Genomic DNA, 72089 nt, shown 5'->3' with positions numbered 1-72089 from the left:
CAATAAAGACGTTTATATGTTACCGCTTGTCCGCTTCCTCCTTGCTCACAAGCAGCGCGCGTAACGCCGCGCTTTAACATTCTTGTTTATGAACAATCAATCGTTCTGAAGATGCCTGCTGCAGTCTGCCCCTTCCCGAGCTGTGTCTACGTTACTGACAGCACCGACAATATGCCGTTGCTGCTATCCAGCTCTCCATCCACGCCATGACTCACACGTCCATTGCACCAGCCAAACCGGACAAAGTCAGCCGTCCTTGTATCCAAACCGGCGGTACCAGCGAAGAGTGGCAATATTTCACCAGAAGATGGGATGGTTACAAGGCAGCGACCCAGATAATCGGCAATGATGTTCGCGTTCAACTCCTTGAATGTTGTGATGCTAACCTACGGCGTGACCTCCACCGCAGCAACCCAAGCATTGAAATCAAGGACGAGGCAGCTATACTACAATCCATTCGGTCCCTTGCTGTCCGAGAGGAGAATACTATGGTGTCCCGTGTCCACCTCCACAACATGCGACAGGACCGAGAAGTACCAATTCGTACCTACGCAGCCCGTCTGGCTGGTCAAGCTGAGATCTGCAAGTTTTCTGTTGTATGCTCATGCAATCCCCCTACTGATGTCGACTACACCAAGGACATGGTTCGTGTAAAGTATCTCGACAAACTACGATCAATTGTCGTACGCGTTTATTCACTCTGCCGATCAAGGCCCGATTCACAGCAGCGCCATCCGAGGTCTGGCGTAGGGATACAACCCGGTCCCGGTGTAGGGATACAACGGTGAATATTTGCACTGCATACATGACAGTTCGCGATGTCCTATGTCGGGGACTCGCCGATCAAGATATACAACAGGACATTCTCGGCGATCAAAATCAGAACATGAGCTTGGAGGAAGTTCTCATTTTCGTCGAGGCCAAGGAAGCAGGGAAACGTTCCCAGAATGCCTTGCTCGATAGTGAAGGCGCTCATGGCGCAAGCCAATACAAAAACTGGAACAACAAAAGAGCCCTGATCACTACCGACAAGCAGGCGGCCATTTGTAGTTATTGCGGCAAAACTGGTCATGGCAAACAGCCGAACATCGACCAAAGGCGTCAATTCTGCAATGCCTATGGGAAAACATGCAGTAAATCGCCACTCGCGGCCATTTTGCACATGTCTGCCGGGGAGGCACGAAAAAGGCGGACAACAAACCTACGGACAAATCAATCGATGCTCATGATGTGGAAGAAAGCAGCCAGGTCCACGATCTCCTCTGCTCTGTCACGGAACGAGAAACGGCCATTTGGAAGCCGCAAATTAAAAGGGCCATGGCCACCTTGTCAACTCCACTACACCTCGACCACCATATATTTGACCACCTCTCTGGCTGGACCAAGAAGAAGTCTCAACCACAGCCGTACATAAAACTCATAGCACGGATCGATAAGGAAGCTTATGACCATTTCGGCCAGCCACTGTCATCCCGACCAAAATCGGCCAGGCTCCAGGCCATGGCCGACACTGGCTGTCAAAGCTGCCTCACAGGACTTAATATTTTCCACAAACTCGGGCTGCGTAATGAAGACCTGTTACCTGTCAACCTGAAGATGAATGCTGTTAACAGTGGAAGGGTCCGGATTATCGGCGCCATGCTCCTACACCTGTCTGGTGGCGACATTAGTCTGGTGGCACAGCCAATGGCGACATTATTGAAATCCGACAAATCTGCTACATCTCACCTGACACACGGAACATGTATCTCAGTCGTGAAGCATGCGTCGATCTAGGCCTCGTGTCTAGTAGCTTCCCAACCATTGGCGAATCCAACACAGTTGGTGCCGCAGTGGCAGCAATTTATCGATGCAAATTGTAACTGCCCGGAAAGATCGCTTCCCCCTACACTGCCTACATCTATCCCATTTCCGGCCACTGACGAGACCGAGAGAGGCTGGAGAAATGGCTACTGGAGTACTACAAAAGCAGCACATTCAATGTCTGCGAACACCAGCCACTACCCCACATGGAAGGTCCGCCTCTCACACTGATGGTTGACACCGAGGCAACACCAAAAGCGGTGCACACCCCAGTGCCTGTCCCCTTACACTGGCAGGCAGAAGTCAAGGCTGGTATCGATCGCGACATCAGGTTAGGGGTTCTGGAACCGGTGCCAATTGGTGAACCATTGACATGGTGCAGCAGAATGGTCATCTGTCCAAAGAAGGATGGGACCCCACGTAGGACAGTTGATCTGCAACCACTGAATGCGCACTGCACACGTGAGACCCACCACACCCAGTCACCCTTCCATCAAGCAATGGCGGTGCCACATAACACCAAAAAGACGGTGACAGACGCCTGGAATGGCTATCACAGCGTTCCAATCAGAGAATGTGACCGCCATCTGACAACTTTCATCACACCATGGGGCCGATACCGTTACTGCACCACTCCCCAAGGTTACATCGCTTCAGGTGATGGATACTCCAGACGATTTGACGAAATTGTATCGGACTTCAAAAACAAGTCCAAATGTATTGATGATACCATCATGTGGAGCGACACATTGGAAGAGAGCTTTTTTCAGACATGCAACTGGCTCGACCTGTGCGGCCGTAATGGGATTACGCAAAATCCGACGAAATTCCATTTTGGTCAGGACACGGTCGAATTCGCTGGATTCGACATCACCATGGACAGTGTACGACCATGCCAAAGGTATCTCCAAGCGATACAGGACTTCCCCACACCAAAAACAATTACTGACATTCGCTCCTGGTTTGGGCTAGTCAATCAGGTAACATACTGCTTCAGCATGACCGAGAGGATGCGACCTTTTCGGGACCTCCTAAAACCATCCACCCCCTTCTACTGGGATGCAACACTACAATCCCTATTCGAAGAATCAAAACGACTCATCATATCTGAAGTCGCAAATGGGGTCCGGATCTTTGACAAGGAACGGACAACATGTCTCGCAACTGATTGGTCGAAGGATGGGATTGGCTTCTGGCTCCTCCAAAAACACTGCAGATGCCCTGGTGAAACCCCACAGTGCTGCCCCGATGGCTGGAAAATCACCCTTGCTGGAGGCCGCTTCACCCATGCAGCGGAGTCGCGCTATGCTCCGATAGAGGGTGAAGCTCTCGCAGTGGCGGACAGCCTGGAAAAAGTAAAGTATTTTGTGTTGGGATGCAAGAACCTGATTATTGCCGTCGATCACAAGCCCTTAATCAAGCTTCTTGGCGACAGACGATTAGAGGACATCCATAACACGCGGCTTGCCAACTTGAAAGAAAGGACTCTAGCATATCGTTTCCAAATGATCCACATCCCGGGAAAATGACACTGCGTACCAGATGCGATTTCACGACATCCGTCGGGTGCCAGACCATCGGAACGACTGCCACTGGTGGATGACATTTCCTCCATTATGGATGTGGCCACATCGACTACACTAAGACAGCACACCTTGACTGGGCTGTGGACCACAGATGACGACACTGGCATGAAAATGGCTATTTCTATGGCAGCCATCAAGACGCTCGATTCTGTGCGGTCCGTCACTTGGGACGATGTTCGGGACGAAACAGCAAGTGACACTCAGATGCTGCAGTTACTCAATTCTATTGAGCAGGGTCTACCTGCCAGTCGGGACGATTTCCCTGTGTCCATTTTGGAATACTTTCCCTTCCGTGAACACCTCTACACTATTGATGGCATAGTCGTCTACAAGGGGAGGATTATCATCCCACCGAAGCTACGGAAGCTTGTCCTTGAGAATCTTCATGCTGCTCACCAAGGAGTCACGGCTATGACCACCCGGGCCAGCAGCTCGATCTTTTGGCCTGGAATCACTCCCCAGATTCATGAGATGCGCAATCGCTGCTCACACTGCAATCGGATGGCCCCATCGCAACCAAGCGCTCCACCTACAGCCTCGGCTGAACCTGCCTACCCTTTCCAGTACGTTTGTTCAGATTACTTTCATCACAAGGGTCGGAGTTATTTGGTCACTGTTGATCGTTACTCTAAGGGTCAGAACTGTCGTGCCGAGATCGCAGTCAAAACATCGAAAAGAATGATCACCGATAACACTGGTTCCAATGGTGAACTAGACACTGATCGGTTCCAACGTGCAATACTCCAGTACCGGAATGCACCGGATCAGGACACTAGGTTGTCTCCAGCCATGATCATCTTCAAGAGGCCAGTCAAGGACTTCATAGCCATCATCCCAGGCAGATACTTGCCATCGGACACCTGGCGGGAAACACGCAACAATCGTGAGGAAGCTTTGCGCATTCGGCATGCCAGGGAGATCGAAAGACTCTCTGAACACACGACAAAACTACCTCCACTGGCCGTCGGGGACCATGTCCGGATCCAGAACCAGACCGGCCTGGAACCACGAAAATGGGACCGGACCGGAACCGTGATTGAGGTAAAACAATTCGATCAATACGTTGTCAAGGTGGATGGCTCCGGAAGAATCACTCTCCGGAATCGTAAGTTCCTGCGACGTTTTACGCCTTTCAGCATGACAACTCCCACTACGACTGGCAAAAGTGGCATGCTGCCAAGCGTTATGCCAAGTGTTATGCCAATCGTACCGAAATACTTAATGTCTGGTACCCAACCCATCGCCGCTCCAAGGCTCTGTCTCAATCCTGTTACCACTCCCCAGAAGGGTGAACCCCAACATGTCATTGCGCCGGGCTTACCATCACAGACACTCTGCTCCAACACCGCGATGACACCACCCGCGAGAGTCGCTAACCAACCACATGTGCAGACCACCGCCACACCTCCACAGTCACTGCCTATTTCTGCCCCCTTGACGGTTCGGGTGATGATGGACCAGCTGGAGGGGACTCCGGCGTCGGACAGGGCGATAGTGAACCACCCACCGAAGACTCCCACAATGGACCAGGAAATTACGAACTGCCCTCAGAGGACTCCGACGATTGATCGGGTGGTGACGGGCCGCCCGAAGCGAATTATCAAACCACCAGCCCGATTCAATTCAGAAGAATATCAATTATAAACTCATGTGATCCTTTTTCTCGGTCTCCAGTTTTCGTTCTATTCTGTGTCACAATTGAACGTTTTTGGGAAAGGGAGATAGACAACTCTTGTATGGTGCTGTTCTCTATTGCGTTCTCATCTTGTGTAATACTGCGCATTGTTATTTGCATATTCTGTATCTATTATCTTATTCTAATATCTACCATCGCTTTCTTTGTCTTGCAGATTGATTGTTCATCGTTGTTGCTAATAAACCTGCGTTCAATTGATGCATTCTTGTTTAATAATGATATTCTGAAAAAGGCGCCGTCTGTCTCCCTCACGGAGCGGGACATTTATAACCTTCCTCCTCCTCAGATTTCTTATTTTCCTTCTCTTAATTTTCTCCATGCTGTATTATCCCATTCGCCATACTAACCCTGACGACCCCACGGTGGACTTCACGAACAGGGGTGTGTTGCGTTCGCAAGCGGCTTGTTTGATTCAAAGCGCTCAAGCAAGAAGTCCAACGGAACGGAGCGCTTGGCACCGCTTAACAACATGGCGGTCTCCATGAAACAGTGCGATCTGGCCCATCGCACTGAAGAAAATGTTGTCTGGCCCATCGTTTTCAGTTTTACTCGATCGTGTTGTGTTACCTTCCCCAAACGAATTTATTATGTTCGCAGCGCCTACATAATATGATGAAGAGGGACGGTAAGATACATAAATGGGTAATCAGGAGGAGCCCCCAACCAAGCTTATTTATACACCTTCCACTGTACATTGAAGGGTCGGGGTTGCATGTTTGTAGATCTCGGAGAGTTAGGATGAAGAGTCGAAGAAATAATAAAAGTATAAAATGAAATTTTAAATAATATTATGAGTATCCACAACAGGGTTATTCCTCTGAACATTTCATTGGTTGGAATATCGTTTTGAATCCAACTACGGCGGCCATTTTCCTCACGTGACGAACACCGCTGATTCATCATTTGCTCCGTTTGCTGAGCCGCTTGTAAAGCCGTTGATACGGAACGACGGGCTTGGAGTGATAGTAAGTATTAGAAAGCCGCTTGCTAACGGAACACAGCTCTGTCCTGGTTTTCGAGTAGATTCGTCATTTTGAAGCAGCGAACCGAGCGGCGATTTTCTCTATACACCATCTCAATTCTTCCATCTTTCAACACAATTAAATATTTGTAAACCAACGACGGATAATTGTGTAACGGTCATTTCCAGCTGTCACAACAGGTAAACAACATTGCATTGGCGCTGACATGTTGGATCCGCAGGCGAGAGAACAGTCTCGACCGACTTGATCAACGTTCCTGATTGGCTGTTCGTCGCTTCCTCACTCGTGACGCAGTTTGGGGGAATACCGTAACGTGGTGCAGTAATTTAAATTATTTTGGAGTTTTTATTCTCCAACTCCAACTACTGTGCAAAGTCAGACGCGGAAACATTGGCCATATGTAATAACGATATCATCATGTACAGTATGGAGTTTATATCGAGATGCCAACAAAACGTTTTCATCGGAATGTCGACACAACTGCAGATGTTGGTGCACGGCCTCCTGTAAGCAATGTTCATGGGACATAAAACAATAAAACTTTTTACAGTTTGGGTTTTTAGATAGAAAACAAAATAATATCAACATTTCGTTTAAATCTGAAACGATGTTTGTGTGAAAATAATCATTTACTTTGTGCAATGTTCAACTGAAGCACAGACTCATAAAAAACTTCAACTTTTACAATTTTAATAAATAATACCCCAATAATTAATCTTCCTCCTGTTTTTGTTACTTTTGTAACCAATGCAGTTGGGAAACCCAAGGTGTTTAATAAATAAATAAGAGATAACTCTGTCGCGGTTGGCGTCACATGACGTCACATCTGTTCGGCATGACACGACCGGTCTCCCGGGACAACGAATATTGTTTCAAACAAACCGTTATTAGTAACGAGCGACGTCCTGTTCAGTGCAGGCATGTTGTTTCTCGCTATTTTAGTGTTTGTTATCTCGAAATTGGGAAAGAGAAACAAAATTCTCCAGGAATGGAGCAGAAACATCTCTTTTCTGATGAAGGAGTTACGTCCAGGTGACTCCTCGTTGAAACCACCTCACCAGGTAAGAGAGAAGTGCATTGAAACACAGGGAGGCGATCTAAAAATTGATTTATTTTCATTTCCGAAAATGTTTGGATCATTTTCGAGCGGAGTCGAAACGCGTTACGAGGAATTACCGAGCGATACCGACCGGGAGGGAAATGCCAGGAGATGGCGGGAGATCAGTTAATAACTTTGTCAAAGACTCGCATTTTCGACACAAAAGTAACCAATAAAACAAGCAGCGATCACGTGTCGCATGTGACACACATCCGAACATTGTCACGTGTCGCACACATACTAACATTGTCACTTGTCGCACACATCCTAACATTGCCACGTGTCGCCCACATACTAACATCGTCACGTGTCGCACACATACTAACATTGTCACTTGTCGCACACATCCTAACATTGCCACGTGTCGCCCACATACTAACATCGTCACGTGTCGCAACTCGCATGTCACACACATCCTAACATCGTCACGTGTCGCAGACATCCTAACATTGTCACGTGTCACACACATCCAAACATTGTCACGTGTCGCAACTCGCATGTCACACACATCCTAACATTGTCACGTGTCACACACATCCTAACATTTTCACGTGTCACACACATCCTAACATTGTCACGTGTCACACACATCCTAACATTGTCACTTGTCGCACACAAACTAATAAACTGTTTCTTTTTCTTCATCCATGTTGAGGGTTGGAGGTCATAAAAGAAGCCCCTGACCGCTGTTTTGAGGTCTTCAACTGTCGTTAGGCAGAGATGAGAAATTTCCTCTTTCCGAATGCCCCAAAGCGAGTTGTCACATGTTGTTAAGTCCGGACTTTGAGACGCCACACTATCTCAGATCCACGTCCAATCCATCGTCCACTGAATTTGTTGTCGAGATATTCTCTAACTGCGAGGGCAGAATGTGCTGGTGCACCATCTTGTTGCAGGATAGCTGTTGCCTCGAGATCTCTCTCGCGCATTTGTGCAACAAACCACAACTGAAGCATGTTTAAATAAGCAGTGTGGTTGGCACTTGTATCGAAAATATCGAAATTTCATTTATATCATATCATATTATGATCGGATCAGATCGAAAAAATATGACCCAATCAAGTGATCTTCTGAAATTGCTGCCCACATCATGACATGGGGAGGAAATGCTTTTCAACTTCCTCATAAAAACGAGGATTTTCTTTACACCAAAAATAAACATTCCTGGATCGATTGCTTCGGTAAATAGCGCACTCATCTGAAAAAAAAACACGCTTCGTCTTCATTTAATGGTGGGAAATCGCTGCAGAAGAGCCTTGCTCTCAATCACGTCAAATCAAGAACACTCCCTGTTGAAAAAGCCTTCTCCTCCCATGCCCGCATCATGGAGCTGGCTTATCGAAACTCTGCGAAAATCTTGTCCTTCCGTCTTCAAAACTTGCTCATTCTCGCGCGCGGTCATGAACCCAAACACAAGCAATCAGTGTCTCTTCCGTCGTGCACGATCACGATTGGGAGATCGGGCCAAAACCGACACATATCAGGATATCTCATATCAGGACGAAACCTGGTGGAGAGGTTGTGTGTGGGACAAGAACGAATCGATTCGATTTTGGTTCAGGTCCGAATCCAGATCCGGCCTATCAGCAAAACAAACGGTTCAGCCTGACGGAGGTGTGCACTCTCTACCGAGTGCCGCTCTGGTTTCAGAAAGGTTTATTAAAGTCCCCGAACACAGGTTTAAAATATAAAATCCACGTCATCACCATCTTGTGATCGACCCGTTTCATTTGAGCATTTGCTTGAAATTTATTGAACATCCTCCTTGACTATATTGTCATCCCACTAATCTATCTTGTAATATTCCTTACAAACTTCATCGTAACACCTACAAACTGATTTCATCATTTTTATATGAATGAAACGTTGCTCCATCTGATTGAAATTAAACATGTACATGTATGTGCTGCCCATGTGCGTCCATGTTTCTGCAGGTTTCCTACAAAAACCAGACGAATGACGTTAAAGCGCCAAACCCACTGGGAGGGTATATTGGATTGACTGTTTTTGGTATTTTGATGCTCATTGTTCTCACACTTGTGCTGCTCAAACTGCGTGCTCGATTCTCAAAGAAGAAGAAGAAGAAGAAGGCGAGGCAGAAGAAACACCATCATAAAAGGTAAATAACATATCCTGCTTTTTTAAAATTACTTTGTGATTTTCGTTCTGGATGCTCAGATAGATCAGTCATCGCATTACTGTCTCTGAATTGTCTCATAGAGATTGAAAAAAAATAAAGATTTTTTTCCCACAATGTCAAAGTGGAATTTTTTTGGGATAAATATTTTTTTTACTAAATAATTAAAAATGAAAAGCTGAGATGTCTAAAGTCAATAAGTATTCAACCCCTTTGCAATGACACTCCAAATTGAGATCAGATGCATCCAATTTACTTTGATCATTCTTGAGATGTCTCCACAACTTGATTGGAGTCCATCTGCGGCCAATTCAATTGATTGGACATGATTTACAAAGAAACACACCTTTCTATATAAGGTACCAGAGTTGGCAGTGCATGTCAGAGTAGCAATTCGACCATGAATTCCAAAGGAATTGTCTGTCGGGCTCTGAGATATAATTGTGAGGAGGCATAGATCTGAGCAAGGGTTTACAACAATTTATAGAGTGTAGAAAGTTCCCAAGAGCGTAGACCAGTGGAGCTCCATGGTGCCTTCGCCGAATTAACACCTGCAATGATTTTTTGATCCAAGATAAATTTTTGTGCTAATTTCTTCCAAATATTTGACATTTATTTCCATCTGCAAGGATTTTGTGATCATTCTGTTTTTCTTGAGATCATCAATGTTTGAATTGCACAATAAGATGAATTTGACGGATTTTTCTGCAAAATAATGATGTTATTTTGTTTCTCCATGCAGTCTTCCGTGCTCTGGTAAACAAGGAAAACCAAACAGGACAGGCAATCGACAGAAAAGACGATCTAACAAGCCAAAAACGGAAAAGGTTGGAGATGAATGGGTTGAAGGCAAAACAGAAAATGTCGATTTAATTGTAAGAAACGTGAAAGAGGAGAAACAACTTGCTGCGCATGAAGAGAAGCAATTGAAAGGAGATGGAAGGTGTAAAGAAGAAGAACTGCTGTTCCATGCACAGGAAGAATGGCAAATTGATGGAGCAAATGAGGTGTTTTGCATTGAAGAGGAAGAGGGGAATGCCAGACAGCAAAATTATCATCACCTGGGGGAGTGGAGGCTTCAGAGGCAGGAAGCAAAGCAACAAACATATCAGGAATGGTATTTTAAAATGCAAGAAGAGAGGAAATTTCAAGAGAAGAAGAAAAACACCTGCGAGAGCAGAAAGACAAGTTATTGAAAAGTAAAAAGCAGAAGCTCAGGAAGCAAGAGAAGCAATGGGTTGAAGGGCATGGAAGATGGCAAAAAGTGAACGAAATGCAAAAGTTTATCAGTCATGCAGAGAAGAAAAGTAATAACCAGGAGGTGCAGCAGCAGATGGAGAAGCCAAATGAGAAAAAGCGGTTGATGGACGAGCAGCGGTTGACAGAGGAACGTCAGCTCATTGAGGTGGGGCAGCTTATGAAGGGGGAGCAGCTCATGAATAAACAGCAGCGGCTGGTGGAGGGGCATCAGCTGATGGAAGAGAATCTGGTGACGGAGGAGAATGTGCTGACGGAGGAGAATGTGCTGACGGAGGAGAATCTGCTGATGGAGGAGAATCTGCTGATGGAGGAGAATCTGCTGATGGAGGAGAATCTGCTGACAGAGGATAATCTGCTGACGGAGGAGAATCTGCTGACGGAGGAGAATCTGCTGATGGAGAATCTGCTGATGGAGGAAAATCGACTGACAAGGGAGCATCTGCTGACGGAGGAGATTCTGCTGCTGGAGGAGAATCTGCTGAAGGAGGAGAAACTGCTGATGGAGAATCTGCTGATGGAGGAAAATCGACTGACAAGGGAGCATCTGCTGACGGAGAAGAATCTGTTGACGGAGGATAAACTGATGACGGAGGAGCATCTGCTGACAGAGGAGAATCTGCTGACGGAGGAGGATCTGCTGATGCAGGAGAATCTGCTGGTGGAGGAGAATCTGCTGACAAGGGAGCATTTACTGACAAGGGAACATTTGCTGACAAGGGAGCATTTGCTGACAAGGGAGCATCTTCTGACAAGGGAGAACATGCTGACAAGGGAGCATTTGCTGACAAGGGAGCATTTGCTGACAAGGGAGCATTTGCTGACAAGGGAGCATTTGCTGACAAGGGAGCATTTGCTGACAAGGGAGCATTTGCTGACAAGGGAGAATCTGCTGACAAGGGAGAATCTTCTGACAAGGGAGCATCTGGTGCCCCTTTCCATCCCACCAATATATGGCCTTTTCCATCCCACCAATAGATGGCCCTTTCCATCCCACCAATAGATGTCCCTTTCCATCCCACCAATATATAGCCCTTTCCATCCCATCAACATATAGCCCTTTCCATCCCACCAATACATGGCCGTTTCCATCCCACCAATATATAGCCCTTTCCATCCCACCAATATATAGCCCTTTCCATCCCACCAAAACATGTCCCTTTCCATCCCACCAATAGATGTCCCTTTCCATCCCACCAATATATAGCCCTTTCCATCCCATCAACATATAGCCCTTTCCATCCCACCAATATATGTCCCTTTCCATCCCACCAAAACATGTCCCTTTCCATCCCACCAATATATAGCCCTTTACATCCCACCAATATATGTCCCTTTCCATCCCACCAATATATGGCCTTTCCATCCCACCAATATATGTCCCTTTCCATCCCACCAATATATGGCCTTTCCATCCCACCAATATATGCCCCTTTCCATCCCACCAATATATGGCCTTTCCATCCCACCAATATATGTCCCTTTCCATCCCACCAATATATGGCCTTTCCATCCCACCAATATATGTCCCTTTCCATCCCACCAATATATGTCCCTTTCCATCCTACCAATATATGGCCTTTCCATCCCACCAAAACATGTCCCTTTCCATCCCACCAATATATGTCCCTTTCCATCCCACCAATATATGGCCTTTCCATCCCACCAAAACATGTCCCTTTCCATCCCACCAATAGATGTCCCTTTCCATCCCATCAATAGATGTCCCTTTCCATCCCACCAATATATAGCCCTTTCCATCCCATCAACATATAGCCCTTTCCATCCCACCAATATATAGCCCTTTCCATCCCACCAATACATGGCCGTTTCCATCCCACCAATATATAGCCCTTTCCATCCCATGAACATATAGCCCTTTCCATCCCACCAATATATAGCCCTTTCCATCCCACCAATACATGGCCGTTTCCATCCCACCAATATATAGCCCTTTCCATCCCACCAATATATGTCCCTTTCCATCCCACCAATACATGTCCCTTTCCATCCCACCAATATATGTCCCTTTCCATCCCACCAATATATGTCCCTTTCCATCCCACCAATATATGGCCTTTCCATCCCACCAATATATGGCCTTTCCATCCCACCAATATATGGCCTTTCCATCCCACCAATATATGGCCTTTCCATCCCACCAATATATGGCCTTTCCATCCCACCAATATATGTCCCTTTCCATCCCACCAATACATGTCCCTTTCCATCCCACCAATATATGTCCCTTTCCATCCCACCAATATATGTCCCTTTCCATCCCACCAATATATGGCCTTTCCATCCCACCAATATATGTCCCTTTCCATCCCACCAATATATGGCCTTTCCATCCCACCAATATATGGCCTTTCCACTGTGCTGATATTTTAGTTTCTGTGAATCTTTTTCACTTCATTTGTTTGTTGTTTGAATTCAGAATTGATTCATTGGGTTGAGTTTATGTCTGAAATGCTTGACATTAAATTTTGTTATGCAAGACCTTATCGTAAAGGGATTCCTCACATTATGGGGTGGCCCAATTACATGCAGGAGCAGCCGGACCTGTTTCGGCCTTCCCCACCAATTGCCGGACTTGCCTGAACGCTCTTCAGTCATGTCTTTACCAACTCGGTGTGTCTACCATGGCCTAATTGCTTTGGCCCAATAAGGCATAGCTTAAATAACGTTCCCGCTCGCTCATTTGATATTGTGGGTGAGTATAGAGTCGCGGGTAAAAGCGTTTTGGTTTTACAACATGTACGTGCAAATGCTTCCTAGTTTCCTCCCTGTTTCCCCCACACCCCCACACCCCTGCAGGGAGTGCGAGAATGACTGTCATGATGCAGGCAACAACTCTCCTGTATCCCAAATGAAATGCTGCTTCCTTTGCACCCGTGAATAGCATGTGAATCATCCAGAATCAATTAGACATTTCTCTTTACATTGCAACAACATGCATTTTACTCCCTGCCTCCATGTGCTCTGTACTTTTGACGTTTGTGTAAGCATGTGCATGATATTATATTAAAAATTCTCCCAGGACTTTATAAAAGGATAAACAATTTATAAAGAAATAAAAAATATATAAACAAACAAAGAAACAAACAAACCCCTCCCCCCAAAAAGGCAAGCTCGCATTTTTACAATTCTCTTATGAACAACCTTTAAATAAATTGCTTACCTGTCATAGCGATCCAGCCAACTCTTTCCCGCCTGTTCCATCTTCTCCATACCAGAATCAACCGCCCATCGTAGTCCATTCACCTCCTGGTGGGTCACAGGTATAAAACTGGTGTAATAAGTTCAACGTTTTTCAGAGAAATCGACTTCCTGGTTTGGTACACTGAGCTCTGTGGTTGGATGCACAAAGCCAGGTTGGCATCGACTGCAGGTACCTCAAAGTGGGTTCTGCACTTGTACAGGAGGAAATTTTTAAAATCGATCAAAAGCAAATTCAGAAAAATTAATTGTTGCAAGAACAGAATTGTAAGTGGAAACACAGGTGAATGAACTAATAATAATAAATAAAATTCCAGAAGCAAATGGCATTGGACGAAAAGGCACGATCAAAGACTTTTAATCAGACCGAAAAGCAGAGGGTTTAGTCAACCCAGCTGGTGTTATGTTCCGCCATGACAGGAGCTCAAACTCAAGACCTGAAGATATTAAGCCGGTATTCTTAACCGTTAAGCCAACACCAGGCTTTGCAAGTATATAATTCAATTAAAATACAATAAAAATATTGAATGTTGTAGAATTCTTTTGGGGGGAGATGACCTCTGGTTTTGCAGCGCCTTATACACCACCTTATTTAACACATTACATTCGTTCTTCGTGCCTGTTTGTGTCCTGTATGACGTCCTTAAAAACATTAGGTTTCTTATTTGGAATGATTCTCAATTTTGTTTGATTGCCAGAGGCAGATAGAGTAGAAATATTATCTCGTTCCTCAATGCGCATGTGCGATCGGGACGAATTCAGAGCCAAAGTAGTTAAATTACTCTGTGTCCATGTTGTCCACCCCATACCTTTTCCCGACCCCTCATTCTTTCTCACATCCATTATTTGTCCAAGTCTCCCTCTGTTTTGGCCCTCACCACTGCGGATTATTTGTTTTCCCCCCTCTCTTTCTGTGACGTCCTGACCTGTTCTATGTTCTGGCTCCTCCCCAAGCCTCAAAGTTGCATATTAAAAAGGGGAACTAGAATGGCGCTGGTATAGCGCATGTACCTCTACCACTTTGAACAATTTACGTTCTGTATCCCACTGATAGGCCGGTTCTGGAATCGGACCTGAACCAAAATGTAATTAGCTCGTTCTTGTCACAGACCCAACTCATCCACAAGTTTTGTCATAACCCATCCACATATTTTTGAAATCCCATGTAATGTATAGGTTTTGGCCCCGTCCCTAAATGGGGACGAATCACTGAATTATTATTTTTTTTTTTTTTTTTAAGTTCTACCTTTCGGACCTTCACCAAAATCTAATCACTTCATCCTCGTCACACACCCAACCTGTCTGTCCACAACTTTTAGATATATCCTGCTCACAGACAAACAGACAGGCATAGACAGACAAATAGAGATGAAAACATAACCTCCAACCACATTCGGTGGTGGAGGTAATATTAAGTGACTTGCACAGTTATTTCCCCTCCCTACACAACATTGCACAGGCACTAGTAATGGGGTTCGGACTAGAGCTCGTATGAGGATCTATTTTAGGGATTAATTTGACGTCAGTGGAGTCATCATGCACTTAGCAGCAGCTCCATTCTTCGATATCACCTTTTCCAAGGCTCGCATGCCTTCGTTAGTCTTTTGTATCTTGGCCTGGTGATGCGACGTGGCTCGATTCAGTACTGTCTACAAATTGAGCAAAAGGGTTATGTGGGTATCAAAGTCAAGGCTGGAGAGCTTGCAGCTTGCAGAATAGAAAACAAACCAAATGGCCAGTATCACAAGTCTTACAATGCAAAATAACTACAACATGGCACCGACAATACGTGGAAAACCTTGTGACCAGATTCCCAATTAAATTGTACATCTTCGAGTTTGTGTATGTATGCATGTGTGTATGTATGTATGTATGTATGTATGCATGTATGTATGTATAAATATATATATATATATAAATATATAAATAAATACGAGTATATACAGGGTGGGCCAAAAGTAACCAAACATTGGGAAAATAAACACTTTTATGAAAAAGTGGTTTTATTCATAGAGTATGCTCGACATGGTTGCCATTGTTTTCAAAGCAGATTCGAATACGTCTCCGCCACTCTTGCTGAACACGCATTAGCACAGCTGGTGTTATGCTTGTACTGGCATTTTGAATACGTTCCTTGAGATGATTTATGTCTCGTATCTTTTCCTGATAAACCATGGCCTTCAAGTGCCCCCAAAAATAAAAATCAAGGGGAGTGAGATCTGGGGATCTGGGAGGCCACTCCACAGGACCACGCCGACCAATCCAGGAATCCGGAAACTGCTGATCCAACCACTGACGCACGGGAATACCATAATGAGGTGGTGCCCCATCTTGCTGGAAATAAACTGGGAAGTCGCCGTCCTCGTTTATCAGGGATGGGATAATCGTTTCTTGCAACATGTTAAGATACTTTTCAGCATTACGATTTCCGCTGATGTAAAATGGTCCAAGAATTCTGTCACCCCATATCCCGGCCCACACCATCAGTTTTCCGGCACCTTGCATCTTTGTCGGACTCATCCAGTGCGGGTTAGCATTACTCCAATAACGGAAGTTTTGCCGATTAACCTCTCCATTGACGTAAAAATTGGCTTCATCGGTAAACAAGATCCCAGATGAGAAGTTTGCGTCATCGTTCAATTTGCTTAATACCCATTCACAAAATTCCATCCGTCTATCCGGGTCGTCTTCACTCAGATGCTGCGCCATATGCAATTTGTATGGATGCCATTTGTTTGCTTTCAAAATGCACCTGATAATCTGCTGACACCGCTTTCTGCAGACAACCGTCGTGTACTTTTTAGGGGACTCCGTGTAAGCGTTGTTAGTATTCTGTCCGTTGTATCTTCATCTGTGGCTGTACGTCTGCGACCACTTTTTTGTTGATCTGCAACACTTCCAGTTTTTTGGAACTTTGTAATAAGTTTTGCCACAGTGTCGTGTGTGATGTTCTTTCCATGTTTTCTGTTGAATTCCATTGCAACCTTGCGACTGCTTCCTGACCCGGCCATCAGTATGATCTCAATTCGTTCTTTTCTTGACAAACGCATCTTTCAAGGGTATCTGAAAATAAAAAAAGAACGTGTTAAAAACCCTATGTATGGCTCTAGTCCAGGAATAATAGATTTCACCCGGAACAAATTCAAACAAAGCTGAAAATTTCAGGATATGTTCAGAAAACTGTCCTGAATAACATACTAAAAGTCCCCAGACATCCCCTTTGTGCTTCAACGGAAATTCAAGATGGCGTCCAAAATGGCGGCAATTCTGGCATTTTATATTACCACCTAAAAACATGATAGAAATGCAAACAGGGTGTCAAAATACATGTTTTCAAGCACGAGGATTGTTTTGAAGATTACATTATGAGTTTATATGACTTATATGTGTCATTCGATCGATTATGAACAATTTCAACGACTTATAAGATTATATTTTATCATCATCGTCTTCATCACTGTCACGAAAAACTGGTCTAGTCTCTTCATCTTCTCCATCTTCATCCAGCAGTGATGGAAATGGTGCAGCATTGTTGCAGGTCTGGCCATTGCACTTGACGCATAAGGTGGAGCAAGGTAACCCAAGCTTCCTGCAACCGCACGACGAGCCACAGCCATCTGCTTTGCAGCATGATACCATGTTTAGCAGAGTGTCAGGGGCAATGGGCTGGTCTGTTTCAACGGGAATGAGATTGTTATCCTGCAGTCTCCATCCCCACTCTGTTGGTTGCAAGGGATTGCCCATCCACGCCTGAACCGTTAAGTAGGTTCTGAAGGCATGCTGCTTGGCTGCAGCACTTGTTGGGGGTAACGATGCTAGCTGAAAGGATGATGAAAGGGAGGTTCTGCTGATTGCCTTTTTGTAGGCAATATATCGTAACTTGTCCAGGGAAGCACATTTGCTGCTAGCTCCATACAACTTGAGAAGGAACCTTTCACCTGCCTTTTGCACTTCCTGATGAGTGCTCCCAGTACTGGAGAAGTTTTTCAGCAAACCATGGTGTTTCTCCTTATATACCAGGTTGAATGCTTTGCGCTTCCCCTGGCGGTACAGGGCAGACACAGTATCGCAACCAGTTATAGCATGTGTTACATATTTATGTGAATGTATGTGAATTACTATTCCGGGCTTTGCTTATCAATGTGTAGTCGATTAAAGGTTGTTGTGATTAAAGGGTCAGGAGCCCTTCTGAGAAAAAGGAGACCGGAAACGGAAGAAGAAAAGACACGAGGTCCTGGAGACGCAACGATTCTTTTTCTTCCTCGCCAAGCTTGGACGCGAGCGGTATCGATTGAACAACGTAAGAGAATCGGCGTTTCAAAGCCCGTCTGGCGAGGGGAGTTACCGGGACGTGTAACTACCCTTTGACACGTCAAGTCACTGTGGGTTCGTGCACGGAACCAAGCAGCTGGCACAGTTCGCCTCGCCGTCTACAAGGCCGCGTACGGGTCGCACCTTGGGCCGCGCGCGCTGGGCAAGCCGCGTGTTGCTTTGCCTGCTTTACATTACCCGCTTTGCTTGGCCAGGAGGTGCGCGCTGCAGCCGTTGTTCCCGGTACGGGACGTGCCCGGTGAAAGCACGTCAGGAAGGGTCCGTTCAACCGCCCATGTGCGGAGATCGAACTACAGGAGTACGGAGACATTGTGAGAGACATTGACCACGGAGGGAGTCGGGAGTGGGGCTCACGTGAGGAATGTATAAGATGGCCATCTTAGAGTTAATGTAGATGAGTTTACATCTTTGTACTATTGATTGCTGATTGTTGATGGTTGGTTGCTCGGGGAATATATCCTTGATTATTCCGGATCCTTGGTGTGGGGTTTTTTCTTGGTTGGAATTCATATCGATTGCGTTACGAAAGCGCATACATAATAAATCTTTCTGGCGGAGTTCCTCTCACGGTCCGGGGGTCACCGAGACCAGGTAGTCACCGGGAGGACCACGTAACAGAATTGGGGGCTCGTCCAAATTACGATTTGCGGATTCGCAATTGGGTCTACGTCCGGGATTTAAAATTGTATCACATAATAAAATAATAGTTTTTATTAATTAAAATTTATTAATTAATTATTAATTGGTAAATTTTTGAGAAATTGTGGTAAAGTCTTGGGGGGAAGGTTAACAGGTGTTAACGATAGTCACCATGGCGATTGTTGCACAGAACTTTGCGGTAACACCTAGTGAGGCACAGTTCCGAGCGTTACTAAAAGCGGACCTCTTGAAATTGGCCAAACATTTTAACTTGGAGGTCCGAACTAATTTGAGGAAGGCAGAGTTGCAGACCACGGTGATACAGTCTATGGTGGGATTAGGAACATGGGACGAGTTAGCCTGGCAGTGGCTACCCGAAGAACCAGAAGACGTTGAGCTCCGGAAACTGGAGTTGCAATTACGGAGCCAGGAACGGATCAAAGAAGAAGAAAGGAAAGCAGAAAAGGAAAGAGCAGAAAAAGAAAGGAAAGCAGAAGAGAGGAGAGAAGAGAAACAAGCAGAGGAAAGGAGAGTGGAACGAGAACTCCAGGAAAGGTTAAAAGAAGAGGAAAGGAAAGCAGAAGAGAGGAGAGAAGAGAAACAAGCAGAGGAAAGGAGAGGGGAACGAGAACTCCAGGAAAGGTTAAAAGAAGAGGAAAGGAAAGCAGAAGAGAGGAGAGAAGAGAAACAAGCAGAGGAAAGGAGAGTGGAACGAGAACTCCAGGAAAGGTTAGCAGAAGAAGAAAGGAAAGCAGAAAAGGAAAGAGCAGAAGAAGAAAGGAAAGCAGAAAAGGAAAGAGCAGAAGAAGAAAGGAAAGCAGAAGAGAGGAGAGAAGAGAAACAAGCAGAGGAAAGGAGAGTGGAACGAGAACTCCAGGAAAGGTTAGAAGGAAGAAAAGCAGAGGAGAGGAGAGCTGCAAGGGACCTCGAAGCAGAGGAGAGAAAAGCGGAAAGGGAATTAAAGGAACGTGACATGGAGCTTCAGCAAGAAATTAAATTCAAGGAGCTGGAGTTAATGAGAGAACGGGGAGAGGGACCACCCTTGCTGACGGGGTCGACACCTAGCCAGAACACCTGGGATGTGGGCAGACATGTGAGGCTGGTGCCACCCTTCAGTGAAAAGGAAGTCGCTAAATTTTTTCCGCACTTTGAGAAAGTGGCTCGACAGTTAAACTGGCCGGAGGAGGCCTGGACCATACGAGTACAAAGTGTGCTGGTGGGAAAAGCTCAAGAGATTTATTCGGCGCTACCAATGGACCAATGTGCAGATTATGAGGTATTGAAGAAGCACATCCTCAAAGCCTATGAGTTGGTTCCGGAAGCTTACCGGCAAAAATTCAGGAATGCCAGGAAGAGGGAGAGTGAGACCCATGTGGAGTTTGCCAGAGTGAAAGAAAACATGTTTGATCGGTGGTGTGAGTCAAAAGGAGTCGGGAAAGACTTTGAAACATTGCGTGACTTGATCCTGGTGGAGGAATCTCAACAGTGTGTCCACGAGGACATCAAAGTGTACCTGCAGGAAAAGAAAGTACCGAAGTTGTGGGACGCAGCCACCCTGGCAGATGATTATGCCTTAACACACCGGATATGGGTCCACGAACCTAACTCCTCGCCTAGATCTCCGCAGGGGAGGTGGGGAACAGCAGGTGCGGAGAACAACAATACACGGCGGCGGCCTCGAGAGGATTATGGGGACAACGCGGATACCCCACCTGTTCGAAATCAGAGGGCTGCGGGCCCAAGACAAACTTATTTTTCGGGGGGCCCGAGGCAGACCACGAGTTTTTCCTCCGGGCCTACTTGCGCTTTTTGCAAGAAACCTGGACACTTGATGTCCAGTTGTTACCTCATGAAAAGGGAAGACCCAGAGCGGAGTCCGACTCGTACCACTCCGAATGCGATGGCAAACGTAAGAAATCGCCCACAGAAGAGTTACCAACCATTTATTTATGAGGGGTTGGTCTCACTCAAGGGAGACTTGACTAACCCAAGACCGGTTAGGGTTTTGAGGGACACAGGAGCCCATCAATCCTTAATGCTTGAAGGCATTTTGCCATTGTCAAAGAGTACCGCAACTGGTGATAGTGTTCAGTTACAAGGGATCGGTGGCTGTGTTAGTGCCCCACTTCATGTCATCCATTTGGAATCCGATTTGGTGTCAGGACCGGTCACCGTCGGTTTACAAGCCACGCTTCCTGTAGAGTGAGTATCTGTGATTATCGGGAATGATTTGGCCGGGGGGCAAATTTATGGTAACCCGAGGGTTGGTAAAGAGCACAGCGGGGAAAATAACACCCCACCAGCTCGGGATGGCGACAAAAGTTCCAAGTTATTTGTAGGGGGACTGAACTTCAACACAGAGGAAGAAGTTCTGACCTCTGTCTTCAACAGATATGGGCCGCTGGTGGAAGTGCGGGTGGTAAAAGACAGGGAAACGCAACGGTCAAGAGGGTTCGGCTTTGTCACGTTTGCAAGCACAAGAGACGCCAGGGAGGCAGAGAAGAATTGGAATGGTAAGGATTTGGAGGGTCGGACCATAACAGTAGGGAAGGCCTTTCGTAGGTGTCGAGAGGTCTACAGAAGAGGACAACTTGGCAGTAGTTTTGTGGTTGGCAGCAGCCGATATTACTATGGAGGCTCCCAGAGTTATGGCACCTCCCGAAAGAATGAATGTCAGAGCACTGGCCGAGAAAGAGACCGCCAGTCAGGTAATGGCTGGGACAAGGGGTCCCACCGTAACGGTTAGGAGTCTGGAGAAGTTGAAGCACTATATACGGGGGAGCTGCCGAGCCGGGGCTCCTACACGGACTAACCGTGAACGCCACGTTCTTAAAGGCGTCCAGGTAGTGAACTTTCCTGCACGGACTAACCGTGAACTCCACATTCCTTAAGGCGTCCATGTAGGGAATATTCCGCTGGGCCTCCCGAAAAAGTGCGATAGAGAGGTTTAAATTTGGGGGCTTTGGGCACCACCTCTTAACCGTCATTCAAGGGAAACTAGAAGTGGTTGACGCTTGGTCCAGAGGGAATTAATCTCGGGGATCGTGTGAAATTTTGTTGCTTTATTTTTAAGTGATGACTGTGCCCGGGGGGAACTGATGAGTTGGGGGGGGGGGGGAGTGAGTTATCTGGTTTGTTTATCCAAGTTGGCCGGCAAAGAAAGTTTTCGCTGGGTTCAAACTTTCTTTCTTGAAGGGGGGGAGTGTTACATATTTATGTGAATGTATGTGAATTACTATTCCGGGCTTTGCTTATCAATGTGTAGTCGATTAAAGGTTGTTGTGATTAAAGGGTCAGGAGCCCTTCTGAGAAAAAGGAGACCGGAAACGGAAGAAGAAAAGACACGAGGTCCTGGAGACGCGACGATTCTTTTTCTTCCTCGCCAAGCTCGGACGCGAGCGGTATCGATTGAACAACGTAAGAGAATCGGCGTTTCAAAGCCCGTCTGGCGAGAGGAGTTACCGGGACGTGTAACTACCCTTTGACACGTCAAGTCACTGTGGGTTCGTGCACGGAACCAAGCAGCTGGCACAGTTCGACTCGCAGTCTACAAGGCCGCGTACGGGTCGCACCTTGGGCCGCGCGCGCTGGGGCAAGCCGCGTGTTGCTTTGCCTGCTTTACATTACCCGCTTTGCTTGGCCAGGAGGTGCGCGCTGCAGCCGTTGTTCCCGGTACGGCACGTGCCCGGTGAAAGCACGTCAGGAAGGGTTCGTTCAACCGCCCACGTGCGGAGATCGAACTACAGGAGTACGGAGACATTGTGAGAGACATTGACCACGGAGGGAGTCGGGAGTGGGGCTCACGTGAGGAATGTATAAGATGGCCATCTTAGAGTTAATGTAGATGAGTTTACATCTTTGTACTATTGATTGCTGATTGTTGATGGTTGGTTGCTCGGGGAATATATCCTTGATTATTCCGGATCCTTGGTGTGGGGTTTTTTCTTGGTTGGAATTCATATCGATTGCGTTACAAAAGCGCATACATAATAAATCTTTCTGGCGGAGTTCCTCTCACGGTCCGGGGGTCACCGAGACCAGGTAGTCACCGGGAGGACCACGTAACACATGGAGCACGTTACGAAAGCGCATACATAATAAATCTTTCTGGCGGAGTTCCTCTCACGGTCCGGGGGTCACCGAGACCAGGTAGTCACCGGGAGGACCACGTAACACATGGAGCACCATCCCTAGTGGTCATATGGTCATATGTACTGCAGTCGCCAATGCTATCTTGAATGTCCCGAACCCTGTACAGTGTTGTGGGGTTCTTCCGACATCGCATATACACGTCCATGTTTATGGTTGCTTGAGCCACCAGCATTACGAGTATGTCTGTGTCTGTACCAACAATAACCACAGGGTTCCCTGACTCTGCCAAAGATAGAGCGGTTGAGACTATCAGGGCATCTGCATCAGCCTTAGCTTGCTTCACCAGAATGCCCGACTCATGACGCATAATGTCACTAAGCATCTGTATCAGCCGCTCCTTGTTGTGACCATTGGCCAGAAATGCAGCCTGGGAAGTGGTGGTTTGCATGTTATGGTCAAACAAGATGTTACTGGATGTGGCTTTCTTTGCCCGCCACTGTTGTTCAACTGCCTTTGTGGAGCTGGTGTTATAGCCATCAAATACAACAGTGTTGCCTGCTCCATAATGTTTCAAAGTATAGGAAACGTAACAATGACACACATCACTGTACTTCGATGGTTGTGGCCAGAACACCGACTGCAACAGATGACCCCCATCCACAACGTAGCGACACTTGTCGGGCATGTCCGGCTGTGCAGGGACAAACGACTTCAGGAGTGTACCTAGGGCACTCTTGTTTGTCTTCCGCATGGCGCCATCGTGAAACAGAGAAGAAGGTTGAGGGCCAAGTTCATATGCCAGAAACTCTTCCAGGTCCGAGCCAGTCTTCAAGACACAGTTTATCTTGTTGAAGAAGAGATCAGGATTCACGACTGTGTTTTGCCCCCTGATGTTGATGCTATTATGCTTATCATTCAACGTCTTCACTTTGTCGCTGCGGTGCAGTGTGATCTCTGTGAAGCATTTGCCGGCTATCCTAGAGGCCGCAGTAAGACCAACGTTCACTGCATCATCACAGTTGACCGAGACATCAGCTACAACTCCAGTCGCGATTGACACCAGACGGTCTCGTTGATAACCAGCAAATGGTGGATGCGCCTGCAACCACTGCACGAAAACACCATGATCCGTGTTGAATTTTTCTTTGGTGGATGAACGGAGAACCTTATGTTGTTCCGAGTTAGTTGTGTGTACACCAGTGAACTCCTCCAGATCATCACAGACAGGGACACATTGAGGTAAAGCATGAACCCATTTTGCCAAGGTACTGTCGGTAATACCTCGAACATGGGTCATTCCCCCACTCATTTTCAGCATCCTCATCAAGAACTGCTCGATTGTTTGATCAGAGAAATTCCCAGCCCAGAATTCATTAGCTCGGCGGATTGTGAAGTAACCTTTGTCAGTGAACAAACTATACTCATCAGGTGGCATGACTTTGTTGATGGATTCCATCTGCTGGAGGTAGAGTCTGGCAGATTTGGCATAAGGAAGATGACCAACTGCGTGGAAATGTGGAATCATCTCCCTTACACTGTGAAGGTGGAGCTTCCAATCACCTGTCCTCTCAGCTCTGACAAAGTTCAGCATCAGGATAACCTGATGGATGTATTGCACCCATAGCTTGCCAGTTCTACTATGGCTAGCTGCTTGGTCAAGCTGTTGTGACAGTAGTCGGTGGAACTGCGTAACAATTTCGTCCTCTTCTACATTAGCGGTGCCTACATCTTGGTGAATAGTGTTGTCGTGCACACAGGCCAGGTGTTCTCTGTCAGTCTGGTTTAACGAGTCAGACTTCTCCAGCAGGACACTTATGAGAGCTAACAAGGAGAGAATGTGAGCCCGCACTGCTCGAGAGTAAGCATGGCCAGTCAGCATGTGTACCACAGACCCATTGGCATACACTCTTCCCCACAGTTCCGCTAACCCACTCCCTGACATGATGTGGCCTATACTACCAAGATATGACATCAAAGATGAAATCCACCAAGTGGAACAATCACTCTGTCCAAGTCGTTGGAAGCAGCAACTATTTCTGAAGCCTTCTGGAACAAAGGCTGATCAAAAGTTACAGGACAGATTTTCAGATCATGTTTTTCACTTTGTTCTTGGGCAAAACACAGTGCAGAGTAGATGGTGCTGGGGTTACTAGGATCAAGATTGATTAAGGGGAGAGTTTCAATTCTGGAGGTATGAAACTCGACATTCCTCACAAGTTTTCATGAATCCACTCCAAGGAACTCGAGATGATAGGTTCAACACATACCCAACCAAATCAAAAGCTGTCGCTTGAAGAATTTGACTGTCAGAAATGTTCAGAGACTCAACTGTTACACACTGAAGCCCAGGAACTGGCGGTTTGCTGTAAGTCTTGATGGGGATTTGCGCAAATGTACCTAATAGCTCTGTTGATGGTGCTTTCGCTGTGCGCTCTTGATGGGCGACTTATCCACTGTTCCATAAGGAGTTACACATGCTATTCCACCCATAGCATGAAATGTGTTGTGACCGGTCAGCGTAGCTACGTTGATGTCCGCATTGTCAAACACAAATTGCGTAAAACCATTCAAGCCATAGGAAGGTTCGCAAGTGGGTATTAGACTATTCTCAAAGCGTTGCACTTCCTTGTAATCGTCAGCAAAGGTGATACTGCTCAGGATATCTATCAGCTCACGTGAGGCGTAGTTGCGATGTATGTACAATGCAATGGCAAGTAGCAATGGTGAGCTAAATGACCTCGGCCTGCAGGTTGAAATGATGGAATGGGCTATGGCCGTGCACCGTCTGTTTACAACTCCAGACTGTTTATCCTTCGGATCTAGCAATTTTTGCAAGAAACGCTTTAGTGAGTCAGGAATCAAGGTATTACCATTCTCAATGTCTTTCATTGTGGGGTATTCAGTGAGATCATAAATTGATAAGCGAATATCATCAAGAATAATTGATGCAGCCATTTCAATTATTCGATCATTTTCGTTATAATTCCCAGTTGTTCTGTCGGTCACCCACTTTTCACGAAGGATCCGGTGCGCAGAGTCACGAAAACTGACAATGCTCGTCTTTCCAGGGATACTTGTGATGATGATGTCCTCACCATAACGTTCGTTCAGTTTCTGTTTGAAGTATTTGATGGAATACCCTTCTTCACCTTGAAGAAACGTTTCCATATGTTCCATGAGCACCGAAATAGAAAACTGACATTCATCATTCTCATCTATAAATGAACAGAGTGCATTGAAGACATAATCTCTTACAGCGTCAGCTGGTTTGCCAACGGATTGTGTTTTCTCAGTATTAGTAAAGAACTCAACACCACAGGCTCTATGGTATTTGGCCTCAGCTGCTACCAAATCTATGACAGCATCTATTCTCTTGGCAACTTTGTTGCCCCACTCATCACATCTTTCTCTTGCGCGTTTCGAAACACTGTCCTTATATTCAATGGTCTGAACATTGCTGAAGGGTTTCCTTCGTTTGAGTGCGATTTTGCTACTTGTTTCTATCACCTCAGCACAATATAAGCAGTCACTTACTATATTAAAGACGTTGGTTCTGGATCTTAGTGTGGCTGGTGCAACATCATCCACAGATGGTTCCCCACTAGCCTTTCTCTTCGCTGCCTTAATGCTGGTTTCGCGGGTGTACCCTTTGCGACAAGCAGCGTGCACTTGCAGAGGGTCTGCCGCCTGAAACAGGTCGTGGAGTCCATCTTGTCTTTTCAAACTTGCTTCCACCAGAGTCCTGCGCCCCCTCTCTTCAACACAGACGTAACTACTTCCCAAATTTTCTTGACATATTACACACGACGCCATCTGTGAAAGATAAACAAATGTAGAGTTAGTAAAGTCAAAGGAAAGTTAATGCTTGAAAATGTATGCAGACAAATATGTATGCAGAAACATGATACTAGGAATCTTTCTCTTGCTCGTTTCGAAACACTGTCCTTATATTCAATGGTTTGAACATTGCTGAAGGGTTTCCTTCGTTTGAGTGCGATTTTGCTCCTAGTTTCTATCATAGCGGATATATCATATATTTCTTTTTTAGATTGTCCTTGGCACAAGCAACACAATTCAAGCAAGGTCAAGCGCATAACGTCTTAGCGGAGACACAATGTGCCAAAAATCATAAACTTACCAGTAGTATGTTCTTGAGTACTTTAGATACAGTTTGTTCATTTCTCTATCACAATCAAATACATTGATTTGTGATGATGATGCTAAAAGTGACAACACAGTGACGTGAGACTACTACTGAGAAGTCAGGTCATCTAGCGTGACATCATTCGCCTATGACGTCATTCGCCTATGACGTCACAATACCATCGCGTCGCCCAGTGGGAATAAGACATATTATCAAATAAACCTAGTATAAACCTATAATAGAATAAACCTAGGTCCTAAGAGCCTAGATAATATGTTTCAGAGTTACGGCCGTTTTTGGCCAACAATGACCTTGATAAATATCATTTGACCTTGAAAATGACACATATAAATCCTATAAACTCATAATGTAATCTTTAAAACAATCCTCGTGCTTGAAAACATGTATTTTGACACCCTGTTTGCATTTCTATCATGTTTTTAGGTGGTAATATGATAAAATGCCAAAATTGCCGCCATTTTGGACGCCATCTTGAATTTCCGCTGAAGCACAAGGGGGATGTCTGGAGACTTTTAGTATGTTATTCAGGACAGTTTTCTGAACATATCCTGAAATTTTCAGCTTTGTTTGAATTTGTTCCGGGGTTCACCTTATTTGGTGCTAATGCTCTTGGACTACTACTTATAGCCCACCCTGTATATAAATAAATAAATAAATAAATATATAGATGTGTCTGTGTCTGTGTCTGTGTCTGTGTTGTGTCACTGAACTACTTTCTCAAACTTTTGTGAAATCGTACCAAACTTCTGGTATGCACATATATCTCTCCCGTCGGTATGTCCTAAGGGTATTTTTTTTTTTTCAATTTCCAATTTTATTTTATTTCATTTTTTTGGGAATTTTTCCGGCAATTTTTTTTTTTTCATCTTAAGTTTTCAACTTCAATTGTTTATAAAATGTGATATCACGTATATTACAAATACATTTGTGCAAAATAATTGTTTGAATTATGATTGGTTTAAACCATGACAAAACGGCAACTCAAGTACAGTCATTTATCTATACACAAAGAATTAAGTTAAGCACCCCCCCCCGTTTTTTTACAACCTCGCACATTACAAGTTTGTTGTCGTCAAAACAGTGTAATATACCCATGTTATTGCTATATTTTCTGGAGAAGTGATATTATGGTCACATAAAAACATAACAATCATGCCGTTTTCAATATTTTATTCTGAATAATTTAAGGTGAAATTTTTTGGGAATTTTAGGCATATTTTCACCTCAATTTAAGTATGGAGCTATAGGTCCATCACGGACAGTGTGGATGACGTTTATGTTTTCTAACGTACAGTCATTGTTCTGAGAAGACCTCTAGCGATCTTTGCGTCAATAACGTGTGTAGGACCCACGTGATCGGATCACTGACTCAACCCTACGTCTCATAGACCCTGTAAGCCGTCGTATGCGTTGCTGTGGCAGATTGTTCCATTCCCGATGTAATGCACGTTCCAATTCATCCAGATTGGCTATTGGAGGGACCATCTTCGCAATTTGTCGTCCCAACATGTCCCGAACGTGCATTACATCGGGAATGGAACAACCTGCCACAGCAACGCATACGACGGCTTACAGGGTCTATGAGACGTAGGGTTGAGTCAGTGATCCGATCACGTGGGTCCTACACACGTTATTGACGCAAAGATCGCTAGAGGTCTTCTCAGAACAATGACTGTACGTTAGAAAACATAAACGTCATCCACACTGTCCGTGATGGACCTATAGCTCCATACTTAAATTGAGGTGAAAATATGCCTAAAATTCCCAAAAAATTTCACCTTAAATTATTCAGAATAAAATATTGAAAACGGCATGATTGTTATGTTTTTATGTGACCATAATATCACTTCTCCAGAAAATATAGCAATAACATGGGTATATTACACTGTTTTGACGACAACAAACTTGTAATGTGCGAGGTTGTAAAAAAACGGAGGGGGTGCTTAACTTAATTCTTTGTGTATATATATCTACACATCTGGGCAGTGTCTGTGCTGTCACTTAAAGACTCCCTCAAACTTTTGTTTCCGTGGTTGTGAAGGGTTTTTAATAACGTTGTGGTGGTTTTGAATCACGTGGTGGTGAGGTATTTTGAATTATGTGGTGGTGAGGTGTTTTTAAATGATGTGGTGGTGAGGTGTTTTTAAATCACATGGTGGTGAGGTGTTTTGAATTACGTGGTGGTGAGGTGTTTTGAATTACGTGGTGGTGAGGTGTTTTGAATTACGTGGTGGTGAGGTATATATAATTATGTGGTGGTGAGGTGTTTTAAACTATGTGGTGGTGAGGAGTTTTGAATTAGTTGGTGATGTGTTATGAATTACATGGTGGTGAGGTGTTTTGAATTAGTTGGTGATGAGGTGTTTTGATTTACGTGTGGTGAGGTATATATAATTACGTGGTGGTGAGGTGTTTTTAAGTATGTGGTGGTGAGGTGTTTTGAACTAGTTGGTGGTGAGGTGTTTTTAATTTCATGGCTGTAAGGTGTTTTTATTACGTGTATTATGGCTGTGAGGTGTTTTTAATTTCGTGGTGGTGAGGTGTTTTTATTGCATGTTTTATAGCTGTGGTGAGGTGTTTTGAATTACGTGGTGGTGAGGTGTTTTTAATTTCGTGGTGGTGAGGTGTTTTTAACTATGTGGTGGTGAGGTGTTTTGAATTACGTGGTGGTGAGGTGTTTTGAATTACGTGGTGGTGAGGTGTAATCGTCCCAAACTTCCAGTTCTTCCCCTCCTCCTCCACGAGGTATGTGCTGAGGGGTTCTTTCTTGAAAGAAAAAAAAACATTCAACCTAAATTGCCTATAAAAATGTAATATCACAAACACAACAAATACATTTGTGCAAAATAATTGTTTGTATTATGATTGGTGTAAATCATGACAACACAGCAACTCTGGTACAGTCATTATCCTCAGCTAAAATAAGCCCTGAGTGAGGCGAGCACAGCGAACCGAGGCAAGCTAGTGTGTATATATATATAAATAGAGAAGATTAATGAACAGGATTAAATAATTAAATTGATATATGTAGGAAAATGACATTCCCAGACCAGGAATCGAACTCAGCTCCTCTGGAAAGCCGTACCAGTGCTCTGCCATCTGAGCTATCTGGGCAACCCTGACTAAGCATTCAATTTTCCCACACATAAGGTTGCCACTCTCGTTCCATCAATGCTTCCAGAGCACTCGCTGCCAACCAGAGGAGCACTAACGGCCTGAACACAAGAGGGTCTTCCTCCAATGGGGGGAGGGGGGTGGGGGCGAGGGGGAACAAATCCATGTCCTCTATTATAAACACCACTGGGGGCAAAGTGAAGCAATTTGATTAATGAACAGGATTTAATAATTAAATTTATATATGTGGGAACGTTACATGCCCAGACCAGAAATGGAATCCAGGTCTCTGTCTCTCAAATGCTTTTTGAGGGGAAACCATAGGACATCCTCGGAGATTTTACATTTGTTGATCAATCAATGATAAATCAAGCAATGATATGATTTGTTTCATTGTCATCTTTTCTTGTGGTGTGTTCGATCATAAAAGTTCTCTGGATAGCCTGTTTGTTTAACAAGTGGGAAAGAACACCTTCACAATTAATACTGTAATATGCGATTTCCCAATTGCGACAAGCACCCCAGAGTCTCCACCCGGCAAGTATCTGTTACATATTTATGTGAATGTATGTGAATTACCATTCAGGTCTTTGCTTATCCATGTGGAGTAGATTAAGGGTTGTTGTGGTTGGAGGGTCAGGAGCCCTTCTGAAAAGTGTCCGGAAACGGAAGTGACCGGAAACGGAAGAAGAAAAGACACGAGGAAGAAAAGCGACGAGTATTATTCTTCCTCGCCCCGCTCCGACGAAAGGTGGGATCGACCTTGCGCTGCGTGGAAAAGCGGCGTTCCGAAGCCCGTCTGGCGAGAGGAGTTACCGGGACGTGTACCTACCCGGTGGAGACGTCAAGTTGACGTGGGGCCGTGCATCGACCCCGCGTCTGGCACCGTTCGCGGCACCGTCTAAACAGACGCGTACGGGTCGCACGTTGGGGCCTAACACGCCTTGCAAGCGGCGTGGGGCTTTTGGCTTGCTTTACCGCACCCGCTTCGCGTGGCCACGAGGGGCTGCAGCCGCGGTGCCTGGTACGATACCTGCCCGGTGGAAACACGTCCACCCGGGGTTCGTTCAACCGCCCGAGTGCGGCGACGCCGACCAGCATCTCGGTCAGGAGGGGCCCAGAGACATTGTGAGGGGCAGAGACCAAAAGGGGGTCGTGAGTACAGAAGTGGACACACATATATAAGATGGCCATCTTAATCATATAGGGAATTGATTGTGGATTGGGAATTGTTGATGGTTGTTTGTTGTTGATTGCTCGGGGAATATCCGTGATTGTATCATTGAAATCGTATGATATCCTTACCCTGGAAATATATCATTGCACATCAGTTTCTCTTGGGTGGAATTCATAGGGAGTGCGTTGCGAAAGCGCATATATATAATACTACTTTCTGGCGAAGGTCCTCTCACGGTCCGGGGGTCACCGAGACCAGGTAGTCACCGAGGGGACCACGTAACATATCCCAGAGTGTCCACCCGACAAGCACCCCAGAGTCTCCACCCGGCAAGTATCCCAGAGTCTTTACCAGACAATCATCCAGGAGTCTTTACCTGACAAGCATCCCAGAGTCTTTACCTGACAAGCATCCCAGAGCCTCTTCCCGACAAGCATCCCAGAGCCTTTACCAGACAATCATCCCAGAGTCTTTACCTGACAAGCATCCCAGAGTCTTTACCTGACAAGCATCCCAGAGCCTCTTCCCGACAAGCATCCCAGAGCCTTTACCAGACAATCATCCCAGAGTCTTTACCAGACAATCATCCCAGAGTCTTTCCCAGACAAGCATCCCAGAGTCTTTACCTGACAAGCATCCCAGAGTCTTTACCTGACAAGCGTCCCAGTGTTTACCTGACAATCATCCCAGAGCCTTTACCAGACAATCATCCCAGAGCCTTTACCAGACAATCATCCCAGAGTCTTTACCAGACAATCACCCCAGAGCCTTTACCAGACAAGCATCCCAGAGTCTTTACCAGACAATCACCCCAGAGACTTTACCAGACAAGCATCCCAGAGCCTTTACCAGACACGCATCCCAGAGCCTTTACTTGACAATCATCCCAGAGCCTTTACCTGAGAATCATCCCAGAGCCTCTACCCGACAATCATCCCAGTCTTTACCAGACAATCATCCCAGAGCCTCTACCCGACAATCATCCCAGAGTCTCTACCCGACAATCATCCCAGTCTTTACAAGACAATCATCCCAGAGCCTCTACCCGACAATCATCCCAGAGCCTCTACCCGACAAGCATCCCAGAGCCTCGAGCTACTCGACAAGCATCCCAGAGCCTCTACCCGACAAGCATCCCAGAGTCTCTACCCGACAAGCATCCCAGAGTCTCGACCCGACAAGCATCCCAGAGTCTCTACCCAACAAGCATCCCAGAGTCTCTACCCGACAAGCATCCCAGAGTCTCTACCCGACAAGCATCCCAGAGTCTCTACCCGACAATCATCCCAGAGTCTCTACCCGACAAGCATCCCAGAGTCTTTACCAGACAATCATCCCAGAGTCTTCACCTGACAAGCATCCCAGAGTCTTTACCAGACAAGCATCCCAGAGCCTCTTCCCGACAAGCATCCCAGAGTCTTTACCAGACAATAATCCCAGAGTCTTTCCCAGACAAGCATCCCAGAGTCTTTACCTGACAAGCATCCCAGAGTCTTTACCTGACAAGCGTCCCAGTGTTTACCTGACAATCATCCCAGAGCCTTTACCAGACAATCATCCCAGAGCCTTTACCAGACAAGCATCCCAGAGCCTTTACCAGACAAGCATCCCAGAGTCTTTACCAGACAATCACCCCAGAGCCTTTACCAGACAATCACCCCAGAGCCTTTACCAGACAAGCATCCCAGAGCCTTTACCAGACACGCATCCCAGAGCCTTTACTTGACAATCATCCCAGAGCCTTTACCTGAGAATCATCCCAGAGCCTCTACCCGACAATCATCCCAGTCTTTACCAGACAATCAGCCCAGAGCCTCCACGCGACAATCATCCCAGAGTCTTTACCAGACAATCATCCCAGAGCCTTTACCTGACAATCATCCCAGAGCCTCTACCCAAGCATCCCAGAGCCTTTACCTGACAAGCATCCCAGAGCCTCTACCCGACAAGCATCCCAGAGTCTCTACCCGACAAGCATCCCAGAGTCTCGACCCGACAAGCATCCCAGAGTCTCTACCCAACAAGCATCCCAGAGTCTCTACCCGACAAGCATCCCAGAGTCTCTACCCGACAAGCATCCCAGAGTCTCTACCCGACAATCATCCCAGAGTCTCTACCCGACAAGCATCCCAGAGTCTTTACCAGACAATCATCCCAGAGTCTTCACCTGACAAGCATCCCAGAGTCTTTACCAGACAAGCATCCCAGAGCCTCTTCCCGACAAGCATCCCAGAGTCTTTACCAGACAATAATCCCAGAGTCTTTCCCAGACAAGCATCCCAGAGTCTTTACCTGACAAGCATCCCAGAGTCTTTACCTGACAAGCGTCCCAGTGTTTACCTGACAATCATCCCAGAGCCTTTACCAGACAATCATCCCAGAGCCTTTACCAGACAAGCATCCCAGAGCCTTTACCAGACAAGCATCCCAGAGTCTTTACCAGACAATCACCCCAGAGCCTTTACCAGACAATCACCCCAGAGCCTTTACCAGACAAGCATCCCAGAGCCTTTACCAGACACGCATCCCAGAGCCTTTACTTGACAATCATCCCAGAGCCTTTACCTGAGAATCATCCCAGAGCCTCTACCCGACAATCATCCCAGTCTTTACCAGACAATCAGCCCAGAGTCTCCACCCGGCAAGTATCCCAGAGTCTTTACCAGACAATCATCCAGGAGTCTTTACCTGACAAGCATCCCAGAGTCTTTACCTGACAAGCATCCCAGAGCCTCTTCCCGACAAGCATCCCAGAGCCTTTACCAGACAATCATCCCAGAGTCTTTACCTGACAAGCATCCCAGAGTCTTTACCTGACAAGCATCCCAGAGCCTCTTCCCGACAAGCATCCCAGAGCCTTTACCAGACAATCATCCCAGAGTCTTTACCAGACAATCATCCCAGAGTCTTTCCCAGACAAGCATCCCAGAGTCTTTACCTGACAAGCATCCCAGAGTCTTTACCTGACAAGCGTCCCAGTGTTTACCTGACAATCATCCCAGAGCCTTTACCAGACAATCATCCCAGAGCCTTTACCAGACAATCATCCCAGAGTCTTTACCAGACAATCACCCCAGAGCCTTTACCAGACAAGCATCCCAGAGTCTTTACCAGACAATCACCCCAGAGACTTTACCAGACAAGCATCCCAGAGCCTTTACCAGACACGCATCCCAGAGCCTTTACTTGACAATCATCCCAGAGCCTTTACCTGAGAATCATCCCAGAGCCTCTACCCGACAATCATCCCAGTCTTTACCAGACAATCATCCCAGAGCCTCTACCCGACAATCATCCCAGAGTCTCTACCCGACAATCATCCCAGTCTTTACAAGACAATCATCCCAGAGCCTCTACCCGACAATCATCCCAGAGCCTCTACCCGACAAGCATCCCAGAGCCTCGAGCTACTCGACAAGCATCCCAGAGCCTCTACCCGACAAGCATCCCAGAGTCTCTACCCGACAAGCATCCCAGAGTCTCGACCCGACAAGCATCCCAGAGTCTCTACCCAACAAGCATCCCAGAGTCTCTACCCGACAAGCATCCCAGAGTCTCTACCCGACAAGCATCCCAGAGTCTCTACCCGACAATCATCCCAGAGTCTCTACCCGACAAGCATCCCAGAGTCTTTACCAGACAATCATCCCAGAGTCTTCACCTGACAAGCATCCCAGAGTCTTTACCAGACAAGCATCCCAGAGCCTCTTCCCGACAAGCATCCCAGAGTCTTTACCAGACAATAATCCCAGAGTCTTTCCCAGACAAGCATCCCAGAGTCTTTACCTGACAAGCATCCCAGAGTCTTTACCTGACAAGCGTCCCAGTGTTTACCTGACAATCATCCCAGAGCCTTTACCAGACAATCATCCCAGAGCCTTTACCAGACAAGCATCCCAGAGCCTTTACCAGACAAGCATCCCAGAGTCTTTACCAGACAATCACCCCAGAGCCTTTACCAGACAATCACCCCAGAGCCTTTACCAGACAAGCATCCCAGAGCCTTTACCAGACACGCATCCCAGAGCCTTTACTTGACAATCATCCCAGAGCCTTTACCTGAGAATCATCCCAGAGCCTCTACCCGACAATCATCCCAGTCTTTACCAGACAATCAGCCCAGAGCCTCCACGCGACAATCATCCCAGAGTCTTTACCAGACAATCATCCCAGAGCCTTTACCTGACAATCATCCCAGAGCCTCTACCCAAGCATCCCAGAGCCTTTACCTGACAATCATCCCAGAGTCTTTACCTGACAATCAACCCAGAGTCTTTACCTGACAAGCATCCCAGTCTTTACCTGACAAGTATCCCAGTATTTACCTGACAAGCATCCCAGTATTTACCTGACAAGCATTCCAGTATTTACCTGACAATCACCCCAGAGTCTCCACCCGACAAGCATCCCAGAGCCTAGAGCTACCCGACAAGCATCCCAGAGTCTCTACCCGACAAGCATCCCAGAGTCTCTACGCGACAAGCATCCCAAAGCCTTTACCAGACAATCATCCCAGAGTCTCTACCCGACAAGCATCCCAGAGTCTTTACCAGACAATCATCCCAGAGTCTTTACCAGACAATCATCCCAGAGTCTTTACCAGACAATCATCCCAGAGTCTTCACCTGACAAGCATCCCAGAGTCTTTACCTGACAAGCATCCCAGAGTCTTTACCTGACAAGCATCCCAGAGCCTCTTCCCGACAAGCATCCCAGAGCCTTTACCAGACAATCATCCCAGAGACTTTACCAGACAAGCATCCCAGAGTCTTTACCTGACAATCATCCCAGAGCCTTTACCAGACAATCATCCCAGAGCCTTTACCAGACAATCATCCCAGTCTTTACCTGACAAGCATCCCAGTCTTTACCTGACAAGCATCCCAGTCTTTACCTGACAAGCATCCCAGTCTTTACCTGACAAGCATCCCAGTCTTTACCTGACAAGCATCCCAGTCTTTACCTGACAAGCATCCCAGTCTTTACCTGACAAGCATCCCAGTCTTTACCTGACAAGCATCCCAGTCTTTACCTGACAAGCATCCCAGTCTTTACCTGACAAGCATCCCAGTCTTTACCTGACAAGCATCCCAGTCTTTACCTGACAAGCATCCCAGTCTTTACCTGACAAGCATCCCAGTCTTTACCTGACAAGCATCCCAGTATTTACCTGACACCCTTATTGCCAGTTACATGCTGTGAGTTTTTTTAAAAGACCTATGTAGCGGTTACCGCTGGATGCACACAATCGCCTTGCACCGGCCAGAACACGGCCAGACGCGCCTCTCCCGGGCATGCCCGGACTCACTGTTCCCGGGCACGCCCGAACCTCCCGGGCACGCCCGGTCTCGTCTTTCCCGGGCATGCCCGCTCTCGCCTTTCCAGGGCTCGCCCAGAGTGTCCGGGCATGCCCGCTATCGCCTTTTCAGGGCTCGCCCAGAGCGTCCGGGCATGCCCGCTATCGCCTTTCCAGGGCTCGCCCAGAGCGTCCGGGCATGCCCGCTATCGCCTTTTCAGGGCTCGCCCAGAGCGTCCGGGCATGCCCGCTATCGCCTTTCCAGGGCTCGTCCAGAGCGCCCGGGCACGCCCAGCCTCGACTTGCCAGGCCGCAGCCAAACACGCCCGGGCAGGTCCAGACTCGCCTTTCCAAGGCTCGCCCTTGACACCCGGGCATGCCCGGTATAGCTTTTGCCGGGCAAACTTCCCGACATAAATGTGTATATATATTGCTGCCCGATAAACGGGCTTGTCAGAATACCTGAGCTGTTTTGTTTCAATAAAGCAACTCGGACGAATTCCGTCTTTGGTCGCGTCAATTCTTTCGACTCGCGTTGGAGCGCAGTTCCTTCATTGGTGACCTACCGACATGGATACGGCAGTGACGCTTAAACTGCCTACCTTCTGGGAGGCTCACGCGGCTGTTTGGTTCGCTCAGGCGGACTCTCAGTTCGCCCTGCGAGGCATCACCGCGGACGACACCCGCTTCCACCATGTTGTGGCGGCGCTCGGTTCCGCCACCGCGGCCCGCGCCTTGAGCCTCCTCGAGCACCCGCCGGCTGCTGACAAATACGACGCGCTGAAGACACTCCTCCTCGACGCTTTCGCCCTCTCACCGGCAGCACGCGCACGGCGCCTGCTCGCTCTGCCCGAGCTCGGCGACACGCGCCCGTCCGAGCGCATGGACTATATGCTATCGTTGCTCGGTGAGCACTCTCCGGATTTTCTGTTCCTTCGCCAGCTGCCTCACCCGGTACGCCTCGCCCTGGCTGGCACGTTGATCACGGATTCCCGCGCCCTCGCCAGGGAAGCCGATAAGATCTCCTCGACGGGCCAGCACATCGGCGCGGTTACCTGGAGCCCGCCGCCGTCCGAGGCGACGCCCACGACACCCGAGCGCCCTGCGCGGTTGGAGGCCGAACTGCCGGTGCAACTGGCGGCCGCCACGCCGCACCGCCCGCTTCCGACACGACGGCCGGGGCCTCCACCTGACCGGACGTGGTGTTATTACCACGCCAGGTTCGGACACAAGGCTCGGACGTGCCGGCCCCCGTGCACTTTCGGCAGGTCGGGAAACGGCCGGGCCGGCGTTCATTCCCAGCCATGAGCGCCGGCCACTCGGGCAACTTGCTGTTTATTCGGGACAAAGCGTCTGGGCGGCGTTTCCTGTGTGACACCGGCGCCCAACTGAGCGTCATACCCGCCTCCGAGCAGGACAGGCGGGACGCCGTTTGCGGCCCCTCTTTGGTCGCTGCTAATGGCTCGGCCATACGCACTTTCGGCCCACGCGTCGTCACCCTCTGCTTCGGCAGCCAGCGTTTTCAATGGACTTTTGTGACCGCCTGCGTCCCCATGGCTTTGCTGGGCGCCGACTTCCTCTGCGCACACGGGCTGCTGGTCGACGTCAAACGTCGTCGCCTCGTCAACGCCGAGACCTTCAGCTCCCTGGCGTGCACGATGAGCAGCTCCGCGCCGACCGAACTGGCGTGCGCCCTCCCGGCAGCGAACGAGTTCGCTCGCCTGCTCGCGGAATTCCCGGCCCTCACGCGGCCGACGTTTTCGGCCGTCGCGGTGCGGCACGGGATCGAGCACCACATACCCACTACGGGCCCGCCGGTCTACACCAGGGCCCGCCGCCTCCACCCGGCCAAGCTCGCCGTGGCGAAGGCCGAGTTCGACGCGTTGGAGCACCTCGGCATCGTGCGGCGCTCCGATAGCGCGTGGGCCTCGCCACTGCACATCGTGCCAAAGCCGGGGGGTGGATGGCGCCCGTGTGGCGACTACCGCCGTCTCAACGATGCTACCACCCCCGACAGGTACCCGATCCCGCATATTCAGGACTTTTCCGCCCGTTTGGCGGGACGGGTCATCTTTTCGAAAATTGACCTGATACGGGGCTACCACCAGGTACCTGTCCGGGCGGCCGATGTCCCGAAGACGGCCGTCGTCACGCCGTTCGGCCTGTTCGAATTTTTGCGGATGCCGTTTGGCCTCAAGAACGCGGCCCAGGCGTTCCAGCGCTTGATGGACGGCGTGCTGCGCGACCTGCCGTTTCTTTTCGTCTATCTGGACGATATCCTCGTCGCCAGCACGTCCCGCGCCGAGCACCTCCTCCACCTCCGAACACTGTTCGGTCGCCTCAGCGAGCACGGCTTAATTGTCAACCCGGTCAAATGCCACTTCGGCGTGACGACCGTTGACTTTTTGGGCCACCGCATCACCAAGACCGGGGCCGTGCCGCTGCCGACCAAGGTCGAGGCCATCACCACGTTCCCGCGTCCCCGTTCCATCAAGGCCCTCCAAGAGTTCCTCGGCATGGTGAATTTTTATCACCGATTCGTGCCCCGCGCTGCTCAGCTCATGCGGCCCCTTTACGAGGCCCTCCGGGGCAAGCCGGCCAAGCATGACATTGTTTGGTCCGCGGCCATGGACGCGGCCTTCGCCAGCGCCAAACGGGCCCTCGCCGACGCAACGCTGCTGGCTCACCCGGTGCTCAACGCGCCCATCGCCCTCACTACGGACGCCTCCAACTACGCGGTGGGCGCCGTCCATGAGCAATGGGTGGACGGGGTTTGGCAGCCACTCGCTTTTTTCAGCCGGCAACTCCGGCCGAACGAGTTAAACTACAGCACGTTCGACCGCGAGCTGCTCGGGCTATTCCTAGCCGTTCGCCATTTCCGACACCTCCTGGAGGGCCGCCCGTTCACGGCTTTCGTCGACCACAAGCCGTTGGTCTACGCAATGGCTAAGGTCACGGAGCCGTGGTCAGCCCGCCAGCAGTGCCACCTCTCCGCCGTGTCGGAGTTCACCACGGACATCCGGCACGACGCCGGCAAAGACAACGCCGCGGCCGACTGTCTTTCTCGGGCCAGCGCGAATGCGGTCCACCTCGGCGTGGACTTCGCGCTCATGGCGGCCGACCAGACCACCGACGCCTCGGTGCAGGCACTCCGTGCGGCGGACACGGGCCTCCGCCTGGCCGACATTCCCTTCGCGGGCACCGTCCTGCTCTGCGACGTCTCCCAGGGCCAGCCTCGCCCCATCGTGCCCGTTTCCTGGCAGCGCCGCATCTTCGCCTCCATCCACGGCCTTTCTCACCCGGGCCGGAAAGCTTCTCAGAAGCTGGTGTCGGCGCGTTTCGTCTGGCACGGCCTTCGACTAAACATCCGCGACTGGGCCAACGCCTGCACAGCCTGCCAGCGGGTCAAGGTCCACCGCCACACCCAGGCCCCGCTGGCACCTTTCGCCGTGCCTGAACGGCGTTTCGACCACGTCCACGTGGACCTGGTGGGTCCCCTGCCCCCCTCGCGGGGGTTCACCCACTTGCTCACCATGGTGGACAGGACCACCAGGTGGCCGGAGGCCGTGCCCCTCGCCTCCACCACCATCGCCGACGTGGCGCAGGCGTTCATCGCCACCTGGGTCGCGCGCTTCGGTGCACCAGCGGACATCTCGTCCGACAGCGGCCCACAGTTCACGTGTGAGCTTTGGGGCGCGGTCGCCCATTCGTTGGGGGTCACGCTGCACCGCACCACGGCCTACCACCCCCAAGCCAACGGGTTGTGCGAGCGGTTTCACCGCTCCATGAAGGCCGCACTCATGGCCGGCCTTCAGGACGACGGTTGGGCCGACCGGCTGCCGTGGGTCCTTTTGGGCCTTCGCACGGCCCCCAAGGAAGACCTCCAGGCGTCCGCCGCCGAGCTCGTCTACGGCCAGCCGCTCGGCGTCCCGGGCGAATTCGTGCCCAACGCTACCAGTCCCTGGTCCGCCGCTCGCCAGCGCTCGGACCTCCAGGAGGCCGCCCGACGATTTGCCCCCGTGCCGACGTCCCGCCACGGTGGCCCCCAGTCCTACGTCCCCCCCGGCGCTTTGCACAGCGGAGTACGTCTTTGTGCGTCATGACGCGCACCGGGGGCCACTCCGGCCGCCGTACGACGGGCCCTTCCGGGTCCTGCGACGGGGCGACAAGTCTTTCATCGTCGACTTCGGCGGCCGGCCGGACCGGATTTCTGTGGACCGCCTCAAACCGGCGCACATGGACGTCGACCGACCACCACGGTTGGCCCTTCCTCCGTGGCGAGGCCGCCCCCCGTCCACAGTTCCCCCCGCTCGACCACCCACCACCACGTCGGACCCCTCCCCACGACCCTCCAGGGGTCGCTTCGGCCGGGCCATCCGGACCCCCCTTAAATTGACACCTGCCGGTGCAGGTCGATTCTGGAGGGGCGTGTGTAGCGGTTACCGCTGGATGCACACAATCGCCTTGCACCGGCCAGAACACGGCCAGACGCGCCTCTCCCGGGCATGCCCGGACTCACTGTTCCCGGGCACGCCCGAACCTCCCGGGCACGCCCGGTCTCGTCTTTCCCGGGCATGCCCGCTCTCGCCTTTCCAGGGCTCGCCCAGAGCGTCCGGGCATGCCCGCTATCGCCTTTTCAGGGCTCGCCCAGAGCGTCCGGGCATGCCCGCTATCGCCTTTCCAGGGCTCGCCCAGAGCGTCCGGGCATGCCCGCTATCGCCTTTTCAGGGCTCGCCCAGAGCGTCCGGGCATGCCCGCTATCGCCTTTCCAGGGCTCACCCAGAGCGTCCGGGCATGCCCGCTATCGCCTTTCCAGGGCTCGTCCAGAGCGCCCGGGCACGCCCAGCCTCGACTTGCCAGGCCGCAGCCAAACACGCCCGGGCAGGTCCAGACTCGCCTTTCCAAGGCTCGCCCTTGACACCCGGGCATGCCCGGTATAGCTTTTGCCGGGCAAACTTCCCGACATAAATGTGTATATATATTGCTGCCCGATAAACGGGCTTGTCAGAATACCTGAGCTGTTTTGTTTCAATAAAGCAACTCGGACGAATTCCGTCTTTGGTCGCGTCAATTCTTTCGACTCGCGTTGGAGCGCAGTTACTTCACCTACACGTTTTTTTTAAATACCTGCTCGGACCTACATGGACGCACACCGTCGCCTTAACGTATCCGAGGACGGGTGACATAAAAGGAACGAGGCCCTGAAACGCAGAATGGTGTAAAAATAACGTTAATCAGTCACAAAATGCGGTGCTGCGACACACAGGGCCTCCTTTAACTTTTGAACCACCTTAGTGCCGACATCGTCACTGACAAATCGACGGTATCCGATGTCGATGAACAACGAGCACAAAACAGCGCACACATCCCAGAATGCACCACTAAACTCACTGCTCCACCTTGTTCGGACCTCCCCTTTTCCCCTGCTGCAGCCACCTCTTCTTCTTCCTCTTCTTCTGCCACCCCGTCCTTTCTTCTTCTTCTTCCTATTTTCGAGTTATACGGCGTTCTCAGAGGCGCGAGGCTCTATATATGCGTACATACACAAACGCGTACGTGCGTATATGCGTACGTACGGACCCACGCACCCAAACTTAAAAGCGATACCCAAGGAACCAATAAGGTTTCACTATAAATATAATTCCATCGGGATTTCCTGCTCTTTTTTAAGAATGCAGGTGCAGCTGTGCAGAGTCTGGATTGCTTCGAGTTCAACAAACTTAAGATTCCCGGCAGATCCGAAACTTTAATTCCCATCTCTCTGATATTAAATGATATTCTGAAAAAGGCGCCGTCTGTCTCCCTCACAGAGCGGGACATTTATAACCTTCCTCCTCCTCAGATTTCTTATTTTCCTTCTCTTAATTTTCTCCATGCTGTATTATCCCATTCTCCATACTAACCCTGACGACCCCACGGTGTGCTTCACGAACAGGGGTGTGTTGCGTTCGCAAGCGGCTTGTTTGATTCAAAGCGCTCAAGCAAGAAGTCCAACGGAACGGAGCGCTTGGCACCGCTTAACAACATGGCGGTCTCCATGAAACAGTGCGATCGTGGTGATCGAGAAAATGTTGTCCGGCCCATCGTTTTCAGTTTTACTCGATCGTGTTGTGTTAACTTCCCCAAACGAATTTATTATGTTCGCAGCGCCTACATAATATGATGAAGAGGGACGGTAAGATACATAAATGGGTAATCAGGAGGAGCCCCCAACCAAGCTTATCTATACACCTTCCACTGTACATTGAAGGGGAGGGGTTGCCTGTTTGTAGATCTCGGAGAGTTAGGATGAAGAGTCGAAGAAATAATAAAAGTGTAAAATGAAATTTTAAATAATATTATGAGCATCCACAACAGGGTTATTCCTCTGAACATTTCATTGGTTGGAATATCGTTTTGAATCCAACTACAGCCGCCATTTTCCTCACGTGACGAACACCGCTGATTCATCATTTGCTCCGTTTGCTGAGCCGCTTGTAAAGCCGTTGATACGGAACGACGGGCTTGGAGTGATAGTAAGCAATAGAAAGCCGCTTGCTAACGGAACACAGCTCTGTCCTGGTTTTCGAGTAGATTCGTCATTTTGAAGCAGCGAACCGAGCGGCTTTTTCTCTATACACCATCTCAATTCTTCCATCTTTCAACACAATTAAATATTTGTAAACCAACGACAGATAATTGTGTAACGGTCATTTCCAGCTGTCACAACAGGTAAACAACATTGCATGGGCGCTGACATGTTGGATCCGCAGGCGAGAGAACAGTCTCGACCGACTTGATCAACGTTCCTGATTGGCTGTTCGTCGCTTCCTCACTCGTGACGCAGTTTGGGGGAATACCGTAACGTGGTGCAGTAATTTAAATTATTTTGGAGTTTTTATTCTCCAACTCCAACTAATGTGCAAAGTCAAACGCGGAAACATTGGCCATATGTAATAACGATATCATCATGTACAGTATGGAGTTTATATCGAGATGCCAACAAAACGTTTTCATCGGAATGTCGACACAACTGCAGATGTTGGTGCACGGCCTCCTGTAAGCAATGTTCATGGGACATAAAACAATAAAACTTTCTACAGTTTGGGTTTTTAGATAGAAAACAAAATAATATCAACATTTCGTTTAAATCTGAAACGATGTTTGTGTGAAAATAATCATTTACTTTGTGCAATGTTCAACTGAAGCACAGACTTAAAGCGCGGCGTTACGCGCGCTGCTTGTGAGCAAGGAGGAAGCGGACAAGCGGTAACATATAAACGTCTTTATTGTAAGACTACACTGTAACACTGTACTGTCCCGGGCTGGGCGCCCGGTGTATATCCTGAGGCCACACCTACCCCTGGTGCGTGGCCACCGCCCACTTGGTGCGCGGAATGATGTCACCACGCCAGTGGGCTTTTGTGTCCGCCACACGCGCCCCCCCAGAATTCCCGCGCACCTGGAGGGCCAGTTTGCGGGGCAGACGAATGACCCGGCCGAAGCGCCCCCTGGCGATCGGCGGCGTCCGGGGTGCAGGGATGCCAGGTGGGATGCCCCTGGCTGCCCCTGGGATGGGTGCAGGACCGGGGGGCGGCGTGGCGGCGGGGCTGGGCGGTGCCGGGGGTCCGCCCGCAGGAGGGCGGCCCCGACGTGGGGGTCGGGCCACTGGCGGTGGATGGTCCACATCGAGGTGGGCCGGCTTGAGGCGGTCTACCGAAACGCGGTCAGGAGTACCGCCGATGTCCAGGGTGAAGTGCTTCGCCCCGGTCTCCAGCACGCGGAAAGGCCCGTCGTACGGGGGCCGCAGTGGTGTCCGATGGGCATCGTGGCGGACGAAGACGTACTCCGCCGTGCGAAGCTCCGGGGCGACGTGCGTCGGTGGGTGCCCGTGGCATGCCGTTGGCACCGGGGCGAACCTCTGGGCGGTCTCTTGTAGAGCGGAGCGCTGCTGTGCCGCGGACCATGGTGCCGTGAAGTCGGGGAGGAACTCGCCCGGCACCCGCAGCGGTTGCCCGAAGACCAATTCCGCCGCGGATGCGCGCAGGTCCTCCTTGGGCGCCGTCCGGAGGCCCAGCAGGACCCAGGGGAGCCTGTCGACCCAGCCGCCGTCGCGGAGGGTGGCCCGGAGCGCGGCCTTCAATGAGCGGTGAAATCGCTCACACAGGCCGTTAGCCTGGGGATGGTAGGCCGTGGTTCGGTGCAGCCGGACCCCGAGCCCCTGCGCAACCGCCCCCCAGAGCTCCGAGGTGAACTGGGGGCCGCGGTCGGATGAGATGTCTGAGGGGGCGCCGAACCGGGCGACCCAGGTGGCGATGAAAGCCTGCGCGACATCGGCCGCCGTTGTCGACGCCAAGGGCACGGCCTCCGGCCACCGGGTGGTGCGGTCCACCATGGTGAGGACGTAGGTGAAACCCCGCGAGGGGGGCAGAGGTCCCACCAGGTCCACGTGGACGTGGTCAAACCGGCGTTCCGGCACCGTGAACGGGGCCAACGGGGCCTGGGTGTGCCGGTGCACCTTGGCGCGCTGGCACGCGAGGCACGTCCTGGCCCAGCCGCGGACGGCCTTCCGGAGGCCATGCCAGACGAACTTGTCGGCGATCAGCCTTTGGGAGGCCCTCGCGCCCGGGTGGGACAGGCCGTGGATGGCGTCAAACACCTGGCGCTGCCAGCCCGCGGGCACGATGGGGCGAGGACGCCCGAGGGAGACGTCGCACAAGAGGGCCGCGCCCGCGCCGTCAAACGGCACCTCGGTGACGCGGAGGCCCGTGACGGCGGTCCGCAAGGCCTGGACGTCGGGGTCAGCGGCCTGGTCCGCTGCCATCCGGGCATAGTCGATGCCGAGGTGGACTGCGTGGGCGACGGCCCGGGAAAGGCAATCCGCCACCGGGTTGTCCTTCCCCGCGACGTGCTGGATGTCCGTCGTGTACTCGGACACGGCCGAGAGGTGACGCTGCTGCCGGGCCGACCACGGCTCGGTGACTTTGCCCATCGCAAAGATCAGCGGCTTGTGGTCGACGAAGGCAGTGAACGCCCGGCCCTCGAGCAGATGGCGGAAGTGCCTGACCGCCAAGTGAAGTCCGAGCAACTCGCGGTCGAAGGTACTGTAACGGCGTTCGGGCGGGCGAAGCTGCCGGCTAAAGAACGCCAGCGGTTGCCAAGCTCCACGCACCCATTGCTCATGCACTGCGCCCACCGCGTAGTCCGAGGCATCGGTGGTGAGGGCGATCGGTGCATCGGGCGCCGGGTGCGCGAGCATGGTGGCGTTAGCCAAGGCGAGCTTCGCGCCCGTGAACGCCGTGTCCATCTGCTCGGTCCAGGTAACGTCGCCTTTGCCCGGCTTACCTCGGAGAGCTTCGTGCAGGGGGCGCAGGAGCTGGGCGATACGGGGCAGGAACCGATGGTAAAAGTTCACCATGCCCAGGAACTCCTGCAGCCCTCTGATCGTGCGGGGGCGCGGAAACCCCTTCACCGCCTCCACCTTGGCCGGTAGGGGGACGGCTCCGTGCCTGGTGACACGGTGCCCCAGAAAATCGATTGTGGCGGCGCCGAACCGGCACTTTGCGGGGTTCACAATCAGGCCATGCTGGCCCAGGCGTTCGAAGAGCGTGCGGAGGTGGCGTAGGTGCTCTTCGCGGGACGCGCTGGCGACGAGGATATCGTCCAGGTAAACGTAGACAAAATCCAAGTCGCGCAGGACGCTGTCCATCAGTCGCTGGAACGCCTGAGCCGCATTCTTCAGACCGAAGGGCATGCGCAAGAACTCGAAGAGTCCGAATGGCGTGATGACCGCCGTCTTCGGGACGTCCTCCGGCCTGACGGGGACCTGATGGTAGCCGCGTATGAGGTCCACCTTCGAGAAGAAGGACCTGCCCGCCAAACGGGCGGAAAAGTCCTGAATGTGGGGGACGGGGTAGCGGTCGGGAGTCGTGGCGTCATTGAGACGGCGATAGTCCCCGCACGGTCGCCATCCCCCGCCGGGCTTCGGCACGATGTGCAGCGGCGACGCCCAAGCGCTCTCTGAGCGCCGAACGATGCCGAGTCGCTCCAGGGTAGCGAACTCCGCTTTTGCCACCGCCAGCTTCGTCGGCTCGAGGCGGCGTGCCCGGGCGTAGACCGGTGGCCCGACGGTGGGGATATGATGGGCCACCCCGTGCTTGACGGCCCCCGCCGAGAAGGTGGGCCGCGTGAGGGCCGGGAAGCCGGCGAGGAGGCGGGTGAATGCGTCCGCTGCCGGAAGCGTACAGACCAACGTGGCCGGAACCGAATTGTTCGGCAAGCCGCTTGGCAAGCCGCTCGTTGAGCTGGGCAACGCACAAGCGAGCGAGCTGAACGTCTCGGCCTGGACAAGCCGTCTGCGCTTGACGTCGACCAGGAGCCCATTAGCGCACAGGAAGTCCGCGCCAAGCAGTGCCATGGGCACGTCGGCGGTGACGAACGTCCATCGGAAAACCTGCCCTCCAAACCGCAGAGAGAGGCAGCGTTTTCCGTACGTACGGATGGGCGTCCCGTTCGCGGCAAGCAGCGCGGGGCCCCCACCCGCGGCGTGCTTGTCTGACGTGCCGGCGGGAATGACACTCACCTGCGCTCCCGTGTCGCACAGGTAACGGCGCCTGGAGAAGGTGTCCGTTATGAAAAGCAGGCTGTTCGAATGGCCGGCGCTCATCGCCACTATTGAGCGCCGGCCCGGGCGTTTCCCGACCCGTTGAAGGAGCACGGCGGATGACACCGCCGAGCTTCGTGGCCGAACTTGGCATGGAACCAGCACCAGGTGGTGGAGCTGGAGGAGCGCGGCTGGCTCCGCCAGGCCGGTGGAGTTGGCGGGTTTCCCCGCGGTGGCGGTTTTCGCCGCGGCGGTGGGCGGGGCGTGGCGGCGTTCACGAGGTGCGTATCAGCATGCTGCTGAACATCAGCGTGCTGTAGAAGCTGATGCTGTGGAACATGCTGCTGAACATCAGCGTCGAGGGCCGTGACGGCCACGCCGACGCTCGCCCGCATGTCCGAAGCGGCGAAGTACCTGTCCGCCTCGGCCGCCAATGCTCGGGGTTCCGTTAGCTCGGTCCCGGCCAACGCGAGGCGGACCTGCGCTGGAAGTTGGCGCCGGAAAAGCGCCCGGAATAGCGAACCGGGGGCTTCGTCGCCCAACAGTGACAGCATATGGTCCATTCGGACCGACGGGCGCGTCTCACCGAGCTCGGGGAGATCCAGGAGGCGGTCGGCCCGTGCGTCGTCCGTAAGGCCGAACGTGGCTAGGAGTAGCCGCTTGAGTGCCTCGTACTTGTGGCCGTTCGGTGGGTGGCGAAGGACGGACACAACTCGAGCGGCCGTGCCGGGCCCGAGGGAGGCGACGACGTGGCAATAGCGCGTGTCATCGCCGGTGAGGCGCCGAAGCTGAAATTGGGCTTCGGCCTGGACGAACCAGACTTCGGCCTGAGCCTCCCAAAATTCCGGAAGTTTGACGAAGTCGGCCATGGCGATGGCGTCGCGTGTGGAAGGATCGCTCCAGCAGATCCAACGTCGAGGGTCACCAGTAAAGCGCGGCGTTACGCGCGCTGCTTGTGAGCAAGGAGGAAGCGGACAAGCGGTAACATATAAACGTCTTTATTGTAAGACTACACTGTAACACTGTACTGTCCCGGGCTGGGCGCCCGGTGTATATCCTGAGGCCACACCTACCCCTGGTGCGTGGCCACCGCCCACTTGGTGCGCGGAATGATGTCACCACGCCAGTGGGCTTTTGTGTCCGCCACAGACTCATAAAAAACTTCAACTTTTACAATTTTAATAAATAATACCCCAATAATTAATCTTCCTCCTGTTTTTGTTACTTTTGTAACCAATGCAGTTGGGAAACCCAAGGTGTTTAATAAATAAATAAGAGATAACTCTGTCGCGGTTGGCGTCACATGACGTCACATCTGTTCGGCATGACACGACCGGTCTCCCGGGACAACGAATATTGTTTCAAACAAACCGTTATTAGTAACGAGCGACGTCCTGTTCAGTGCAGGCATGTTGTTTCTCGCTATTTTAGTGTTTGTTATCTCGAAATTGGGAAAGAGAAACAAAATTCTCCAGGAATGGAGCAGAAACATCTCTTTTCTGATGGAGTTACGTCCAGGTGACCCCTCGTTGAAACCACCTCACCAGGTAAGAGAGAAGTGCATTGAATCACAGGGAGGCGATCTAAAAATTGATTTATTTTCATTTCCGAAAATGTTTGGATCATTTTCGAGCGGAGTCGAAACGCGTTACGAGGAATTACCGAGCGATACCGACCGGGAGGGAAATGCCAGGATGGCGGGAGATCAGTTAATAACTTTGTCAAAGACTCGCATTTTCGACACAAAAGTAACCAATAAAACAAGCAGCGATCACGTGTCGCATGTGACACACATCCGAACATTGTCACGTGTCGCACACATACTAACATTGTCACTTGTCGCACACATCCTAACATTGCCACGTGTCGCCCACATACTAACATCGTCACGTGTCGCACACATCCTAACATTGCCACGTGTCGCCCACATACTAACATCGTCACGTGTCGCACACATACTAACATCGTCACGTGTCACACACATCCTGACATCGTCATGTGTCGCACACATCCTGACATCGTCACGTGTCGCACACATCCTGACATCGTCACGTGTCGCACACATCCTGACATCGTCACGTGCAATCCTCACATCGTCACGTGTCGCACACATCCTGACATTGTCACGTGTCGCACACATCCTGACATTGTCACGTGTCACACACATCCTAACATTGTCACGTGTCGCAACTCGCATGTCACACACATCCTAACATTGTCACGTGTCACACACATCCTAACATTGTCACGTGTCGCACACATACTAACATTGTCACGTGTCGCAGACATCCGAATATTGTCACGTGTCACACACATCCTAACATTGTCACGTGTCGCAACTCGCATGTCACACACATCCTAACATCGTCACGTGTCACACACATCCTAACATTGTCACGTGTCACACATCCTAACTGTCACGTGTCACACACATCCTAACATTGTCACATGTCGCACACATCCTAACATTGTCAGATGTCGCACACATCCTAACATTGTCACGTGTCGCACACACACTAACATTGTCACGTGTAGCAGACATCCTAACATTGTCACGTGTCACACATCCTAACATTGTCACGTGTCGCAACTCGCATGTCACACACATTCTAACATCGTCACGTGTCACACACATCCTAACATTGTCACGTGTCACACATATCATCCTAACTTTCACGTGTCACACACCTCCTAACATTGTCACGTGTCGCACACATCCTAACATTGTCACGTGTCGCACACATCCTAATTGTCACGTGTCGCACACATCCTAACATTGTCACGTGTCGCACACATACTAACATTGTCACGTGTCGCAGACATCCTAACATTGTCACGTGTCACACACATCCAAACATTGTCACGTGTCGCAACTCGCATGTCACACACATCCTAACATTGTCACGTGTCACACACATCCTAACATTGTCACGTGTCACACACATCCTAACATTGCCACGTGTCGCCCACATACTAACATCGTCACGTGTCGCACACATACTAACATTGTCACTTGTCGCACACATCCTAACATTGCCACGTGTCGCCCACATACTAACATCGTCACGTGTCGCAACTCGCATGTCACACACATCCTAACATCGTCACGTGTCGCAGACATCCTAACATTGTCACGTGTCACACACATCCAAACATTGTCACGTGTCGCAACTCGCATGTCACACACATCCTAACATTGTCACGTGTCACACACATCCTAACATTTTCACGTGTCACACACATCCTAACATTGTCACGTGTCACACACATCCTAACATTGTCACTTGTCGCACACAAACTAATAAACTGTTTCTTTTTCTTCATCCATGTTGAGGGTTGGAGGTCATAAAAGCAGCCCCTGACCGCTGTTTTGAGGTCTTCAACTGTCGTTAGGCAGAGATGAGAAATTTCCTCTTTCCGAATGCCCCAAAGCGAGTTGTCACATGTTGTTAAGTCCGGACTTTGAGACGCCACACTATCTCAGATCCACGTCCAATACATCGTCCACTGAATTTGTTGTCGACATATTCTCTAACTGCGAGGGCAGAATGTGCTGGTGCACCATCTTGTTGCAGGATAGCTGTTGCCTCGAGATCTCTCTCGCGCATTTGTGCAACAAACCACAACTGAAGCATGTTTAAATAAGCAGTGTGGTTGGCACTTGTATCGAAAATATCGAAATTTCATTTATATCATATCATATTATGATCGGATCAGATCGAAAAAATATGACCCAATCAAGTGATCTTCTGAAATTGCTGCCCACATCATGACATGGGGAGGATATGCTTTTCAACTTCCTCATAAAAACGAGGATTTTCTTTACACCAAAAATAAACATTCCTGGATCGATTGCTTCGGTAAATAGCGCACTCATCTGAAAAAACAACACGCTTCGTCTTCATTTAATGGTGGGAAATCGCTGCAGAAGAGCCTTGCTCTCAATCACGTCAAATCAAGAACACTCCCTGTTGAAAAAGCCTTCTCCTCCCATGCCCGCATCATGGAGCTGGCTTATCGAAACTCTGCGAAAATCTTGTCCTTCCGTCTTCAAAACTTGCTCATTCTCGCGCGCGGTCATGAACCCAAACACAAGCAATCAGTGTCTCTTCCGTCGTGCACGATCACGATTGGGAGATCGGGCCAAAACCGACACATATCAGGATATCTCATATCAGGACGAAACCTGGTGGAGAGGTTGTGTGTGGGACAAGAACAACCCGATTCGATTTTGGTTCAGGTCCGAATCCAGATCCGGCCTATCAGTGGGATGCAAAACAAACGGTTCAGCCTGACGGAGGTGTGCACTCTCTACCGAGTGCCGCTCTGGTTTCAGAAAGGTTTATTAAAGTCCCCGAACACAGGTTTAAAATATAAAATCCACGTCATCACCATCTTGTGATCGACCCGTTTCATTTGAGCATTTGCTTGAAATTTATTGAACATCCTCCTTGACTATATTGTCATCCCACTAATCTATCTTGTAATATTCTTTACAAACTTCATCGTAACACCTACAAACTGATTTCATCATTTTTATATGAATGAAACGTTGCTCCATCTGATTGAAATTAAACATGTACATGTATGTGCTGCCCCTGTGCGTCCATGTTTCTGCAGGTTTCCTACAAAAACCAGACGAATGACGTTAAAGCGCCAAACCCACTGGGAGGGTATATTGGATTGACTGTTTTTGGTATTTTGATGCTCATTGTTCTCACACTTGTGCTGCTCAAACTGCGTGCTCGATGCTCAAAGAAGAAGAAGAAGGCGAGGCAGAAGAAACACCATCATAAAAGGTAAATAACATATCCTGCTTTTTTAAAATTGCTTTGTGATTTTCGTTCTGGATGCTCAGATAGATCAGTCATCGCATTACTGTCTCTGAATTGTCTCATAGAGATTGAAAAAAAATAGAGATTTTTTTCCCACAATGTCAAAGTGGAATTTTTTGGGGATAAATATTTTTTTTACTAAATAATTAAAAATGAAAAGCTGAGATGTCTAAAGTCAATAAGTATTCAACCCCTTTGCAATGACACTCCAAATTGAGATCAGATGCATCCAATTTACTTTGATCATTCTTGAGATGTCTCCACAACTTGATTGGAGTCCATCTGCGGCCAATTCAATTGATTGGACATGATTTACAAAGAAACACACCTTTCTATATAAGGTACCAGAGTTGGCAGTGCATGTCAGAGTAGCAATTCGACCATGAATTCCAAAGGAATTGTCTGTCGGGCTCTGAGATATAATTGTGAGGAGGCATAGATCTGAGCAAGGGTTTACAACAATTTATAGAGTGTAGAAAGTTCCCAAGAGCGTAGACCAGTGGAGCTCCATGGTGCCTTCGCCGAATTAACACCTGCAATGATTTTGTGATCCAAGATAAATTTTTGTGCTAATTTCTTCCAAATATTTGACATTTATTTCCATCTGCAAGGATTTTGTGATCATTGTTTTTCTTGAGATCATCAGTGTTTGAATTGCACAATAAGATGAATTTGACGGATTTTTCTGCAAAATAATGATGTTATTTTGTTTCTCCATGCAGTCTTCCGTGCTCTGGTAAACAAGGAAAACCAAACAGGACAGGCAATCGACAGAAAAGACGATCTAACAAGCCAAAAACGGAAAAGGTTGGAGATGAATGGGTTGAAGGCAAAACAGAAAATGTCGATTTAATTGTAAGAAACGTGAAAAAGGAGAAACAACTTGCTGCGCATGAAGAGAAGCAATTGAAAGGAGATGGAAGGTGTAAAGAAGAAGAACTGCTGTTCCATGCACAGGAAGAATGGCAAATTGATGGAGCAAATGAGGTGTTTTGCATTGAAGAGGAAGAGGGGCATGCCAGAGAGCAAAATTATCATCACCAGGGGGAGTGGAGGCTTCAGAGGCAGGAAGCAAAGCAACAAACATATCAGGAATGGTGTTTAAAAATGCAAGAAGAGAGGAAATTTCAAGAAGAAGAAGAAAAACACCTGCGAGAGCAGAAAGACAAGTTATTGAAAAGTAAAAAGCAGAAGCTCAGGAAGCAAGAGAAGCAATGGGTTAAAGAGCATGGAAGACGGCAAAAAGTGAACGAAATGCAAAAGTTTATCAGTCATGCAGAGAAGAAAAGTAATAACCAGGAGGTGCAAGGGCAGATGGAGAAGCCAAATGAGAAAAAGCGGTTGATGGACGAGCAGCGGTTGACAGAGGAACGTCAGCTCATTGAGGTGGGGCAGCTTATGAAGGGGGAGCAGCTCATGAGGGAACAGCAGCGGCTGGTGGAGGGGCATCAGCTGATGGAGGAGAATCTGCTGACGGAGGACAATCTGCTGATGGGTGAGAATCTGCTGACAGAGGAGAATCTGCTGACGGAGGAGAATCTGCTGATGGAGGAGATTCTGCTGACGGAGGAGAATGTGCTGACGGAGGAGAATCTGCTGATGGAGGAGAATCTGCTGACGGAGGGGAATCTGCTGACGGAGGAGAATCTGCTGATGGAGAATCTGCTGATGGAGGAAAATCGACTGACAAGGGAGCATCTGCTGACGGAGGAGATTCTGCTGCTGGAGGAGAATCTGCTGAAGGAGGAGAAACTGCTGATGGAGAATCTGGTGATGGAGGAAAATCGACTGACAAGGGAGCATCTACTGACGGAGAAGAATCTGTTGACGGAGGATAAACTGATGACGGAGGAGCATCTTCTGACAGAGGAGAATCTGCTGACGGAGGAGGATCTGCTGATGCAGGAGAATCTGCTGGTGGAGGAGAATCTGCTGACAAGGGAGCATTTACTGACAAGGGAGCATTTGCTGACAAGGGAGCATTTGCTGACAAGGGAGCATCTTCTGACAAGGGAGCACATGCTGACAAGGGAGCATTTGCTGACAAGGGAGCATTTGCTGACAAGGGAGCATTTGCTGACAAGGGAGCATTTGCTGACAAGGGAGCATTTGCTGACAAGGGAGCATTTGCTGACAAGGGAGAATCTGCTGACAAGGGAGAATCTTCTGACAAGGGAGCATCTGGTGCCCCTTTCCATCCCACCAATATATGGCCCTTTCCATCCCACCAATAGATGTCCCTTTCCATCCCACCAATAGATGTCCCTTTCCATCCCACCAATATATAGCCCTTTCCATCCCATCAACATATAGCCCTTTCCATCCCACCAATATATAGCCCTTTCCATCCCACCAATATATGTCCCTTTCCATCCCACCAAAACATGTCCCTTTCCATCCCACCAATATATGTCCCTTTCCATCCCACCAATATATGGCCTTTCCATCCCACCAATATATGGCCTTTCCATCCCACCAATATATGTCCCTTTCCATCCCACCAATATATGGCCTTTCCATCCCACCAATATATGGCCTTTCCATCCCACCAATACATGTCCCTTTCCATCCCACCAATATATGTCCCTTTCCATCCCACCAATATATGGCCTTTCCATCCCACCAATATATGGCCTTTCCACTGTGCTGATATTTTAGTTTCTGTGAATCTTTTTCACTTCATTTGTTTGTTGTTTGAATTCAGAATTGATTCATTGGGTTGAGTTTATGTCTGAAATGCTTGACATTAAATTTTGTTATGCAAGACCTTATCGTAAAGGGATTCCTCACATTATGGGGTGGCCCAATTACATGCAGGAGCAGCCGGACTTGTTTCGGCCTTCCCCACCAATTGCCGGACTTGCCTGAACGCTCTTCAGTCATGTCTTTACCAACTCGGTGTGTCTACCATGGCCTAATTGCTTTGGCCCAATAAGGCATAGCTTAAATAACGTTACCGCTCGCTCATTTGATATTGTGGGTGAGTATAGAGTCGCGGGTAAAAGCGTTTTGGTTTTACAACATGTACGTGCAAATGCTTCCTAGTTTCCTCCCCGTTTCCCCCACACCCCCACACCCCTGCAGGGAGTGCGAGAATGACTGTCATGATGCAGGCAACAACTCTCCTGTATCCCAAATGAAATGCTGCTTCCTTTGCACCCGTGAATAGCATGTGACTCATCCAGAATCAATTAGACATTTCTCTTTACATTGCAACAACATGCATTTTACTCCCTGCCTCCATGTGCTCTGTACTTTTGACGTTTGTGTAAGCATGTGCATGATATTATATTAAAAATTCTCCCAGGACTTTATAAAAGGATAAATAATTTATAAAGAAATAAAAAATATATAAACAAACAAAGAAACAAACAAACCCCTCCCCCCAAGAAGGCAAGCTCGCATTTTTACAATTCTCTTATGAACAACCTTTAAATAAATTGCTTACCTGTCATAGCGATCCAGCCAACTCTTTCCCGCCTGTTCCATCTTCTCCATACCAGAATCAACCGCCCATCGTAGTCCATTCACCTCCTGGTGGGTCACAGGTATAAAACTGGTGTAATAATGCCGAAGTCACACATAGGCGGATATTTTGGCGACTACTGGCGATTTCGGGCGGTCAAATATGGTCAGGCGGCAGTATGGCGACTGCAGGCGGCCACATTGCGACTGCATTGCGACGACGCCCCGAGTGGGATGGCGACTGTTGAAGATCGACGACGACTGCATTGCGGATGCACGGCGGCAGCGTGGCGACAGTCTGGCGGCAAGATTACGACCGATGGCGGATGGCGGCGACTGCATTGGGGCCGGGTGGCGGTTTACTCCGACGTCCGCAAGACTGCAATAAGACCGCCGGCGATTGGAGACGATTCACACATCTTTTTAAATCTTTATTTCTCTATTTTACATTTCACTTTATTCATTTCAATGCTGTATGACATGAAGCATAAAGATGTTTGATGTACAATAAGAAAGTTAATAAAGATGTATCATTGTAATGTAGGAGCCATGCTCCCACGTCAATCGGAAGAATGGACGCGACAAAAAGCTGGAATTCGTCCGAGTTTCATTATTGTCACAAAACAACTCGGGTACTCTGAAAAGCCCGTTTATCGGGCAGCAATATATATACACACATTATCCCGGAGCGTTTGCCCGGGAAAGGCGAGAGGGGGCGTGGCCGGGCGTCCTGGCCGCGGCCTGGCAAGTCGAGGGCGGGCATGCCCGGGCATGCCCGGGCGTCCCGGCCGAGGCCTGGCAAGTTGAGAGCGGGCCTGCCCGGGCGTCCTGGACGAGCCCGGCATGGTGATCGCTCCGCGTCCTTGGTAGGCGCAAGGCGATTGTGTAAACCCAGCGGTAGCCGCTACAGTAATGTAATAATCAAACTTTTCTGCAGGGAGAGAGAATGGAAATAAAGTCCAACAAATTATTTCCACTGGTCCCAAGTCCCATAAATAAAGTTTCCAAAGGACCAAAGTCCCAAAAATAAAGTTCCCAAAAGTCCCAAGTCCAAACAATAAAGCCATATCCTTGTCGGCACCACAGGACCTCACTCCACGGAGACCCTCACACCATCCTGTCTTGCCATGGAATCGTGGTATGTCGTAATGCAGTCGCCAGGCAGTCGTATATCTGTCGCCAGTGGCCGTAACTCGGCCGCCACTAGTCCTACTGCTGTCGTCGTCAGTCTCCCATAGCCGCAGGGGAGACGTGGCAGTTCTTCTGTAGTCGATATGCAGCCGCAACAGTGTCGGCCCGTAGTCGGGAAGATGCCGCAGGAAGGCCGTATGGCATTCGCATCTCTGCCGTGCTAGCTGGTGGGGCGATTGCAGAAGACTATGAGCGACTGGGTTGCGGCCGCTTTACGCTCTTATTACGGATACCGACGACAGCATGGCGGTTCCATCACGACAGCATGGCGGATTTTTTCCGAGTGCGACTGAGCGCGCCGTTTTTAAACATTTAAAAAAATATTTGGCCCCTTTGCGGCTCTAGCCGACTGCAGCCGACCTGGGGAGGATAACCACGACTACAGGCGACCGTCCATTACGGTTTCATTACGATTGTCGGCGGGTGGTGGCGATTTTTCCAGTCGCCAGTAGTCGCCGACAAATCCGCCTATGTGTGACTTAGGCAGAAGTTCAACGTTTTTCAGAGAAATCGACTTCCTGCTTTGGTACACTGAGCTCTGTGGTTGGATGCACAAAGGCAGATTGGCATCGACTGCAGGTACCTCAAAGTGGGTTCTGCACTTGTACAGGAGGAATTTTTTTTATCGATCAAAAGCAAATTCAGAAAAATTAATTGTTGCAAGAACAGAATTGTAAGTGGAAATACAGGTGAATGAACTAATAATAATAAATAAAATTCCAGAAGCAAATGGCATTGGACGAAAAGGCACGATCAAAGACTTTTAATCAGACCGAAAAGCAGAGGGTTTAGTCAACCCAGCTGGTGTTATGTTCCGCCATGACAGGAGCTCAAACTCAAGACCTGAAGATATTAAGCCGGTATTCTTAACCGTTAAGCCAACACCAGGCTTTGCAAGTATATAATTCAATTAAAATACAATAAAAATATTGGATGTTGTAGAATTCTTTTGGGGGGAGATGACCTCTGGTTTTGCAGCGCCTTATACACCACCTTATTTAACACATTACATTCGTTCTTCGTGCCTGTTTGTGTCCTGTATGACGTCCTTAAAAACATTAGGTTTCTTATTTGGAATGATTCTCAATTTTGTTTGATTGCCAGAGGCAGATAGAGTAGAAATATTATCTCGTTCCTCAATGCGCATGTGCGATCGGGACGAATTCAGAGCCAAAGTAGTTAAATTACTCTGTGTCCATGTTGTCCACCCCATACCTTTTCCCGACCCCTCATTCTTTCTCACATCCATTTGTCCAAGTCTCCCTCTGTTTTGTCCCTCACCACTGCGGATTATTTGTTTTCCCCCTCTCTTTCTGTGACGTCCTGACCTGTTCTATGTTCTGGCTCCTCCCCAACCCTCAAAGTTGCATATTAAAAAGGGGAACTAGAATGGCGCTGGTATAGCGCATGTACCTCTACCACTTTGAACAATTTACGTTCTGTATCCCACTGATAGGCCGGTTCTGGAATCGGACCTGAACCAAAATGTAATTAGCTCGTTATTGTCACCGACCCAACTCATCCACAAGTTTTGTCATAACCCATCCACATATTTTTGAAACCCCATACAATGTATAGGTTTTGGCCCCGTCCCTAAATGGGGACGAATCACTGAATTATTTTTTTTTTTTTTTTTTTAAGTTCTACCATCCGGACCTTCACCAAAATCTAATCACTTCATCCTCGTCACACACCCAACCTGTCTGTCCACAACTTTTAGAGATATCCTGCTCACAGACAGACAGACAGGCATAGACAGACAGATAGAGATGAAAACATAACCTCCAACCACATTCGGTGGTGGAGGTAATAATAAGTGACTTGTACAGTTATTTTCCCTCCCTACACAACATTGCACAGGCACTAGTAATGGGGTTCGGACTAGAGCTCGTATGAGGATCTATTTTAGGGATTAATTTGACGTCAGTGGAGTCATCATGCACTTAGCAGCAGCTCCATTCTTCGATATCACCTTTTCCAAGGCTCGCATGCCTTCGTTAGTCTTTTGTATCTTGGCCTGGTGATGCGACGTGGCTCGATTCAGTACCGTCTACAAATTGAGCAAAAGGGTTATGTGGGTATCAAAGTCAAGGCTGGAGAGCTTGCAGCTTGCAGAATAGAAAACAAACCAAATGGCCAGCATCACAAGTCTTACAATGCAAAATAACTACAACATGGCACCGACAATACGTGGAAAACCTTGTGACCAGATTCCCAATTAAATTGTACATCTTCGAGTTTGTGTATGTATGCATGTATGCGTATGTATGTATGTATGTATGTATGCATGTGTATGTATGCATGTATGCATGTATGTATGTATGTATGTATGTATGTATGTATGTATATATAAATATAATATATTTATATATACATACATACATACATACATACATACATACATACATACATACATACATACATACACTATATATATATATATATATAAATATATATATATATATATAAATAAATACGAGTATATACAGGGTGGGCCAAAAGTAACCAAACATTGGGAAAATAAACACTTTTATGAAAAAGTGGTTTTATTCATAGAGTATGCTCGACATGGTTGCCATTGTTTTCAAAGCAGATTCGAATACGTCTCCGCCACTCTTGCTGAACACGCATTAGCACAGCTGGTGTTATGCTTGTACTGGCATTTTGAATACGTTCCTTTAGATGATTTATGTCTCGTATCTTTTCCTGATAAACCATGGCCTTCAAGTGCCCCCAAAAATAAAAATCAAGGGGAGTGAGATCTGGGGATCTGGGAGGCCACTCCACAGGACCACGCCGACCAATCCAGGAATCCGGAAACTGCTGATCCAACCACTGACGCACGGGAATACCATAATGAGGTGGTGCCCCATCTTGCTGGAAATAAACTGGGAAGTCGCCGTCCTCGTTTATCAGGGATGGGATCATCGTTTCTTGCAACATGTTAAGATACTTTTCAGCATTACGATTTCCGCTGATGTAAAATGGTCCAAGAATTCTGTCACCCCATATCCCGGCCCACACCATCAGTTTTCCGGCACCTTGCATCTTTGTCGGACTCATCCAGTGCGGGTTAGCATTACTCCAATAACGGAAGTTTTGCCGATTAACCTCTCCATTGACGTAAAAATTGGCTTCATCGGTAAACAAGATCCCAGATGAGAAGTTTGCGTCATCGTTCAATTTGCTTAATACCCATTCACAAAATTCCATCCGTCTATCCGGGTCGTCTTCACTCAGATGCTGCGCCATATGCAATTTGTATGGATGCCATTTGTTTGCTTTCAAAATGCACCTGATAATCTGCTGACACCGCTTTCTGCAGACAACCGTCGTGTACTTTTTAGGGGACTCCATGTAAGCGTTGTTAGTATTCTGTCCGTTGTATCTTCATCTGTGGCTGTACGTCTGCGACCACTTTTTTGTTGATCTGCAACACTTCCAGTTTTTTGGAACTTTGTAATAAGTTTTGCCACAGTGTCGTGTGTGATGTTCTTTCCATGTTTTCTGTTGAATTCCATTGCAACCTTGCGACTGCTTCCTGACCCGGCCATCAGTATGATCTCAATTCGTTCTTCTCTTGACAAACGCATCTTTCAAGGGTATCTGAAAATAAAAAAAGAACGTGTTAAAAACCCTATGTATGGCTCTAGTCCAGGAATAATAGATTTCACCCGGAACAAATTCAAACAAAGCTGAAAATTTCAGGATATGTTCAGAAAACTGTCCTGAATAACATACTAAAAGTCCCCAGACATCCCCCTTGTGCTTCAACGGAAATTCAAGATGGCGTCCAAAATGGTGGCAATTTTGGCATTTTATCATATTACCACCTAAAAACATGATAGAAATGCAAACAGGGTGTCAAAATACATGTTTTCAAGCACGAGGATTGTTTTAAAGATTACATTATGAGTTTATATGACATATGTGTCATTCGATCGATTATGAACAATTTCAACTACTTATAAGATTATATTTTATCATCATCGTCTTCATCACTGTCACGAAAAACTTGTCTAGTCTCTTCATCTTCTCCATCTTCATCCAGCAGTGATGGAAATGGTGCAGCATTGTTGCAGGTCTGGCCATTGCACTTGACGCATAAGGTGGAGCAAGGTAACCCAAGCTTCCTGCAACCGCACGACGAGCCACAGCCATCTGCTTTGCAGCAGCATGATACCATGTTTAGCAGAGTGTCAGGGGCAATGGGCTGGTCTGTTTCAATGGGAATGAGATTGTTATCCTGCAGCCTCCATCCCCACTCTGTTGGCTGCAAGGGATTGCCCATCCACTCCTGAACCGTTAAGTAGGTTCTGAAGGCATGCTGCTTGGCTGCAGCACTTGTTGGGGGTAACAATGCTAGCTGAAAGGATGATGAAAGGGAGGTTCTGCTGATTGCCTTTTTGTAGGCAATATATCGTAACTTGTCCAGGGAAGCACATTTGCTGCTAGCTCCATACAACTTGAGAAGGAACCTTTCACCTGCCTTTTGCACTTCCTGATGAGTGCTCCCAGTACTGGAGAAGTTTTTCAGCAAACCATGGTGTTTCTCCTTATATACCAGGTTGAATGCTTTGCGCTTCCCCTGGCGGTACAGGGCAGACACAGTATCGCAACCAGTTATAGCATGGAGCACCATCAAATATGTACTGCAGTCGCCAATGCTATCTTGAATGTCCCGAACCCTGTACAGTGTTGTGGGGTTCTTCCGACATAGCATATACACGTCCATGTTTATGGTTGCTTGAGCCACCAGCATTACGAGTATGTCTGTGTCTGTACCAACAATAACCACAGGTTTCCCTGACTCTGCCAAAGATAGAGCGGTTGAGACTATCGGGGCATCTGCATCAGCCTTAGCTTGCTTCACCAGAATGCCCGACTCATGAGGCATAATGTCACTAAGCATCTGTATCAGCGCTCCTTGTTGTGACCATTGGCCAGAAATGCAGCCTGGGAAGTGGTGGTTTGCATGTTATGGTCAAACAAGATGTTACTGGATGTGGCTTTCTTTGCCCGCCACTGTTGTTCAACTGCCTTTGTGGAGCTGGTGTTATAGCCATCAAATACAACAGTGTTGCCTGCTCCATAATGTTTCAAAGTATAGGAAACGTAACAATGACACACATCACTGTACTTCGATGGTTGTGGCCAGAACACCGACTGCAACAGATGACCCCCATCCACAACGTAGCGACACTTGTCGGGCATGTCCGGCTGTGCAGGGACAAACGACTTCAGGAGTGTACCTAGGGCACTCTTGTTTGTCTTCCGCATGGCGCCATCGTGAAACAGGGAAGAAGGTTGAGGGCCAAGTTCGTATGCCAGAAACTCTTCCAGGTCCGAGCTAGTCTTCAAGACACAGTTTATCTTGTTGAAGAAGAGATCAGGATTCACGACTGTGTTTTGCCCCCTGATGTTGATGCTATTGTGCTTATCATTCAACGTCTTCACTTTGTCGCTGCGGTGCAGTGTGATCTCTGTGAAGCGTTTGCCGGCTATCCTAGAGGCCGCAGTAAGACCAACGTTCACTGCATCATCACAGTTGACCGAGACATCAGCTACAACTCCAGTCGCGATTGACACCAGACGGTCTCGTTGATAACCAGCAAATGGTGGATGCGCCTGCAACCACTGCACGAAAACACCATGATCCGTGTTGAATTTTTCTTTGGTGGATGAACGGAGAACCTTATGTTGTTGTTCCGAGTTAGTTGTGTGTACACCAGTGAACTCCTCCAGATCATCACAGACAGGAACACATTGAGGTAAAGCATGAACCCATTTTGCCAAGGTACTGTGGGTAATACCTCGACCATGGGTCATTCCCCCACTCATTTTCAGCATCCTCATCAAGAACTGCTCGATTGTTTGATCAAAGAAATTCCCAGCCCAGAATTCATTAGCTCGGCGGATTGTGAAGTAACCTTTGTCAGTGAACAAACTATACTCATCAGGTGGCATGACTTTGTTGATGGATTCCATCTGCTGGAGGTAGAGTCTGGCAGATTTGGCATAAGGAAGATGACCAACTGCGTGGAAATGTGGAATCATCTCCCTTACACTGTGAAGGTGGAGCTTCCAATCACCTGTCCTCTCAGCTCTGACAAAGTTCAGCACCAGGATAACCTGATGGACGTATTGCACCCATAGCTTGCCAGTTCTAATATGGCTAGCTGCTTGGTCAAGCTGTTGTGACAGTAGTTGGTGGAACTGCGTAACAATTTCGTCTTCTTCTACATTAGCGGTGCCTACATCTTGGTGAATAGTGTTGTCGTGCACACAGGCCAGGTGTTCTCTGTCAGTCTGGTTTAACGAGTCAGACTTCTCCAGCAGGACACTTATGAGAGCTAACAAGGAGAGAATGTGAGCCCGCACTGCTCGAGAGTAAGCATGGCCAGTCAGCATGTGTACCACAGACCCATTGGCATACACTCATCCCCACAGTTCCGCTAACCCACTCCCTGACATGATGTGGCCTATACTACCAAGATATGACATCAAAGATGAAATCCACCAAGTGGAACAATCACTCTGTCCAAGTCGTTGGAAGCAGCAACTATTTCTGAAGCCTTCTGGAACAAAGGCTGATCAAAAGTTACAGGACAGATTTTCAGATCATGTTTTTCACTTTGTTCTTGGGCAAAACACAGTGCAGAGTAGATGGTGCTGGGGTTACTAGGATCAAATTTGATTAAGGGGAGAGTTTCAATTCTGGAGGTATGAAACTCGACATTCCTCACAAGTTTTCATGAATCCACTCCAAGGAACTCGAGATGATAGGTTCAACACATACCCAACCAAATCAAAAGCTGTCGCTTGAAGAATTTGACTGTCAGAAATGTTCAGAGACTCAACTGTTACACACTGAAGCCCAGGAACTGGCGGTTTGCTGTAAGTCTTGATGGGGATTTGCGCAAATGTACCTAATAGCTCTCTCTGTTGATGGTGCTTTCGCCGTGCGCTTGATGGGCGACTTATCCACTGTTCCGTAAGGAGTTACACATGCTATTCCACCCATAGCATGAAATGTGTTGTGACCGGTCAGCGTAGCTACGTTGAAGTCCACATTGTCAAACACAAATTGCGTAAAACCATTCAAGCCATAGGAAGGTTCGCAAGTGGGTATTAGACTATTCTCAAAGCGTTGCACTTCCTTGTAATCGTCAGCAAAGGTGATACTGCTCAGGATATCTATCAGCTCACGTGAGGCGTAGTTGCGATGTATGTACAATGCAATGGCAAGTAGCAATGGTGAGCTAAATGACCTCGGTCTGCAGGTTGAAATGATGGAATGGGCTATGGCCGTGCACCGTCTGTTTACAACTCTAGACTGTTTATCCTTCGGATCTAGCAATTTTTGCAAGAAACGCTTTAGTGAGTCAGGAATCAAGGTGTTACCATTCTCAGTGTCTTTCATTGTGGGGTATTCAGTGAGATCATAAATTGATAAGCGAATATCATCAAGAATAATTGATGCAGCCATTTCAATTATGCGATCATTTTCGTTTTAATTCCCAGATGTTCTGTCGGTCACCCACTTTTCACGAAGGATCTGGTGCGCAGAGTCACGAAAACTGACAATGCTCGTCTTTCCAGGGATACTTGTGATGATGATGTCCTCACCATAACGTTCGTTCAGCTTCTGTTTGAAGTATTTGATGGAATACCCTTCTTCACCTTGAAGAAACGTTTCCATATGTTCCATGAGCACCGAAATAGAAAACTGACATTCATCATTCTCATCTATAAATGAACAGAGTGTATTGAAGGCAAAATCTCTTACAGCGTCAGCTGGTTTGTCAACGGATTGTGTTTTCTCAGTATTAGTAAAGAACTCAACACCACAGGCTCTATGGTATTTGGCCTCAGCTGCTACCAAATCTATGACAGCATCTATTCTCTTGGCAACTTTGTTGCCCCACTCATCACATCTTTCTCTTGCGCGTTTCGAAACACTGTCCTTATATTCAATGGTCTGAACATTGCTGAAGGGTTTCCTTCGTTTGAGTGCGATTTTGCTACTTGTTTCTATCACCTCAGCACAATATAAGCAGTCACTTACTATATTAAAGACGTTGGTTCTGGATCTTAGTGTGGCTGGTGCAACATCATCCTCAGATGGTTCCCCACTAGCCTTTCTCTTCGCTGCCTTAATGCTGGTTTCGCGGGTGTACCCTTTGCGACAAGCAGCGTGCACTTGCAGAGGGTCTGCCGACTGAAACAGGTCGTGGAGTCCATCTTGTCTTTTCAAACTTGCTTCCACCAGGGTCCTGCGCCCCCTCTCTTCAACACAGACGTAACTACTTCCCAAATTTTCTTGACATATTACACACGACGCCATCTGTGAAACACAAACAAATGTAGAGTTAGTAAAGTCAAAGGAAAGTTAATGCTTGAAAATGTATGCAAACAAATATGTATGCAGAAACATGATACTAGGAATCTTTCTCTTGCTCGTTTCGAAACACTGTCCTTATATTCAATGGTCTGAACATTGCTGAAGGGTTTCCTTCGTTTGAGTGCGATTTTGCTACTAGTTTCTATCATAGCGGATATATCATATATTTCTTTTTTAGATTGTCCTTGGCACAAGCAACACAATTCAAGCAAGGTCAAGCGCATATCGTCTTAGCGGAGACACAATGTGCCAAAAATCATAAACTTACCAGTAGTATGTTCTTGAGTACTTTAGATACAGTTTGTTCATTTCTCTATCACAATCAAATACATTGATTTGTGATGATGATGCTAAAAGTGACAACACAGTGACGTGAGACTACTACTGAGAAGTCAGGTCATCTAGCGTGACATCATTCGCCTATGACGTCATTCGCCTATGACGTCACGATACCATCGCGTCGCCCAGTGGGAATAAGACATATTATAAAATAAACCTAGTATAAACCTATAATAGAATAAACCTAGGTCCTAAGAGCCTAGATAATATGTTTCAGAGTTACGGCCGTTTTTGGCCAACAATGACCTTGATAAATATCATTTGACCTTGAAAATGACACATATAAATCCTATAAACTCATAATGTAATCTTTAAAACAATCCTCGTGCTTGAAAACATGTATTTTGACACCCTGTTTGCATTTCTATCATGTTTTTAGGTGGTAATATGATAAAATGCCAAAATTGCCGCCATTTTGGACGCCATCTTGAATTTCCGCTGAAGCACAAGGGGGATGTCTGGGGACTTTTAGTATGTTATTCAGGACAGTTTTCTGAACATATCCTGAAATTTTCAGCTTTGTTTGAATTTGTTCCGGGGTTCACCTTATTTGGTGCTAATGCTCTTGGACTACTACTTATAGCCCACCCTGTATATAAAGAAATAAATAAATATATATATAGATGTGTCTGTGTCTGTGTTGTGTCATTGAACTACTTTCTCAAACTTTTGTGAAATCGTTCCAAACTTCTGGTATGCACATATCTCTCCCGTCGGTATGTCCTAAGGGTATTTTAAAAAAACAAAATTCCAATTTTATTTTATTTTTTTGGAATTTTTTCGGGCAATTTTTTTTTTTTCATCTTAAGTTTTCAACTTCAATTGTTTATAAAATGTGATATCACGTATATTACAAATACATTTGTGCAAAATAATTGTTTGAATTATGATTGGTTTAAACCATGACAAAATGGCAACTCAAGTACAGTCATTTATCTATACTAGGGCATGCCCGTACTATATATAAGCTAGGACGTGCCCGTACGTGGGTGCCCGTTCCTTGCCAAAAAAAAAAAAAAAAAAAAATTTGTGTAGGGGTGTGTGTGTGTAAACATCCTAGGGCGTGCCCGTACGTGGGTGCAAAAAAACATGCGTGCAAACAACAACAGCAAAAAAAAACTTTGAAACCACGTGGCAGTAACGACCACAGAACCCCCCCCCTCTATTTACATGAATGGTTTGGTCCATTCGCAACGACCACAGAACCCCCCCCCTCTATTTACATGCAATGGTTTGGTCCATTCGCAACGCCAAAGCGAACGGCGAACGGCTAAATCGCCATAGCTCGGTAAGTACTTGTCCGATTAATTTAAAACCTTGAAAAGGCACATCCTCGGGTCCCCAGCAATATACCTGGCAAGTTTAAAGTATATCGGACCCGTGGTTGTCGAGAAACAGCGGTCACAGACAAACAAACAAATGTACAAACGTACAAACAAACAAACACACAGAGATTACTGGAATTATAGATAGATATCTACACATCTGGGCAGTGTCTGTGCTGTCACTTAAAGACTCCCTCAAACTTTTGTTTCCGTGGTTGTGAAGGGTTTTTAATAACGTTGTGGTGGTTTTGAATCACGTGGTGGTTTTGAATCACGTGGTGGTGAGGTATTTTAAATGATGTGGTGGTGAGGTGTTTTTAAATCACATGGTGGTGAGGTGTTTTGAATTACGTGGTGGTGAGGTGTTTTGAATTACGTGGTGGTGAGGTATATATAATTACGTGGTGGTGAGGTGTTTTGAATTAGTTGGTGATGAGGTGTTTTGAATTACGTGTGGTGACTGGTGAGGTATATATAATTACGTGGTGGTGAGGTGTTTTTAAGTATGTGGTGGTGAGGTGTTTTGAATTAGTTGGTGATGAGGTGTTTTGAATTACGTGGTGATGAGGTGTTTTTAATTTCGTGGTGGTGAGGTGTTTTTATTACGTGTATTATGGCTGTGAGGTGTTTTCAATTTCGTGGTGGTGAGGTGTTTTTATTACGTGTTTTATGGCTGTGAGGTGTTTTAAGTTACTTGGTGGTGAGGTGTTTTGAATTACGTGGTGGTGAGGTGTTTTGAATTACGTGGTGGTGAGGTGTAATCGTCCCAAACTTCCAGTTCTTCCCCTCCTCCTCTGCGAGGTATGTGCTGAGGGGTTCTTTCTTGAAAGAAAAAAAAACATTCAACCTAAATTGCCTATAAAAATGTAATATCACAAACACAACAAATACATTTGTGCAAAATAATTGTTTGTATTATGATTGGTGTAAATCATGACAACACAGCAACTCTGGTACAGTCAATATCCTCAGCTAAAATAAGCCCTGAGTGAGGCGAGCACAGCGAACCGAGGCAAGCTAGTGTGTATATATGTATGTATGTATATATATATATATATATATATATATATATATATATATATATTGTTGCGGATATGGGATTTGGCCTCCATCCATATCCGCTTGTAAATATTCCCCTATTTCCCCAATACTCCCCAACTATCCCCAATCCCCCATTCCCTAGTCCCATTGTCTGTAAACAACACTCTGTAGAACCGACCTTCCCCTTTTTCCCCCATTAAATGTCGTGCCCAGGTTCACCGCATCTCACGTAGACAACTATAGGACATCTTGCTAGTTATTCTTAGTCTATGTCAGTTAAGGACTCGTTTCCATTAATTCTGACTCTTCGTTGCACCAGAATGTGATTGTATGGCACCAGTAGTGAGTTTAGGACCTCCCAATACCTCCCCACAACCTCATCTCCGCATCCTCCCATCATCTCATGGAACAACAACAACTACAACCACAGCGGGGGCGGCGCGGCCGCGGCGCGGGGAGTGGGCGTCCTCACTCCGGCTTGGTTAGCCGCCATTGCCCATGTGCTCCGACGGGGTTACCACGAAGGGGCTGACTGTCAGCTCCTCGTCAAGGGCGGAGCCGGTAACCCCCCCGCACCCAATAAGAAGCGGCGGGCCGATTCCATCAGGGGTGGAGCTAACGAGCCGAGGGCGTGTCACTCCCCGCTGGATATACGCAGCCACATACCGGAGGTGACGTCAGATGCGCCCCCAGCTTGGAGAGAGAAGTCGCCACCTCCGAGCGCTGAGAGACCTCCCTGCATCTTTTGGACCGCGCTTTATCCTGTCCCTGAGCCAAGGTGCACCTTGTGCTATCCATCGACTACCTGCCCTTCCTTGCCATCAATCCCTGTGTGAGTCAGTCTTGTCCCGTTTATCTGTGGTCTGTCGGGGCTAATATAAGACCGTATTTAAGTGCCCACCTTTCTATGTTGTACCTCTCGTCAGTGTAATCTAAACGTTCTGCATACAAATATTATAACCTCCTCCGGAGGTCTTGAGAACTGTACCCCTGGTGTCGTGTCATATAACCCAGCCGTTGTGTCCTTTCCTTCATTGATCTAGCGTAGCGCGACTCGGCCAACGTTCGAGTGGAATCGGGTAAACTGTGCAGACGCGGTCATACCAAACCGCTCGGTAAACTAACATCCAAAACCGCGTCTGTAACAATATATATACGTGTATATATATATATATATATATATATATATATATATATATATATATCAATTAACACCCTGGTGTTGGGCTAGCGGCTAGGGTGGCGGCTTAGGATCCCAGGTTCGAATCCCAGTCGATCGCTGAATTAACGCCAGGGGGGTTGACTCAGCCTGTCATCCTTCCGAGGTCGGCTAATTGAGTACCAGTTCACTGGTAATTCCCTGTTTGTCGTTGAAGGCGGCAAAAAGGGTTGGCGTCAGGAAGGGCATCCGGCCGTAAAACATTGCTTCAAAAAGGGGACCAAAAAACAACAACAACCACGGTTCCTGAAAAAGGCCAACCCCCGCTTGCGGGGGAAAATGGCCTCTAAAGGTGGTTTTTCAATAATAATTAACAGGATTAAATAATTAAATTTATATATGTGGGAACGTTACATGCCCAGACCAGCAATCGAATCCAGGTCTCTGTCTCTCACATACTTTTTGAGGGGAAACCACAGGACATCCTCGGAGATTTTACATTTGTTGATCAATCAATGATAAATCAAGCAATGATATGATTTGTTTCATTGTCATCTTTTCTTGTGGTGTGTTCGACAATAAAAGTTCTCTGGATAGCCTGTTTGTTTAACAAGTGGGAAAGAACACCTTCACAATTAATACTGTAATATGCGATTTCCCAATTGCGACAAGCACCCCAGAGTCTCCACCCGACAAGCATCCCAGAGTCTCCACCCGACAAGCATCCCAGAGTCTCCACCCGGCAAGCATCCGAGTCTCCAACCGACAAGCATCCCAGAGTCTCCACCCGACAGGCATCCCAGAGTCTCCACCAGACAAGCATCCCAGTCTCCACCCGACAAGCATCCGAGTCTCCACCCGCCAAGCATCCCAGAGTCTCCACCCGCCAAGCATCCCAGAGTCTCCACCCGACAAGCATCCCAGAGTCTCCACCCGACAAGCATCCCAGAGTCTCCACCCGACAAGCATCCCAGAGTCTCCACCCGACAAGCATCCCAGAGTCTCCACCCGACAAGCATCCCAGAGTCTCCACCCGGAGAGCATCCCAGAGTCTCCACCCGGAGAGCATCCCAGAGTCTCCACCCGGCAAGCATCCCAGAGTCTTTACCCGGCAAGCATCCCAGAGTCTCCACCCGGCAAGCATCCCAGAGTCTCCACCCGGCAAGCATCCCAGAGTCTCCACCCGACAAGCATCCCAGAGTCTCAACCCGACAAGCATCCCAGAGTCTCCACCCGGCAAGCATCCCAGAGTCTCCACCCGACAAGCATCCCAGAGTCTCCACCCGACAAGCATCCCAGAGTCTCAACCGGACAAGCATCCCAGAGTCTCAACCCGACAAGCATCCCAGAGTCTCCACCCGGCAAGCATCCCAGAGTCTCCACCCGGCAAGCATCCCAGAGTCTCCACCCGGCAAGCATCCCAGAGTCTCCACCCGACAAGCATCCCAGAGTCTCCACCCGACAAGCATCCCAGAGTCTCCACCCGACAAGCATCCCAGAGTCTCAACCCGACAAGCATCCCAGAGTCTCCACCCGGCAAGCATCCCAGAGTCTCCACCCGGCAAGCATCCCAGAGTCTCCACCCGACAAGCATCCCAGAGTCTCCACCCGACAAGCATCCCAGAGTCTCCACCCGACAAGCATCCCAGAGTCTCCACCCGACAAGCATCCCAGAGTCTCCACCCGACAAGCATCCCAGAGTCTCCACCCGACAAGCATCCCAGAGTCTCCACCCGACAAGCATCCCATAGTCTCCACCCGACAAGCATCCCAGAGCCTCGAGCTACCCGACGAGCATCCCAGAGTCTCTACCCGACAAGCATCCCAGAGTCTCTACCCGACAAGCATCCAAGAGTCTCTACCCGACAAGCATCCCAGAGTCTCTACCCGACAAGCATCCCAGAGTCTCTACCCGACAAGCATCCCAGAGTCTCCACCCGACAAGCATCCCAGAGTCTCCACCCGACAAGCATCCCAGAGTCTCCACCCGACAAGCATCCCAGAGTCTCCACCCAACAAGCATCCCAGAGTCTCCACCCGACAAGCATCCCAGAGTCTCCACCCAACAAGCATCCCATAGTCTCCACCCGACAAGCATCCCAGAGCCTCGAGCTACCCGACAAGCATCCCAGAGTCTCTACCCGACAAGCATCCCAGAGTCTCTACCCGACAAGCATCCCAGAGTCTCTACCCGACAAGCATCCCAGAGTCTTTACCAGACAATCATCCCAGAGTCTTCACCTGACAAGCATCCCAGAGTCTTCACCTGACAAGCATCCCAGAGTCTTTACCTGACAAGCATCCCAGAGCCTCTTCCCGACAAGCATCCCAGAGTCTTTACCAGACAATCATCCCAGAGTCTTCACCTGACAAGCATCCCAGAGTCTTCACCTGACAAGCATCCCAGAGTCTTTACCTGACAAGCATCCCAGAGCCTCTTCCCGACAAGCATCCCAGAGCCAAAACCAGACAATCATCCCACAGCCTTTACCAGCAATCATCCCAGAGTCTTTACCAGACAATCATCCCAGAGTCTTTCCCAGACAAGCATCCCAGAGTCTTTACCTGACAAGCGTCCCAGTCTTTACCTGACAAGCATCCCAGTATTTACCTGACACCCTTATTGCCAGTTACATGCTGAGAGTTTTTTTTAAAGAGCACATACCTGCTCGGACCTACATGGACGCACACCGTCGCCTCAACGTGTCACCCGTCCTCGCCTCAACGAGGACGGGTGACACAAAAGGAACGAGGCCCTGAAACGCAGAATGGTGTAAAAATAACGTTAATCAGTCACAAAATGCGGTGCTGCGACACACAGGGCCTCCTTTAACTTTTGAACCACCTTAGTGCCGACATTGTCACTTACAATTTACAAATAGACGGTATCCGATGTCGATGAACAACGAGCACAAAACAGCGCACACATCCCAGAATGCACCACTAAACTCACTGCTCCACCTTGTTCGGACCTTCCTCCTCCCCTTTTCCCATATGCAGCCACTTCTTCTTCTTCCACCCCGTCCTTTCTTCTTCTTTTTCTGCCACCCCGTCCTTTCTTCTTCTTCTTCCTATCTTCGAGTTTTTCGGCGTTCTCAGAGGCGCGAGGCACTATATATGCGTACATACACAAACGCGTACGTGCGTATA

General features: G+C 48.6%; 1 long non-coding RNA gene across 2 annotated transcripts; it reads right to left on the bottom strand.

The window, feature by feature from the left end:
• Positions 1–59196: 59196 nt before the first annotated feature.
• On the bottom strand, positions 59197–71689 carry LOC137411178 (uncharacterized). Of its 2 annotated transcripts, XR_013624485.1 has the most exons (4): positions 71605–71689; positions 67484–67561; positions 64740–65018; positions 59197–60277 (listed from the first exon to the last, which is right to left on the bottom strand). It is a non-coding gene; the product is annotated as an uncharacterized LOC137411178 (long non-coding RNA). The 2 variants fall into 2 exon arrangements; XR_013624484.1 differs by lacking the exon at positions 67484–67561.
• Positions 71690–72089: the final 400 nt, after the last annotated feature.

Source organism: Myxine glutinosa, chromosome 1, assembly GCF_964187855.1.
Source record: "Myxine glutinosa chromosome 1, kmMyxGlut1.1, whole genome shotgun sequence".
NCBI classification, from domain to species: Eukaryota; Metazoa; Chordata; class Myxini; order Myxiniformes; family Myxinidae; genus Myxine; species Myxine glutinosa.
The sequence above is the reverse complement of the archived record's forward strand: the minus strand, read 5'-3'. Positions and strand labels throughout refer to the sequence as shown.